This window comes from Pseudoliparis swirei, chromosome 24 (assembly GCF_029220125.1).
Source record: "Pseudoliparis swirei isolate HS2019 ecotype Mariana Trench chromosome 24, NWPU_hadal_v1, whole genome shotgun sequence".
Taxonomy (NCBI): domain Eukaryota; kingdom Metazoa; phylum Chordata; class Actinopteri; order Perciformes; family Liparidae; genus Pseudoliparis; species Pseudoliparis swirei.
The window spans coordinates 10,672,907-10,735,889 of NC_079411.1; the positions used below are offsets into that span (position 1 = coordinate 10,672,907).

Below are 62,983 nucleotides of genomic sequence, written 5' to 3' on the forward strand. Positions count from 1 at the left end.
ACTGTAATTACTTCCATCTTAACAGGGTCATCCAGTGCAACATTTGTTTTTGTTATTGGATTGCATGTGAACCCTTGTTTATGCTCTATATATGCTTGCACACACACTTGCATTGTGAGTGTGTTGTGCGTGTTTATATATTTGAGTTTGCGTTATTTTGCCTATCAGGCCTTTTGGGCCCACCAGCTGCAAGGAACAGTGTTTGGCTCATAGCCGCTGCTAAGCTAGCGGTGGAGGGAGGGGTGTTAAAGTGTCCGGACAGCGAGGAGCCATCACAGCTCTCCTCCTGCTGAACTCTTCCACTGCTTCACTTTCCTCACACACAACTGCAGTGGTGTGTTTTTTCGCTTGTGTGGTTTTGGGGAGGGGTCTCTGTAAGTCTGATACTGAATGTGAAGATTTATATTTATATGGCCCTCCTCTCTACAAAAATAAACCATCTTTCTTTTCATCCATGAGGCCCCCAACAGGTGGTATCCCCATGGTGACAGATAATTACCCCCAGGTGCTGCGTGTGTGTATGTGTACATAATAACCAGCACTGGCAATGAGGGCAGGGCTGCGGGGGCATGGAGGGCTAATCCAAACATGCTAGTATTAGTATCACCTTCAGGGCCACCGCTGCTTTGACTCGCTGGTTAAATCATGTTACACATCAGCTATTGTCAAGAGCAGCGGGAGGGAAACACCTTCTGCAATCAGGCAACATTTTCATCATACAACAATAGGCAGAACCACAATGAACCTCCAGGGGGGTTTTATATGGGGGAACCGAACGAGAGGAAACATGAGAACACATGTGTACTTGTCTACGTGTTCAGAGATCAGTAGGACAGCAGTGATGAGCAGGATTCACAACATTTGTTTGCGTTCAAGGTTCTTAAGACGTGATGAAAACCAAAGTGCTCTTGTAATCCCCTTATTCATCATTTGTAGGGAAGGAAAGTGGAGCAGGGGGGGCATTTGAACAGTGAAGTTATTAGTCAGTATGGCTTTGTGATGGCTGCTAGCCTCTGCAGACAGAGAGAATGGCCCACAAATGCACAGCTGTTTCTAATCGGTAATGTAGCACCAATAGCTAACCTACATTCTGGTGCTTGCACGTCTTTGAACCCATGGCCCTGCCAGACTGAACCATGGTAGAGGGAGAAAAACAAGAGGCAGGAGAGGCTGGAGTCAAGAGGGGTGAAAGAAAAAAACAGGAGGAAACAAAGATGAGAGAAGGAAAAAACAACATTTTTGCTTTTTATAATGGATTGTGCAGGTGTAGGTTTAACACAGGTTGCATGGCGTGCGTTCAAGTTTAATGACAGAGTATGTCAGAGGGCCAGAGCCCTGTGCGTGCCTGCAAAAGTTTCCTCAGCCCCAAAGTACAGCTGTGCACACCTAAAAAAAAAAGGGGGGGGGGGTGGAAGAATTCATAAAAACATCCTGACCGTCTATTTTCTGCTCCTCTGGATGGACTTATTGAGCATGGAAAATCCTTGTTTTTCAAAATTGCTTTTCTTTGTCAACACCCTGCTCTATCAACTTTCATAAAGTTCTGCTGTCTGCATCTGAATGACTGCCCCCTTTCATTAAGGCTGGAGGACATCTAGCTAGCATTCCTTGCATGCAGAGGAGGGGTACAGCCGAGTGCCAGGGGTCCCCTGGTAATGGCTCATGGCAAAGATCCCTATTCACTCCCACTTGCAAACAGGACACTTCCCTCGGTCATGCAGAGAGAGTGAGTGAGTGGGGGTGGGAGTGTTGTATGGGAGAGAGAGCAAAAGAGAGAGGAGAGAAGGGGGAGCTTGAAGCAAAAAATTCTGCAAAAAAACAAAACCGTTAGCTTTAACATGTATGCACACTCTGCTTCGGAGAGAGGAAGGAACTGGAAGTGGGTCACTGTGTCTCAGGTCTCCTGAAAAAAGAAAAGAAAAATAGAGAGCACGAGAGTGGGGGAAAAGGAAAACTGAGAAAGAGTTGGTGGAGTCAGCAAGTATTTCACTGGATTAAAATGTTCAATGACAAAGAAAGGAGAAGAAGGCCAAGCTCAGGTTCTAGATTACTTGAGAAATGTTTTACAGAATGAGATAAAATAACAATAGTGGTGTTTGCAAATGCGTTTCTCCCCACGGGCATGCTTTCATCTTGTCTCCCCAAAAGCAGGTGTGACACAGAAAAGTGCAAGCCTCAAAATCATTTTGAAATTTAGCACAAAGGTGGCATGTTTCAAAAGAAATATGGTATTTGTGTAAATACCATATTGAAAGTTTCTCCCAAGTCTCTTTTCTCACCAGGCTGCAGAACAAACAAAATGCATGTTTTTCTCTTTTTGCATGTTGAAGTGCTGCAGAGCTCTCAAAATATGGCTGCAGCCGTAAGCATTTAACTCAAATAGGACATGCAGATGGGGGATCAAGACCCATTGCAGACATGCACTGGGAACCAGCTTTTCTGCTTGGGCTGGACTTTCCTCTGCTGACTGGCTTGCAGCAGTCAGTGTTGCAACGCAGTCTGGTGCACTTGTTGTTGTCCTGCTCGTGCTTCTCTGTTCCTCTCTGGACTCCTCTTGTTTTTGGGACCAACTGAAACAAAAGCCTTATGTCAGCAGCAGCACAGGCAAATACTGAAGGAAGACATCAAGGCCTTGTGAAGGGCGTGGAGTCAACATTTGGGTTAAAGGAGGAACTGTATTGATATGGAGGCCCATTTTTAACCTCCCAGCATTCATGATGTTTCCCTCTCTGTTTGCATATGCACATCTTTCAATTCCCTTCCCCCTCCTCACATCCATGTGGTCTAATGCGTTAGTTATTCTTGCCAGAGTTTTGTCTCAGTTAACAATGGATAATTAATTAAGGGGTAAAGGCTTTCAATGTAATCTCAATTGTGGGTTTTATCTCATTTCTCTTTGACATATTCAGTTGTTCCAGTGCTCAGCTTTGTAAACCACTGGTGTTTATGTCTCTGCTGTGTGCATATTTAATCGTATCAGAAATAGACTCAATGGGGTTAATTCCAAAGCAGCATATGTGCAGATTTATTACAGTCAGGAGTCACAAACATTGTTGCTCTCTACTTTCCAAACAAACATTAAGACCACATTTCTCTTTCATTACTCTTTAATGTTGATGGTTATTAATTTCTCCTGACTACCTTTAAAAGAAATATTTGAATACATCTGAGCTCTGTCTCCGTGGTACATAAGAGAAACAACACAAGCTTATTTAGGTATGCAAAGGGCTCTGAATGTAATCCTTTTAAACCTGCGAGTAAACACAAATATCACAACCCAAGTCTCCTTTATTAGAATGTACAACATTTTGTTTGCGTTCTTTGGTCATGATACTCTGATGTGGAGCTTTGGATTTCAGGCAGCAGCGTGAGGTAACCGGATGCAAGTCTTCTCATATGATGTTTGGATGTTTGACTCAACAGCATTATAATCATTTTCGATAGCATGCGCTTGTGTGTGTGTGTGTGTGTGTAGGTGTGTGTGTGTGTGTAGATGTGTATAGGTATATGTGTGTGTGTGTGTGTGTGTGTGTGAAAAGTTCTCCACTACCCTCATTAAGTTAACTACGGATGACTTTTCAGGACTTGTCATGAACCTTTCTTTGGCCTGTGGTTCCAGACTGTGTGTGTGTGTGTGTGTGTAGGTGTGTGTGTGTGTGTGTCTGCGTGTGTGCGCACTGAGGGGGGCGAGGTCTGTCAGTTTTAATCCGCTGTCAAAGGGAGGAACAGGAAAGCAGGGGTGCAAAACAGTCAGTCATGTGTGCTTTCTGTAAAAATCAATGGAAATATTATATCGAGAAGCTTATTGTGCCCAAACAACAGATCTTTACTGCTAGCTCATTATTTAGCGGAATCAGGGTGTGCTCTCTTTCACATAGTGATAGTGACTCACATTAACACAACTGCGGTGACTCTGTGGAACCAAATATTGCTCATACTGTAGATTGGGCACACCTCAGCAAAAAACACGTCTCCCACTGAATATTCCATGATGTCACATGAGAGGAGCTGCAGATGCATCATAGAGTAGAATGTTGTGTAAGCAATAATACGGCTTGCTGTGTCTGTGTATTGACATATAGGCCTATAGATTTTTGTTTGTTTGTGTGTGTTTGGTTTGTGTGTGGCTTGAGTCGGGCTGTATCGCAGCACATAATAACAAACGTTTGCAGCCTGATTAGTTCTGTGATCCCTCTACAAACATCATATAAATTGTTTTGTGTATTTGTCTCCTTATAGTTCTGTTTGACAGCTGTAGCATATTAGCACAGGGACAGCTGATTTACGATGCTGATGAGAATACACTGCAGCTATACTTCAAATAAAGAGGCCAATCTGACTTAACGAGTGACAGCTGCTGGAGGATCTTCTATAGGGGGTACATGAAGGTCTTGTGCTGGACGTCAGGCATCACTGGCAGGCAGCTATACTTCATTAATGGGACAGGTGATGACGAAGTGTCGAAGTAATGCTCACATGTGCTTTTGGCAAGTTTTAAAGCTCTTGAAAACTTGGTATTAAATGTTGAGTATTTCATTATCACACTAGATATTTAAAGCAATGACCAAAGATAGATATAGTTATACATAAATGTGAGTTAAGCACTCAAAAGATGTACTAATCTGCTTCATCATGACTGTGTAGGTGTGGTTATTTGATCGACAGCGGCATCTCCCTGGCAACATAGACAACTGAAACGAAACAAACCTGCTACGTCAGGTTTGAAATGTCGATGTCTAAAAGTTTGCCAAAGTGAATAAAAAGGGGGTGTCTATGTACACTAATGTTTGCTGACCATATCATAAAGTATATATGTGAAGAAAAATGATAGTCCTGCAACTCTATACATCTTTCAGTGAAGACATGAAATTATGAAGATTCAAATGTGTTGGAAATATCAATTTACTGCTCACAACATATAATAACTATTAAGCGTCTTTTATATTGGGCAAGGGTCCCCATCCATTTTGGTTTGTGACCCCTTAAAAGGAAACAAAGTCTACCTATGACCCTTCATCAGAGGGTATGAACTGTCTTAGATAGTTTAATTTGAATGGTTGAATGGTTTATTCCACTTCAAACCAGAAAGAGGATGACAGGCAAATACATATATAGAAATATATCATCTGAAGACCAATATTGTTTTGAGTTTGGCATAATATATTATTTGTATTCATGTAGGACCCTGTTTCCAATAATAAGAAGCTGATTTAGAAAAGTGTTTTGAGGCATACTACATAGGAAAACAAGAACAGGAGATGTTGACATTTTTTATAATAAAATTGTCTTGGTGTGTTAAAGCACTGACTTCGGTCTCTGGTTAGCCGTCTCAGTACATAAAGAACCTGTAACTCTGCATGTTTTTGAGTATCAAGTCAAATACAGTGCAAAAAAGGCCTTCAAAAGGGCCAAGCGAGACGCAACATAAAGGTAATAGTTTGTTTGTAGAGAATTCAAATATTAAGGTATCTGACATGGACATGTTATCACAGGCACAGAGAGCAAAAGATGAACCTAAGTGGCTGTAATTTAACATGCAGGTAAACAAAAAGCTTGGCGCTCCTCAAGTATGTGGAATTGTTCTCTCCCCTTCAGGAACCCATCATCGCGCACTCTGTTGTCATTTACAGTGGCATTTTTAAATGTCACATGTTCACCAGGCACAGGATGTGACTTGACAATGTGGTAAGTGTAAGCAGATGCATGTTGTTTTTGCAGAACACGACCACTTTGCATTTCCCAGCATTAACAAATTATTACGCTTGGTTAATTTGCAGACTTTCTGTTGGGCGTTTGGAGAGAAAAGGGAAGTTTGCATAATTTGTGCTTTTCCCTGTCAGCTTTCTAGAGTAACATAATTGTGAAAATGTATGACTTGCTTTTTGATGGGCAGGTTTCAAAATAACTAAGCAGCCATGTTACCACAAGAAAATATTATTTTTATAAGGGCTTTATTTTTGACAACTGTGTCAACGTCTCTAGTATGATATCTGGATTTTGTGTCTGGGCTGCTTCTTATCTCCCAACAAAACAACCTGTGTTAGGTCATCCCCATGCTATCATAAAGCATCCATTGTGTGTGTGTGCTGTTAAAGAGCAGACTGTCAGCTGCGCATATGACAGTGGAAATGTCTGTACACGCACCTACAATATTGATTGTACAATAGAGATTTCATAAGAAGTTGTTAAGAACAGGGAACCAACTAATATGTGTTGTACACCCAGATATATTTCCACATTGTTTTCAGCTTCTGAAAGTCTGTTCTCTGGAATTAAATCACCCTCTGCCAGGAAATGATGCTCATAAAGCAATGAGCAGGAGTAAATCACACGTTTAACCTTACCATGGAGAAGAAAACAAAACATGAAGTAAGTTTCATTTTCACTTTCCTCTAAATTCTTTTAAATTAGTATTCTCTTCTTGTGCACTCCCAAGAGTTTCTGTGTATCAAGTCTCGCTTGTCCACGTGTGACCTGTTGACAAGTCTTGTGTGACAGAAACTTCTCATATACCTCCAGCTGGTCTGGATGAAATAGTTCTTAATTTAGAATATGCAATAAACACTGACATTTGATTTAAATACCACAGCAAGGTGCATTTATGTATTTATTTTCACTAAAAATAAAACAAAACTTCACCCACCCATTTATTATGGCTTTGTTGTTTGTGTGTTTGTGGGAGTACACATACAGTACATGTGCTAAGAAGAGTCAAGGGAAGTGTGTTTTGTCACAATGTGTCATTATGTGGTGACCAAACATCTCCTTTTTAATTCAGTGGAAAATTACAAAAAATCTGGGTAGTCCAGTATCAACTCATATCTGGAAAGTTTTTAGAAATTATTGCATCAGTATACAAATACAAACGTAAGAGTATTGAAAAACTATAACAGGTTTATTTATTTAATCTACTTCTTGTTTTACAAACTCATTTAATCTCTCTCAGTTTTTTTGCTATCTTGATCCCATTTGAGGCCTTTTTAGTGTGGAGACCATCAGTTAAGAATAAAAATTATTTATGAATTCCCTAAGAATTCCTGTCTCCTGGTGTCTCATCGACATGGTATGGAACTTGTTGGTTACAAACTAATTAACAACCGTAGCTGCTTTAACACAATAAATACCTCTATCGGGACTAACACACCCTGTTAATTAGTGCTAACTTTAATCCAGATGGAATAACAGGTTTACATTCAAATACACAACCAATACTGATGAGCAACAGCTCAAACTTGTATTTCACAGTGAGAATGTTCAACCACACAGGTGAAATATGGGGAAGACAATAGGTGGGGCGGTGGAAATACTTTACAGTTCCTTGTTTTGTTGTCCTTTTGTGTCGAGAGAGAGAGAGAGAACATTTCTTTAACTGTAACAACTGAAACTTTTATGTCGAGCTGAAACCTTTATTTTAATTTTACTCCAGGTCAGTGATTCTCAAATGTGGGTATGTTTACCACTGGGGGTATATGAAGACACTCCAGGAGATATGTGAGATTTGTAAAAATATATATTTAAAAATTAGCATCAATTCAAAAATCCTTTCAAAATAGTTATTTAATCAATATTCTATCAAATGTAAGTGTATGTTCATAAACTGAATTTTATAAATTCTATATTAAATCAGTGCTGTGTATTACATATTTTCAACCCAAAAAGATGTTGTGCTGGTTAGGGTGTACTTCCTGAAACAATATTTTCGTCACTGAAAAAGGTTGAGAACCTCTGCTCCGGGTCATTCAAACGACTTCAGAGCCCAAATGCACGACATTATTAAAAAGGCAAAAGTCAAGTCAAGTCTTTTATTGTCAGATGCACAGAATGACACAGGGTCAGACTGGGCACTGAAATTCTTAGGACAAGGCACCACACAACAACTACCATAGCATAACATAACATGACATACACTCTGTACAAGTACTCTGAACATAATACTAACATATACCATATAATACACATAATAAACTAAACTACAGACAAATGGGAGTAGCAGGTAGTGAAAGCAGGTAGTGCAATAAAAAGTGTAAGTACAAGGCTGAAAGTGACAGTGTATGTAAAGTGACGAGTGCAAAAGTGTCGAGTGCAAAAGTGTCGATCGTGTGTCAGTGTCCATTTAGCAGCCTGATGGCTCTCGGGAAGAAACTGTTCTCCAGTCTCTGTGTGCGAGACCGGATACTACGGTACCGCCTTCCAGAAGGCAGCGGGGTGAACAGTCTGAAGGCTGGATGATGGCAGTCCTTTAGGATCCTGCCAGTTTTCCTGAGGCATCGTGTGCGGTATGTGTCCTGCAGGGCTGGGAGCTCCCTACCGATGATGAACTCTGCAGTCCTGACCACACTGCGTAGGGCCTTGCGGTCCTTGGCTGTGCAGCTCCCATACCACACTGTGATGCACCCAGTCAGGATGCTTTCTATTGTTCATCTGTAGAAATTGGTGAGGATGACTGAATCCATGCCAAACTTCTTCAGTCTCCTCAGGAAGAAGAGGCGCTTCTGGGCCGCTTTGACCACCTTGTCTGTGTGAGCAGACCAGGTGAGGTCGTTGCTGATGTTGACCCCGAGGAACCTGAAGCAGCTGACCATTTCCACTGCAGAACCGTTGATATGCTGGAGTCTGCTGCCCTCTAGTGACGGACTAACACAAACTGTCTATCAGGTGTTGTGTTGGCTGTGGTGTAGATCTTCTCGACACATGACAGTCAATATGATATGAAAACTGATCATCTTCCCAAAACATTTCCACTGCATATTTATTGATTTTATAAACGTTTTATTTTGCGAGGATCTTTTCCTTTTAATGAACCAGTTTACAATGTTCCTGGTCATGACAGCAGCAACAACAAAATATTGTAAAATCAAATAAGAATTAATGAACATGGGCTTTGAAAGGAGGAATCCAAACAAAAAGTTCAACAACAGGCAGCCGTGGAAAGTACATTTAGACTTTTTTTAAAATACTGTTTTTAGGTTTTTTAAAGTATGTCACTCCGTTCCACTGCGGGTGTATTAAATAGCCTCGCACCTGACGCTAACGTCGATTGCAAACATTACGAAAGACGAAGCGCTAGTGCAGGCTAACATAGCGAAACGTTAGTTAGATTTAGTAGCATTTTGTTAAATTCATTTTAACAGTTTTTTTTCAACTTAAAAAAACTGATTAGAAGAGATAGGAAGGAACCCAGCAAACTTGACGAGTTGTCTAACCTTTAGCTAATTGTAACACAGTTGTTAGTCAATGGGTAGCGTTTGAATTTAGTTAGCGGTAAACTTGGGGCGGCCTGTACATTTTGGGTATTTCAGAGGATGATTTAAATCTAGTCTATAATAAATAAGTTTGAGGCTTATCCAAGATATTCATTTAAACAACTCATTAACGTAAGTAAACGGAGGAATTGATGCAGTTCAGACATTCAGGCCTAAAGTTAACGTCACCACTTAGACAATGCTATGGGTTACTTGGCGGAAGGTCCTGATGGCATCAGCCCCAGGGTCCTAAAGACCTGCGCCACCCAGCTGTCTGGTGTCCTGCAGCACCTCTTCAACCTCAGCCTGAGGCAGGGGGAGGTCCCGGTGCTGTGGAAGACGTCGTGCCTGGTCCCTGTCCCAAAGAAGTCAACACCATCTGGCCTCAACGACTACCGACCGGTCGCCCTCACCTCCCATGTGATGAAGGTGCTGGAGAGGCTGGTCTTGGCCCACCTCCGGCCGCAGGTGAAATCATCGCTGGACCCTCTGCAATTTGCTTACCAGCCTCATGTGGGAGTGGACGACGCCATCATCTACCTGCTGCAATGAGCTCAGTCGCACCTGGATGGAACCGGTGTCTCTGTGAGAGTCACTTTCTTTGACTTCTCCAGTGCATTTAACACCATCCAACCACTGCTACTGAGTGAGAAGCTGCGGGTGGTCGGTGTGGACTCGTCCACCATCTCCTGGATCACTGACTACCTCACAGACCACAGTTTGTCAGAATGGGCCGTGTGCTGTCTGGAACGGTGGTCAGTGATGTTGGAGCCCCACAGGGAACTGTTCTGTCTCCCTTCCTCTTCACCCTGTACACCAGTGACTTCCAGTACAACACGGAGCCATGCCATCTGCAGAAGTACTCTGATGACTCTGCAGTGGTCGGGTGTATTAGGGATGGACGGGAGGAGGAGTACAGGGCAGTGGTGAGTGACTTTGTAAAGTGGGCCGATGAGAATCACATGCGGCTGAGAGATGGTGGTGGACTTCAGGAGGAAGGCGACAGCTCCTACACCTCTGAGTGTCCTGGGAGTGGACGTGGACATGGTGGAGGAGTACAAGTACCTGGGCGTCTCCATCGACAGCCGACTGAACTGGAAGGCCAACATCAACGCTGTGTACAAGAAGGGGATGAGTCGACTCTTTTTCCTGAGAAAGCTTCGATCCTTCAACGTGTGCAGCAAGATGTTGGAGATATTCTACCAGTCGGTTGTCGCCAGTGTACTGCACTTCGCCATTGTCTGCTGGGGGAGCAGCATCGGAGCCGGTGACACCAGCCGTCTTAACAAACTGGTTAGGAAGGCTGGCTCCATCATCGGCTGCAAGCTGGAGCACCTGGAACAGGTGGTGGAGAGGAGGACGTTGAAGAAACTTGTGTCCATATTGGACAACCCGGACCACCCTCTCCACCACCTCCTACAGGGACAGAGGAGTACTTTCTCCAGACGTCTCCTCACGCTCCGCTGCCACAAGGACAGATACAGGAGAACATTCCTGCCGACGGCTATGAGGCTCTATAACAGATCACCTCTTGCCAGATCGTAATATTTACACTATTTTGATCTGAACTTCACACATTTCATTTATTTACACTACACACATACACACACATTTCATTTTCATTTACACTACACACATACACACACTTTGCATTTTGCACACTGTCTATATTTAATATTTTTATATTTAATTTAATTTGTCATTAGTATTGTGTATTGTGTATGCATATATGTTGGATATATACATTTATATTTTACTTTGTATACTTCTTGTATATATCTATATCTTTCATCCCTGTTTTTTTATATTTTGTTTTAAATTTTATTTTTTATTCTTGTGTGTTTAGTTATTGGTGCTGCTACTGCTACGACAAATGTCCCCTTGGGGATTAATAAAGTATATATTTATCTCTCTATCTATCTTTGGAAGCCCATTTGAACCACTGTGAGAAATAAATTCTTAGATACTATCTCATAATTCTGACTTAGTATCTCATAATTCTGACTTAGCATCTCATAATTCTGACTAACTATAGATAGCCTACTTAGCAATTCATCATTATGACTTAGCATCTCGTAATTATGACTTACTATCTCATAATTATAGTATGTCATAATTATGACTTACAGGATCCTAATTTTTTCCTCAGTGACAGAAATGGGCTTCCATAATTTCGCTACAACTGCAGAAACGCACAGGTGTTTCGGTGTTAATGCTCAGCAGTAGTTAATCAAGCAACAGTGCGATTACAGCGTTGAGGAGGCGGCCTGTGTGCGGCTGTTGGTGGGAGCTCCGGCCAATCAAAGCCGCAGCGCTCCCATACAAGTACTTTAGGGGCTGGAGAAGCATGACATCACGCACAGCGCCGACCCTCACCGCGAACACAAAGCGTGAAACATCTTTATTTCACTACTGCAGACTGCAGTCGACGACAGAATCGTCTGCACGGCGATACCCCCGCGGTCCCATCCATAACATACACCGGAAATCTGGCTCGGGGACTGCGGAGGGTGCTGCGGAGTCTGGGAGGGACGTCCGTCCGTCCGACGGGGCAATGGCGGATGGGGAGGCCGCCGTGTCTGTGGAGTGGGACAGCAGTGATGGGGGCTTAGCAGAATAACATCCCACTTCTGCATTTACATTTTCTCTGTTTAGCTTGGTATTCAGCTCTCGCCATGGATCCAGAGAAAACGTTGACATTCTGCCTCGGGCTGAAGGCTGAGGAGGTAATGCACTGCACAGCTTTCCTTTGACATAAACATTGCTGCCAACAGCTGGGCTTTACTTCTTCTGCAGAGCAACATGCTTCTCTTGGCCTGCGTTGTTGTTGACAAACCAGTGGCCTCAACTTGTTCGCTACCCATCTATCTGTCTTTTCTTTCCTTCATCTCGAGTCGTTTTCCTTTTGACATATTTCTCGAGGACAAAAGGTGCATTTGCTGCACCATTACTGCAAATATTTTGCTTACAGTGAAGTCAGTCAGGTTTGGTTTCTATTGGGATTGTTTGGGGTCAAAGGCATTTATGTCTGTTATGCTGTAGTTAATGCACAACAGTTGATAATAAGTGTCAGAAGTGAGGGCCCTCTAATGCACAACTAAATGTCCTGAGTAAGATGAGAATATGTGACATATACACATTTTTTACTGTAAGGTCACTAAACTCAAATTTTGAATAGAGAGGGTACCACAGACATACAGTTAACACAATTTATGTCATACGTTATATAGTATTGATATCAGCAGTAGTTTGCAGCTTGTAGTTGGATTTTATGTTGATTCCTGGTTTCAAGCAAAGTACCTAACAAAATGTGTTGTAATGCACCAGTGATTTAACTTGAATGTATGTTAGCGTGATTAAAAGAGCCTTCACTGCCTGACCCTTATAGTCTAATAAATATAATGTACATCTGCCTGTCCAGCAGCAGAACAGCTGATTCAGGACACTGCACACTCAACTCTGAGGATGATGCTTCTTTCAAGTCTGTTGTTATTGACAGACAATATTTATTTTACAATGAAAGCACAATGAAAACTACATTGATTCCGATGTATTTGAAATGGACATGTTCATCTGGTCATGCTGACATGTAAAATAGAATTGAACAAAAATCTTGGTCTGTGGTCAATATAAAAACAAACTAAAAGGTGAAAGTCTTGTGGGAGAAAACATTGTTAAAACTTGCTTTATTGGCATAATTATAATTAAGTGCAGTATTTCCAAATTATAACATTTCATTAAAAAAAAGTAATAAAGGACAGTTGGAGAATTAACTTTTACCCCTAGTTTTTGGTCTAAAAGTGTCACGTTTGTGGCATTTTCTTTTTATCCTGGTAACGAAATTGGTTCTTACGGTATGTCTCCATATAAAGATGCAGTGTCTTAATATGCCTGGGCCCTATATTCTTTGTCACAAAGAAGGTTTTGTCATTCTTAAAATCTGACAATCAAAGTGATTCTCTTAAACCCACGTGATGACAACAGTTTGCTTCAGTCGAAGTCTGAAGAGTTAGAACCTGACCTTACATCGTATTTTAATGGGTGTTTTATAATTTAGCATCGTTGGAGGTAATCTTGACTCCATTACATAATGGCATGTTTTCACTTAACTGTTGTCGGCTGAATTATTTTTGTATTTAATGATCGTCGTTTTACACCCTTTCGCAGTCGGCCTCCATTCGATTTTCCCCTCGCTCATCATTTTTTAGGTTCATGTGGCAGTAAAAGGTTCACAGTCTTACACACACACACACACACTGGCATGTTCTTCACAGGGTTCATGTCGTCTCAGATGTTGTTAGTCAAGGTGTGTGTTTGATGTTGTGCTTTTGAGGAACTCCTTTGTGGTTCGCCTGTGGTTTCTGGGGAAGTCTGAAGGATCCCTTTACCCCCGTATGCGTGTTCTCTGCCGTGTGGTGGGCTTACCACAGGAACTCTGCTCCCTCTTGAAAACCCTCTCGACTGACTTTCATAACAGGATAAAAGCTAACTTAAAAACCACCTGAGGTTACAGTTTGACAGTTGGATAAGCAGCATGAACTTTCTGTTGGGTTTTGTTGTCGCACAATATTCAGGAACAAATAAGAAACAAATACACGGTTTTAAAATATCTTATTCGTATACAATTAACTAAAGAAAATAAGATGGAAAAATAGCAAATTTTTAAGCAAAGCGTTGATTGTCAGCAGAAATGTCACTGTGACTCCTGAAAATACTTGTTGGTGTCCAACAAAATGTGTCTGTATAACAAGGGAATAAAACCTGCATTATACCCAGAGCTGGCAGACCTTCTCAGATGTGTGCTCTACCTATATATTTCTGATTCATATCAACATTTTGCTGTTTTTTTTAGAATATTTCATAAATGCAAAGTTCAGGTCCGGCTTATACAAACGGATTTAAACGCTTTGACTTATTTTGTATCCAATATTATTCAATATTTTTTTTCTATGTTACTTTGAGAAATGTAAGTATGTGCACAAAAAAGTGCTGCCTGGAATAATTAAGTGTTCTTGGCTACATCGTGTCACCAGCCACCGGATACATTGTTGGCAGAAAACTAGTTTGTCCAATGCTCTGCCAATACTTCCTTGGTTAGATGTGTCTCATCCACCAATGTGTCATGTAATATTGTGTAATGCAATATTGATACGCCTATGGCTGCATCAGTTGTTGAAGTGTATGATATTATACAGTTGTGTACTACAGTAAATATGAATGTCTACTGTACAGCCTCAACTCTGTGTGGGGAGGTAGCTGTTTGTTACATTTTTATGCTTAATTATTTATTACTTAAAAAAACCAAAATAGTAGTTGAAATTACGTGAACCTAATAATAGCTGTGTGTGCACTGGCATGTACACACACACATTGTTCCCTATGCGGACTCTATAACCAGCAGCCAGTTGTTAACAAAAGGGGTCTTATGGCTACAGCCCCCAGTGTCTCCACATTGTTTTTGACAGTGGCCCCAACACATCCAGCAGTGCACACACAGGCATATTTCTCTTTTCCTCACAGTGGGTCTGAATGACATTTACCGAGAGGTATGAGCGACACACAGCATTTTTCTTATCTGGACTGTAACAGAATTGCATTGAGTTGCGTCATCGCACATATTTATTTGTGGTCCATATTATGTGGACCTAAATCATATAATATGATTATTTACAAAAGGTGCTAGCACTCATCCTTATAGGTAGGTCAGCCTGTGTGATTGTTGTAGGTGTCATTGTCTGTCGAGATGATTTGAAAATAATTTTACGAGGACAACCGATATTCTTTTTATATCCTTTAATTCTCCCCGTTAGTTGTTAATTTAGGTGAGTTTTAGAGGTGTATTTTTGCATGCACGTGTGAGTTTGGAAGAAATGAGGAACGAATAAGGTAGAGTGCCTGGGAAATGGTAACCGCAGAGGAGAAAAGGGTTTTGTTAAAAATCCATTGACCTTCCCGGCTCCTTGAAGAGTGTCGAGTAACCAGCGTCGTCAGACTGGAAAATGTGTTTCGTGGCCTTTTCTTTTTGTCACGCTTGATTATTAGAATGACAGCACAGTATGATTTGTTTTTGTTGTGAAGCATGTGCCGATTGTTTTTTTTCCCTCCTTTCTATTAACATAATCTAATTTCTGTCTCCCTACTCCCTTCTTATCCATTTTACATCTCTGTCTTTTCCTAGATGACCATATCCCTGCAGGGGCTGGATGGGACTGAATCTGCTACGGTAGGGAGCTCGACCTTCAACCACCACTAAACACTTCATACCACTAGATAGTAGAAAACATTGTCAACATGAGTAAAAAGAAAAAACGTAACCAAAATAGTTGCCATGGCAATGGATAATGATTACTGAACACTTCTCAGCCTCATGTGTGGTAACTATGTCCATAACAGAAGCCTCTTTTTGCTGCATTATTATTGTGGTTTATGGTTTTGCTGAAGTGTATTTGCTCATCAAGATTTTTCTCCACAATCATTGAAATTTGCCGGCTTTTTATGATGTTGATATCTGTGATTAGTTCTTTACTTGCCTCCACCTCGCACTGATTTGCTGATAATTAAGATGCAACTGTAAAATTTACAGAGGTCTTTCCATGTTTCATTTTAGGTGGCTGTTTCTCAGAAGGAGGCTGACATGCGCACAGTGAATAAGGTGTGAGATTTGTTTTTATCTAACATTGACCTGAGCTGCCAACCAACATACTATCATCTCACAAAATAATCTCATAGCTGGACGAATCAACATTTTAAGACTTAGGCTCATATACCACTGTACACTACCAGCACAGTGACAGACAGACAGACTCGCTGTCTAATGTCGTGGAGCATGAAAAAAAACGGCTTGAAAAAAAATGCTGCGTGCATGCAAACATAACCATTCTGCTTATTGATTTTAGGGCCTTAACACTGACAGTGGTTGCAGAGGACCTATTCTTCTTAAAATCTTTAGTATTACTGTACGCGTCTTCGACACAATCTATGTTCTTAATCAGAATGTTGGTCAGAACAATCGAAAGACCTTAGTTATAAAAGCTTTAGGTTTCATCAAACCACGTGGATGTCGTGTGGCGGCTCATTATTAAAAGGTAATTTATGCAAATTAGTTTTTCGGGAAGAATATATATCAAACAAGTAGCCCTTCGGGTTATTTTATACCCTTGAAGTAGCTCTCGGTGTCAAAAAGGTTGGTGAGCCCTGCTATATACAGTAGTATTCACGAACATACACCCAATCACACACCAATACAAAAACCCCAAATAAAGAAATCAAATGATATTGTTACACAGCCCAAGTGGCCAAAGTCACAAACTATTTCAGGTTTAAGATCCACCCACAACATGTTTTTGGAGCTTTGTATTTGATAAACTAAAACAAAACTGAAGATATACACAATAACAAAAGAAAATGCACATGTGGGTTAAAAAAACAACCCTGAGGCCTTGGTCAAAGGGACCCACCTAACTTTACATTTAAAGACAGTGTTATGTGCCCGACACAATTTTACAGACTTTATTTTTTAAATGAAAAAAAAAAAGAAGAAAAGAATGCAAGTTCTCAACATCAAATCCTAGTGTTAAAAATATTAAGGTATATCAATAATTATATAAACAAACAACATATGTTCTTCTACTTTCATACATACGTATGGTACCTCATTTATATACTGATGTACTCCATCAAGAGAAGTTCTTTAAACTCTTTTTAAAAAGTTTGAAATAAAGAGTGACTGTGAAGTGAGATTTCAACTACCTCTCATGGTCTTCATCAGCAGCGGAGTTTGTTATGGAGGAGGCTCATTTGCAAAGAAGGTTTAAAAAAATAATGAGTGGAGCTTAGGTGTTAAGTATTTCGTCAAAGCACTTTTGTGAAGGGCAAACATGTAAGATCACGCTCATGCTGTCGCCTGCTAAAGGGAATACCAGAGACATACCAACCATTACTTGATCTTTGCAGTAACAGTATTTTCACAATATTGATATGTAATGCTGTGTTTTGTCCACTAGGTGGTGAAGCATCACGGGGGTTCTGGTAGCCAGCCTGTTGCCAGTCCGAAGTACTGTCCTGGGGTAAAAAACAACCCAGGTTACCTGTGTGAAACGGGGCACTGCTGCGGAGAGACGGGCTGCTGTACCTACTACTATGAGCTCTGGTGTGAGTCAACCGACGGATCACAGTAGACAAGTTAATTATGCATAAAGTCAAACATCTGGAAAATCAGATTTTGCTTACATTGTTATTCCATATTAAGAAAGGTGTATTAATTCCAACCACTAAAAACCACTGCATTTATTAGTTGTCCTTGAATGTGCCAACTGTAACACTTCTGACTTTTCAAAATATTCATCCCGATTGGTAAAAAATAAAAGCAGCAAATTATTATCTGAAAAGAAAATATGTTGCCTGAAAGTTGATATGGTGGTATTACAGAATGCTTTGGAAGATTGACAGCATAATGGGAAACATAAAGAATGTGTCTGTAATGGGACAACATCTCAAAAACCCACCATGACTGTCGTTTTAAAACCGTCTATGCCTCGATGAAACTCGAGCAGATCAGAGATGTAATTTATACAATGGGAACAAAACTTTTTTTTTTCCTAAAAGATGATGTTGATTTTATTTCCTGTTCTCTGCAGGGTTCTGGCTGCTGTGGACGATGCTGATCCTCTTCAGCTGTTTCTGCGCTTACCGCCACCGCCGAGCAAAGCTGAGGATCCAACAACAGCAGAGACAGAGGGAGATCAATCTGATCGCCTATAACGGAGCCTGCAACTACCCTTCCTCAATGCTGGACCTCAGTAGGTGTATTTATGATACTTTTTAAAGCTATGCTTGTGCATTGAATACGGTAAAACAGTGTTTAATATATCACACTTAAGATTCCAGAAACCTTATATATTTTCTGGTTTCCTTGGTGTGCTGCTTTCAGAATTTAAACATCTCCATTCAGATCTGCAGTTTTGTTGTTTTATTTAGATCCCCAATAATTGTTAACTCTGAAACGACTAGTCTTCTTGGGTTACATTTAATGAAAGATGTTGAATAGTATAATTAAATTCAGTTTATTTTATATAGCCCAATATAAAAAATGATGTATTTGCCTCAGCGGGCTTTACAATCTGTACACATACGTCATCCCTGTCCCAGGACCTCATATCAGATCAGCAATCTCCACTTATTAATATGGTAATACACCATAAACAATGAAATAATGTAACAGAAACAGAAAATAAATAGCATGCATGAAATAAAAGATCAATCAGTAACCATTAAATAAAAAGAAAAACATCCTAATTAATCTCAACATCCTTGCTACCAAGAAAACCTTTAAAAAAGGCAAAGTCATTTAGGTAATACGGCTGGGCCCCGTAGCATTCAGCAAACGTCATTTAAACTAAAAATATATGATGCATTTGTTGGAATATTTTAAATGAGAAGTAATAATATTACGAGAAATATGGAGTACTGTATCTCCAGTCTTTTGTCCGAATTTGTGATTTTTTCTTTGTCACAGGTTTTCTGGCTTCCTTCAAGTTGCCCTCCTATGAGGAGGTGGCGGCACAGCCCAGCACCCCTCCTCCACCTTACAGCTCTGTCTTCGCCCTGCAGGGAGGTGCCACGGGGGGTGCTAGCTCCTCCTACACCCATCATCACCATCACCGTCACCCCTGCCCTCCATATCTGGGCCCTGGTCCCAGTGGCCTGACGTCCTCCCAGAGCTCTGACAACTACACCAGCTGCTCCTGCGAGTCTTGCTCCCTCACTTCCCCCTGCAGCACCTCCTTCTCTGTCCAGGTGACAGACGAGACTTACGACAGCAGCCACATCTCCACACCCAGTGAAGCAGGGGGCGACTATGCTGTTGTGTCGAGGTTTGGGGCCAACTTCACACCAACTTCTTCCCCGACACCTTCATCACAAGTTGCCCCTGATGTTATACCTGCGACCATTCCAGATGTCATACCGGGACAAAGACGGCCCTCCAATGGCAGTGAAAGAGTCTCGTCTTCAGCTCCACCTCTCTCTTCAGTTACACCCCCGTCCTTCATGCCCTTCTCGCCTCCCACTCTCTCCCCTCATTCTGTTATCTTCCATTCCTCCTGGTCAAGTACATCCTCTCATCCTCTCGGACCCACTTGGAGCTTTAGCTATTCAGAGAGAGAAAGAAGAAGAGACCTCACCTTTGGCTGCAGCTCCCAGGTCCATTCTGTCTCCCTCTAAACAGGGTGTGGCTGTTTTTACACATTGCAACAACGGAGAAGAGCAAACAATAGAAAAAGAAGAGATGGAAGAGGAGGAGGAAGAAGAAGATGACGAGGAGGATCATTTCCGGCATCGGCGGCTAACGGGTGACTCGGGCATCGAGGTATGTCGTTGCCATGTGAAGAGAGAGGAACAAGAGGAAGAGGAACTCCAGAAGGGGCGTTTTGGGAAAGGAGGAAAAGATGCTGTGAAGGAAGAGGAGAGTGCAGACGTGTTGCATGACAGCGTGGACTGTTCCCTCAGAGCGAAGGCCGCTGCTCAGTCACCACTGCTGGACGACTGCGCTGAACAGCGCGGCCACATCTCTTCACCCTCCGGTATCAACCAGAAGACGGGCGTGGCCATCATCGCCGGGAAGTCCTCGTAAGCTTACAGCTTGTGAGGTTTAGTCAAACAAGTGCGATGTTTCTGCACAGATCGAGACTAGAAGGTGAACAGTCTTGTAGGTCATATTTTAAATGGTTGGGGACCGGATGTGTGATCGATTCTCTGTATTCAAATGAGAAAGAGAAGTCGACAACTGAAAGTTCTACTTTGTAGTTAATTAATTTATGGCTTCGGGAGGAGGCGTATCTTTTTCTCTAAGGTGATGAAGATGCTAATGAATTACTTCTTCGCTGTCTTCTTTTTCAAACATGCTAACCGTGTACATTTTTACCAGTGCCAACATCCAGCTTTCCCCTCTCCCACTTTTCATCTCTCTTTTCTCTGCATGATGCAACCAACATGGCAAAAAAAGGCATTTTAGCTTCATGAAAGGAAAACCCTAATAGTCTGTGGTTCCCAACCTGGGGGTTTAAGAAAGAAGAAACACATAGTTCTGCTAAAGATAATTACATAGTAATGTTTCTCTATCTTTTGCTTTATTTAATGTAAAATTGTGGATAGTTTTACCTGATGGGTACTTACACATTCTTCAAATGTAACAATCTCAAATATCTAACTTGAGTTGCCCTGTGCCTAGTGTTTTTGACATATGCAACGTGTGATGGGGTCACATCATTTTTTATTTTAATGTTCAAGGGTGATGGAACAAAAATGTTGGGATAAACCATATGTCTCAAATCGCCAGCATTGAACAAGACTGTTTACGAGACTGTGCAAACATCTTTTTTTTTTAAATTGAAACAAATGTGAGACTAATCACTGAACAATTAATTTTCAAAAGAGCAGCTCTAACTAATTGTTTCTGGATCACGTTGTATTATCTTAATTAACTGTATTCTATCTTTTGAAGAGGTTCACAACCATTGAACAAGACTTGATTGACTTTTGACCTTGTAGGGTGTTTTATACATTGTCTTATGTTGCTCCCTAATGGAAAAGGGTTGCAAACATACATTTGTATGTGCGGGTGGCAGAGCTTTACAATGGTATTATGATTTCTACATTGTTGTTTCAGACTGTTAAAGGATATTACCGTACAATGAGATGACTGTTTGACTTTGGATTTAATGTGGTTGAACATGTTCCTGGTTGGTTGTTGCCATTTTTGCATGGCAATGTAAATCTGATTCCTCCATGGACAGACTGTTGAGTTTTTACAAGGCAGAAACATAAAGCCTAATCTCGTCACTGATTATGAATGTAAAAGGTTATGCATCACAACAAAATGATACGCTTAAATTGTTTACCGAGAATTTTTACAGCTTGACTGAGAACCTCTGGAAAAGTACTCTAATGCAGCAAGGCAATACAATCTGCCAGATGTGGATTTTGAGAAGACACTTTCAAATAAAGTGCCCATTGTACTTTCTGAGTCAAGTATTGCTTGTGAGATATCAGTTGTAAATGTACCAGGTGATGGTTTAAAGTCAGAGTAATGCCAAATGTATCCCAGTTGATCCTGTTTTTGTATGTACAAAGTCAGTTGTATGTTGTCTTTCAGTAGAGCGTAGTCTCTGCCTCAGTGTGAAGTTGATGTACCTTGAGTGATGCGCTGTACTTCCTATGATGATATCAAGTTGATCCTGTTAGCAGTGGGAATAGCACACATGTACTCTCTTGAAATGTATTCTCACTACAAAAGGTGAAACATCAAACAAGATCTAGAAAAGGGAGAATGTATCCAATCACCTGTTTGTCATGCTATTATGAGACAAACGTCTCTGTAGTTTATTGAGACCACTTCGTTGTGTTCTTGGCTCAGTGCAAAACCAATTTTATTGTCTAACGCCGGAAAAGGCAAAGCTTTCAACTATTTTATAGTTATGTGGACAGAAAACGTTGCCTGGTTCGGCTTAATAATGCCATATCTTTCATAGACAAATCGTGCGTGTATAGGGAGTGTGAGCAGGTTTGGTTAGCTATGAAGATAACTTTGACATCCTCTGATCAGCTGAGCTCTTTTGCCGTGACTCAGAGGTGTGTCCCAGAGGTGGCTGTTGCTCTGACGGAGACAGTTCCCCCTCCGAACATATCAACAAATAACAAATAAGCCTTTTGGCTACTGTACATTTCTTGACTAAAGATTGGACAGTTGTTATTTTCTCACTAGTTCTAGCTATTGTATGTTTATTAAAGTGTATGGTGCCTAGATGAAAGTAGACTTTCCTTTAGGCATATTATAGTTTACTGCTGCTATGCGAGTGTGTGTGTTTTCTGTATATTGTGTATAAGTCGTACAAGAAATGGGCAAACATTTTCTAACAGTGTTAAGCAGTCTCTTTATAAAATATACACAGTACGCAGTACATGTGAGACTTGCAAAAATAGTATTTAGCAATATAGTATTCACACTTTTCTTATCCTAGTTTATGCTGGTTGATAGGAAATTAACTGTTGTGAAAAAGACATTTACCTCTTTAGAACAGATCCGTGAGCTGTGCTGGGCAAAGGCCCTTGATTGTACATATCGTTTCATTTTAATTGCCTTTTGGCTTAAGGTTTCTCCCAAGTGGAAAGTCCGATTGTCTGGTTTTACTTTAGCCCCAGTTTGTGCCTGTCTCGTTTACATTTGGGTCACAGAGATAAACATCTATTCTGAATACATTTCCAGCTTCGGGACTCCTTTGTCTATTTGGATATAAAATGTAATGTGAAAGATGTTGACTACATTTCTCAATTACATCTCTGTTTCCTATTCCATAAAGAAAATGGTAGTTGGAGAAATGTTTGTACCATGAAGTTTCTGTTAACTTTTCTAAGTTGATGTTAATTTCTATTTTTTGTTTTAATTTCGATGCAAATGGATTTCTTCCGTCTTGAACCTTGTTACATCTTGTTTATATTGAGGCCACATTCAACAATAGTCAATATGTTGGCAGCTGGATTTGGGGTAAATGGAAAGTGAGTTCCATTTTCTTATATATTAGATATATCATAAAATGGCTCAACAAACCATTAAATATTATGTTATAAATATATTAGTATAATATTTATATCACTTTTATACAGTACATGTTTTGTTCGTGATATTAATTGTACACATTAAGGTCTTCAGCATTTAACTGTAAAGATTACTTTTTTTATTTTATATTTTGAGTTTGTTTTGTTTTAAAATATATTTGTAGTGGATATAGTCTTCATGAAATTGTAGTGTACGTTAAGTTGGACATTAAAAATAGAAGAAAAATGTCAAACAACCAAAATAAACAATAGTAGGTTTTAAAAAAAGTCGAAACTTAGAAAAGATATATATATATATATATGTACAGGACTGTCTCAGAAAATTAGAATATTGTGATGAAGTTCTTTATTTTCTGTAATGCAATTAAAAACAAAATGTCATGCATTCTGGATTCATTACAAATCAACTGAAATATTGCAAGCCTTTTATTCTGATTTATTGCTGATTATGGCTTACAGCTTAAGAAAACTCAAATATCCTATCTCTAAATATTAGAATATCATGAAAAAGTATACTAGTAGGGTATTAAACAAATCACTTGAATTGTCTAATTAACTCGAAACACCTGCAAGGGTTTCCTGAGCCTTGACAAACACTCAGCTGTTATAAATCTTTTTTTACTTGGTCTGAGGAAATATTAAAATTTTATGAGATAGGATTTTAGAGTTTTCTTAAGCTGTAAGCCATAATCAGCAATATTAAAAGAATAAAAGGCTTGCAATATTTCAGTTGATTTGTAATGAATCCAGAATGCATGACCTTTTTGTTTTTTTAATTGCATTACAGAAAATAAAGAACTTTATCACAATATTCTAATTTTCTGAGACAGTCCTGTATATATATATATATGTACTATATGTGGCGATTCTTTTATCCAGAAAAATATAGATGTCTTTTTGATTCTGAAAGTGTTAATAAATTACCTTATGGATTTTTAAAATATTCATTTTTTAAACAGATGGGTAGCTCTGTGTTTCGAATGTTATCATAATGCACGTGGCACAATCTAGTTTAACCCCAGCTCTGATTTTACATTGACGCCAAACTGATCTGAGTTCAGTGTACATAGAAATAGTTAAATATTATTTTGCACTGTCAGCAGCTAGTACATACTAAATGCCCAAACTCACCCGTCATTGCCACAGAAGGCCAAGGCCTGATATAAGACTGTTACCTTGTTGAGTTTTGACTGCACAGGACTGTTTACTTCTCCTTCTCAAGATAGTATTTACTCTGTTTCTTCTGACTTTTATTTTGTAATGCCAAGAATTGAAGAATTAAAAAAATAAAAACAGATCCCGCCATGGTATGGCTAAAATGTTTTGCCAGAAAAAACTCAACATGAAAACCCTGTTCCTAGGAAACAATGTTGCTCCCTTTACACCTGCAGCTATGAGATAGCAGGATTTATTGAAGTATCTTTATGTGACTTAATGTGGAATAGTTCAGATTATTATTGCTACAAATTGTGGTGTTCTTTGAGGGTATCCTTGTGCAATTCTACCTGCAGCTCTTCAGTGTGTTGTACGCATGTGTGAGAGAGTTATTGTCGGCCGTGTTGTTGTGGTGTTAAATCATTGTCGCTTATTATGAGGCCGAAGTTGATTGTTGTTTGTATTTGTCAATATAGATATCCAAACATTTTTATTTCATCATGAATATCAAGTTAATTTTGTATCTTAGTGTATAGCATAGAGATGTATGATGCATACTTTGATGTAAAATGAAAAAATTGAGATCCTCGCACATTTTTTTATATATTTGTTTGGTTTCATATATCCTGGTGCTTTTTTCCAGTGGGGTTGTATTTAAGTTTCTTCCATTTGAGGTTTTTCATTGATGATCATTGGGAATTCTACCTTGTTGGACACGGACGTCTGCTCTACTTTATTCTACAAAACTGTGGATTTTGTGTCAAAATAAATGCTAACAAGTGCTACCAAATACATGTCTTTACTTTTGTGAACATTAAACTCATCTCTTGTTGTAGAGGCCTGGGGTACAAACACTATTATGCTTTGAAATACAGCAAATGCCCTCACTTATCTAAGCAGGGAATGAGCTAAAAACACCCACTCGTGAAAAGCTGTAACTGTGACTCAGGATGAATCATCAGGCTACACTCACTCTGAAAGCTTCACCTTTTCAGGAGTAAAACGCACACAAAAAACAAGTGTTTGAAATGTGTGTTTGTGTGTAGTTGACAGCACTGTGGGACAGTAATGACCAATACAACATGCAGTATAGAATATCAGCAGTCTTTGGTTCTCAAATATGCTTGCAGTATATCAACCACTGCCATATGACTGGACAACGGGAGGGATACCTGTGTCAAAATGCATTTTCAAGACCTTGAACATTTTGGTCTAGAGGCACATTCCTATATGAATATGTGTTAAATCACATAACCCAGGAAACCAAGACAATCTCTAGGGTTTGCTCAGACAGTCCAAGAGTGGTTTAATATTGTTCTATATGAAAATATTTAGACCATGATTATTATAAGCCTGTTGTTGTGTGTTAATTGAAAAGATAAACCAATAGCTATGTTAGAGGTTAGAAAAAGATAGGTTGCTGATAAATACCAAGAGAATCTAAATGTTGAGTGACCATATTCAAATTTAGCTGCACATATTATTACCGCCATCTGTTGGTGTAACTTTGGATGACAAAAATACTTCAATAAACATCAGGTTTCTGGCACGTATAACAAGTTTACCTTCATTACTCCTTTAAGTCTTGTTTTTTCCCATTTAAAGCATTTGCGTGCCATGATTGCCTTAGATAGAAGACATTGCTGACCTAGAAATGTTGTTTGGGGTCATGTACTGAACTGGCATATATTAAGAAAAATACCTGGCAAAAAGTATATATAGAAATACATACTTGTATTACTTCTTGCCCTTCCAATAACAGCAAAAAAGCTACATTTGGGGAACATATTTTTTAGGGACATGAGCCGTGTTGTTCCTGTCCTGTTCTGTGATTGGCCAGAGACGACCAGCACCCACCCCCTGCACTGACCACTCCCCGTCCGCGTTTGGTTCACGTGACTTTGCTCGGGTTCGCTCTTGCAAAGTTAAAAACAGACTTTGTTTATCTTGCGGGGTTGTTTTCTGAAATGCTCTCCGACTAGTTAATTTCCTTTCCACGCTTGGCGTTATTTGCTCTCATTAGAAGAGCACGCAACCCTCCGTATTAAATCCTTATTTCTACAGCATATCCTCTCTTTGTAATTCAATTTATTTATTTTGTTGTTGTGTTTTTGCAATTGATACCGTGCAGCACGCAAACAAAAGCGTCCGAGACTCGTGGTCTTCCCCTCCAGTACGTGCCATTTGCCAACTCGTCCTCCACTAAATCTCTTGTTCTGCAGACGTGTTGTCTGCTGATTTTTGTGGGGGCAATTTGTTGCAGCTGAAGCTCGACGGGAGAAGCTCATTGTGAGGATTTTTAATCGAGCATTAGGAGAGCGCCATGGCGTCCGAAGTGGATACGTGGGCTTCCACTCCAAAAGTCGACGGTGAGTTAATGAACTAAGCTCTGGTGTGTGTCGCGCGCCGCGGTGCAATGTGTCACGCAGCAGCCGAGGGCCTGCTGGCGTGCTCTCCCAGCTCTATTGTCCCCGCATGGGATGGGCTGCAGCGCCATGCTCCACCATGTGCTTCGTTAGATTCAGACACACGGACACTATCAACAATCGCTGCACACTGACGCAGCTTTGGCGCCCCAATAGCGACGCTAATAGCGCAACCTAACTTATTTTTAAATACATTTGGTGTTATTCTTTTAGGGCTTTGTTATGGTGTTTGTTGTTGGACTGCTTTTATGTTTAACCCTTTCGCGTTTGTGATTGGACATCGCGCTCACTTCCGCTTTGACAGGTCGTTGTTTGCACACACTGGCGCAGCCTGCGGAGTGCATTTTTATACACACAGGCGTCATTTTGCTGTTCATTTACGGTGGTAAACAATAGTATGCAGGAGAAAGATTGAGCCGTCTTGCTTCCCGTTTTCTTTCTCGATCGTGCATATGCAAGATGTGACTCTTCGTCATTTACCTCCTTGTGTGTCAACACATTTACGTTAGCCTGTGTGTTTAGATTTTTATTTTATTTATACTCAGACGCAGTTCATATAACGCGACACGCCTCTTTCCTGTATGAAGTTGATATATATTGACAACACTAACTATTACGAAAACGGGAAGTAATTTTGATTTAAATCGAACAATCCGGGCAGCGCCGACGTTTAAAAAATAATGTTCTATCAAACATGCACAATTAAACCCACTTTTTTTGAACGATAGTAATTGCACGGTGACTTTCTTTGAATGAGATCTGATCCCAGGAAACACTGGATTGCTTTCCTCGCTCAGCCTGGCGATGTCGTCGACATGTCTCGCCTTCTATAAGAGCCAATACAGCCTTGCATCATCTCGTCCTCTTGCTGTGTATTTAGAGGTTACATAAGTAGTAGACATGTGTTGTTAGCACCGTAATCGGTTTTAAGATATCAAACCGATAGTCGATAGATAACATGTGTGAGTGCCATTTCAACTCAAATACCATGCATTGATTTGTGTTGTCATGCAAAAATGATTCGCATACGGTTACAGAGAGGTACGATACAGTGCCTGTGAGACACCATGTGGTTTATGAAACTGGTGTGTTATGGTTGTGTGTGTCTGTGTGTAAAAGCAGCCTGTGCTTCAGTGCACAGATGGGCCTGTGTCTTTTCTCAAGGATGGTCTGCCACGCTTCATTGAGTCGCCTCTGTTGATGAGGTGGACACATACGCACACACACTGTCAAAGACTCTATTGTCTGTGCTTGGTGGAAAAAAGGCACACAAAAATTCCACTCCACATTGTGGGTCAACAGTAGAGAAATATGTAAACCGTACAATGTATATAGTACATGTTTTTTCAAACATGGATCTTCTTAAAATCCCCAGGCTGTAATGACATATATTGTTGGGTAATTTGATTACAGTTTATTAAGAATTGTTTATTGATAAGTAACCAGAGCCTTTCTTTGTTGTTGCCACACATAACCCGTTTACAGGTCTGTGCTGTGAGAAGAGCCCTTCTATAGCTGCAGCTTTAAATCCTAGAGCGCCACCCGTAAGAGCATTTACATACCGCCTTGTGTAAATACATGCAGTTACCAGCATCTTAGAATAAACTCTCTGTCTTAGATGCCAACCTGATGTCTTTGTGGCCTGCTGAGTGCATGTTATGTTATTGTCTTGCCTGCTCTTCTTTTCTTAACACATTTCGTCCCTCCCATGCATCCATTAAAACATGTTTTGCACACACTGTCCGTTGGAATCAAGCTTGGAAACGGAGCCAACCTTAAAGTTGTGCTTTACTGTACGTCAGTGGAAATGATTGTCTGACTATAAAAAACAGCATGTTATCAGCCTCTTAACCGTTTATCCCAGTAGCTCTAATCTTCTGTAGGCACCTCCCTGTACACTCTATCTGTGTTAACGTTCTGCAGCTGTTACATGGGATGACTCCAGAAGCAAAATTACACAATGTTCATTAAATGACGCATACATTATTTAAGTGAGTTGTCGCCATCTTTCACAAGTGTCAACCCGTGTAATTTTATTTCTTAGCGCACACGTTTAGGCAATGTGTCTTAAACATGTTTTCAAGTAAAGCTCTGTCGTAGTCTCTTTAAATGAAATGACTGTTAAACCCCAGGACGTCCCCACCCTTTTCGCCTTCGAGAGATAATCACCACAAGTCCAGATACAGTAGAGCTGTTGTCTACTGTGCCCTGCATTATTCAGCAGATGCTTGTTTATCCGAATTTGTACATTTTTGCTTCTGTTTCTCTGTACCTGGATGGACAGAGAAATATATGTATTTTTATTTAACCAGGATGTTCAACTGAGATTGAGAACTTCACAACATTTTGACTGAATCTAAATCAAAGCACTGTTAAGGATTTTGACAGTGCACATGCAAAACAAATATCATCTGCAGAAAAAATTGTGTTCTCTTTAAAGATCCCATCAAGACTTGCTTCAAAACATGTAAATATACTCTGATATGGTTTTTCCACAGAAAGATTAGTATTAAAAAACACACAGCTACTCATTGTTAATCTTGCTATTGTCAAAAATGTGATTGTTGCACACAGTTGATGTCACACATCCTGCTCATGTATACACACCTTTTTGGTGTCTAGCACTGCAAATACAAGTGCAACAGGCTTTGGAAGTGGTGGGAGGCTTTAAAAAAATGCTGCTGTACATGACAGATTTTCTTCCAAAATTACAGTATTGTGTACTTACAGTTACCTTCATGCAATCTTGGACTGTCCCTCGGGAGGAATGTGCTCCACTCCTCTCATTCATAAACCCTGCTTCTAAACTCCACCTTCACACCGATGTTCATGTTCCTCGGCTGTAGAAAGCTCACAGGTCAGGGGTTCTCGGCTGGCCTGCCTCTGGCTGTGTGTGAAGGAAATGGTTAAATATGGGGTCGGTTTTGAAAACCATCATGAGTGTGGTTTTGTCTTTATTTTGTTGTGCGAGTTTGTTTGCAGCTTTATGAGACCAACCGTGACACACCAACTTTTTTGAGAACTTTTAAGATAAGAGCTTCATTAGCAGTTTTAAGTCTGTGTCACACAGGCACAAGATCCCTGCACAAGCGAAAAACTATTAGCACGACTGCGTTTTCTGTTTCTTGTTTTGCAACTCTGGCCTTGACAAACCGCTTGGAATTCTTCGGCCGTCTAATTTTTCTGCTCTTTTCCAATTGGCCGGTCACGTATATGGCACGTCGCTATTGGCTGGATTCTCCTGCAATGGCGAGCCCTGTGGTCTACATGTGGCAAGGAGAGGAAACAAGAGAAGGAGATGACACATGGCCGGCTGTTTACAGATTTTGAAGGCCACGGATGTGGTGCCGCTTTTACTGCAACAGGTTAATTCAGGGAGGTGCCCTGCTTCATGCTTCAGTGCTTACTTTCCTTTGTTATTCACGCTCCAAGTCAAACATTTAATACCTGTCGAATACCTTTTTTTCCTTCCTTTTAAATAAAACATGTTGTACTTTTGCAGCACACAGACTGCAGCTGCGTCTTTAAGATTGTTAGTTGTATCTGTGGCTTGGACAGTTTCTCGTGTGCGTGTTCCACATGTCCTGTAATCTACAGGGCCATAACCCCTCTTACTGCCATTTGGGCACATCTATAAATGCTCTAAGTATTCATTACACTCAGACATTCTTCCTCCTCTTGATGTCCTTCTCTCCTACTGCTTGGTCATGTGACCAGTCATTGACCCAATCATGCCATATGCAGTCAAGTCCTGGCTGCTGTGGACAGATCGCGAAAAGACTGAGGAATACAAAGAAAAAAGTGGTGTCAGCATTTCTCCGCCATGTGTTGCACTTTGCTCCCTCCCTCCCTCCTTCCCTCCTCCCGTGTCTGCAGGAGTATACTAGTCCCACATGTTGTTGTTGTCTCCACACCAAAAAAAGCAACTTGGGCAGATGTTTTTAACAATATACAGTATTTTTAGTGCACTCACTAGAGAATAGTCTATGAAGTAACTTGACACAAAATGTCACACCTAAATTCTAGCTGCAGATGGAGCTGATGAGTGTTGCAAGACTACGTATGACATTTGTGACATTTGGCTTGATGTGCAAAACATGGCCGTGGCATATGGAGGTGGCTGTAGCACACGCAGACAGAAAGCATTGTCTTCATATCCTGAGTCTTGGTTTTGTCTCAAAGCGCTAACAGTATCTGGAAAGGCTTTACATAAAAGTTTGGAAACTAGTTGCGTGAATTTACACCATTCAGCCACAAGGGCATTTGTGAGGTCCTGTGCTATAGTGTGAACGGTGTCAGGTTGAAGACGGAAAGAGTCTTCCAAATACTGTTAGCCATACTGTATAATTGACAAGCGTCCAATGATGTCAAATGTAATGTTCTTATGGCAGTATCATGACAAAATTCCTATGCAGTATTTCTTACTGTCCCGTTGACTAAATTCAAATGGTATTATTAATCAATTGTTCTATTCTTCTGACCACAGGGGTGTTCTCTTTCGACGACAAGCTGGCAGAGGCTAACCATCCCTACAGCGTTGACGATGACTTGCTGAACGAAGCAGAGGTGAACGGTAACTGGACTCCTCAGGAGAAAGCTCTCCACGAAGCTCGACTCAAAGCCAAAGCCAAGCGCCGCCAGCGCAAGTCCTCACGCAACTCCACCAGCGAGTCCATCTCCGAGTCCGGAGAATTGTCAGGAGGTGATCCAAACAGCCCGAAGGGCAAAGTCAACATCAGTGACCGCAAATCTAGGGCGGGAAAAGGCAGAGGTCTGCCAAAAAAAGGTACATTTGAGCTACCCTGGTGTATGCAGCTTTCTGCTATTTTAGTTTTTAGGCAAGCTGCCCCAGCCTTTCAACAGTAACTTGGAAGAGTGCATCCATGGACACTGTGTCCAGAGAGATACACTTTCTATGACCTAAATAGTTCAGCGTTGGCACTGGTAGAAACATTGATTAGCAGATTTCAAGATTCGGCTCAAAGATATGACAATTTCTGGTGACACTGATCTGTGCACATGTACTGATTGTTGTTGACAATAGCATTTAGTTTAGTTGGGAATGTGTTTCATGACCTGCTTTTTATTCCCTGCACAAAATGTGTGTGTGTTTGTGTGTGTGGCCATGGCTTTTTCCCACAATCACAATGGTGAACATGCCTTTATGGTTTGTATGCAGGTGGAGCAGGTGGTAAAGGAGTTTGGGGGGCTGCTGGGATGGTTTATGAAGATGAGGAGCCTGATCTGCGGGACCCCAACTACGATGAGTTTGCTCAGGTGAGAGGGTACAGCAGACATGGACAGTTCATAATATCGTATTTCTTTAAAGGAGTTGGGACTCAAATGAAAACCCTGGGTTCTGTGCCAGACTATTTCCTTTTTTCAAAATATTTTATGGGGTCTCATTATTAGACAGAAGACAGTAAAGAGAGGAGAGATAGATGATATATAACGTGCAACAAAGATGCTTGTAGGACATGAAAGTGCTTTGTGCTGATAGTAAATCCTAAATAAATAAATCCTCACTAAGCTGTCTGCGTGTAGATGTAGACTTTTACTTTTTTCCTCTGGACTTTCTGTTATGCTAATCACTAAAGTAGGGCTCCCTGCCACTAACAAATATTTTCTAATATTGATTAATCAGCTGTCCGTTTCTCGATTTTAAATATGTAGATTATATAATGGGGAATTTCACTATTTTATTCAAAGATGACATTTTCAAATTGCTTGTTTCATCCAACCTGAAGATATTGGCCAAGATATGTTACCTTTTTTTGCCTGGAAAAATGACTTGAAATTAAAAAGAATTGTGGTTTTTCTCATGCGCTGTGGAAGTTGATCCTTTCATTTTCAAAATGTTTCACCTAGCGGTCGGCAGTCTGCAAATGTATACTCTGAACTGTGTTGGCCACTGATGGTCTAACCCAGGGGTCGGGAACCTATGGCTCTTCCGGTGACGGCATATGGCTCCCAAACAATTTTGAGTTGAAAAAAAAAAAAATCTCCGCCCGCCCCCCTGTAATTTTCTCTATCGCGACAGATTATAGCAGAAGTAATTTAAGGTCCTTTTCTTAAAGACGTCTTTGTTCTTTTAATAAACTAAACTTCTGTTATTGATCGTATCTACACAACAGCATGTCATGTGTCGCGTTAATACTCCTCGGCTCGCCGTCTCGCGTGCCGCAGAGCTCCGATGCCTGCGTGTGTGCGCGCATCCGGACGGAGCAAAGAAAAAGTCACCTGCACCCCCCCCCCCCCCTCCCGTAGCGTCATGCAGCACCAGAAGTCGCATTAAAAGCAAGACATATTTAATTTATTATACGTTAAAAATACTATGGCTCTCAATGAAATATATTTAGAAATATTTGGCTTTTATGGCTCACCCAGTCAAAAAGGTTCCTGACCCCTGGTCTAACCTCTTGTGCGGACAAGCTTTTTATTCCAAAGAGGCCCAGTGTTCAAAGCTGACTCCTTTTTTTTTTTTCTTGTCAAAAAAATGTGCTGATGTTGAAGGGCTGTTGCTAAGACACACTAAATATAAAAGAGGCGTTGCTTTGTGAACAAAATGGTGATTGTCTTCACTCAATAATTAATTACACAATGCATCAACCACTATTAACTTGCTAACTTGTAATATCTTGGACAGCATGTGATTACAAAAATTAAATAAATGTTATTTACTTATAAAATGTTTTCTATCTTCATCTATCTTTTTTTACATGATTTGGCCAATGCAGATTTAAAAACACACCTGCTCACATGAATGTTTCATCGATCTCGCTCTGTCTTTTTAATCTTTATTCCCCTTATCAAGCAAATGCTCTGTGACCCTGCTGAAGGTCGAGTTTGTTTGCCTCCTGTAATGGTCAGGCTGACTGAATGCACACTGGGAATGGAGCTTCTGTCAGTCAAATAGTTAAAATTGGTTTTGAGAACCGCTCAAAAAAGCCAGTGCCAGTGGCCTTGAAAGTTGTAGGAGAGTTGTGTGTTAAATGTGAACTAGGACACGAATACAGAAAAGTACATGGGACATGTGCAGGTGGTGCCCTTTGAATCAGACTGAGGGGATCACCTGATGAAGGATTTTTAATGGTCCAGGTCCTGTACATAAGAACATAATTCCAGTGTCCATGTAATGGAAACTATAATGTGCTTGAGAATGCTCTCTTTACTCGCCTTCGAACAAATCTTGGTTGAAGCATCATGGGTCTCCATGTTGAGACAAGAAATGTTGCATAGAGGTTTAGTCTTGGCCTGTACTTGGCCATACGTTATTGCTTTGGTTCCCTCCCAGCACCTCCTACAGTCAACAATTGCACAACATGAGCAGGAAAAAGGAAAATGAAATGGCGTTTTCAACCTTTGGCTCCTGTCCTTCTTTATACTGCCATTTGTTTTCTTGTTTTACATGTGCATATTACAGGAGGTCAAGACGATTGAGTAATTATTTGTTATGTTCAAGGATTTACAATTTTAGCCAGTTTTTATCTTAAAACAAAAGTAGTTATTGTTCTATTACAATTTGTTTGAACTTTATTATTTGTTTTAACCCCAATCCATTCAATCTCTGCGACCGTTATTATTTCATAAATGCTGCCGTTGTTCTGGTGAATCAAAGCATCTTCTGGAAAGTTGGTGTGACCAGTTTTGACTGACATTCTAGAATTTGCTTCTGCTGACGTAGAGGCGAAAGAGAGAAGTTTAGTTCCATCATAACAGAAGAACAGAAAGGTGACATAACACTTTTGAAAAGAAATCTCACTGATATTGTTCTAAAATTATACTCGCCAGCTTTTGATGCTGAATGTGAATGTGGTTGGACTGACGATGCGTTTGTTCTTACACAGGGGGACACAGTTTATGCAACAGTTGTGCCTGAGGTAGATGAGAAAGAACTGGAAAACATGGTCAACCCAATTGTAAAGGAGTACTTTGAACATGGAGACACCAAAGAGGTCCAGGTAAATGAATGAACATTGTTGCACAGATCAATCTATCACTTAACAGTGCTTTGTGACTTAACTCAGATTGTGCAGGATCCTAAATTGTCTTATTGGTCTGTTAGATGTTGCTGAAGGGGCTCAACCTGGGCTCTCATAAGTTTGAGTTCTCCTCCCTGGCCGTGTCACTGTCCCTCGAGGGCAAAGCCAGCCACAGAGAGCTGACCTCCCGCCTGCTGTCTGATCTGTCAGGGAAGATGCTTTCACAAAGTGAAATGGCCCGCGCCTTTGACAAGATACTCAAAGAGCTGCCAGACCTGATACTGGACACACCGGAGGCTCCGCAGGTAGACCTCTTCATTTTGTCGTATTGCTATATTTATTGGACTACAAAAACATGTGGAGATGCATTCTGATGATTTTCTTTTTCTGATGTCTCACAGATGTTGGGCCAGTTTGTAGCCCGAGCCATAGCAGACCACGTCCTCCCCATGTCTTTCCTGGACTTTTACAAGGGCAAAGTGGACTGTGAGCATGCCAGGTGAGCTGAGACTAGCAGAACTTATATGGAGATACAGTAGCTTCTTCAAAAAACATTCAACCTTGTTTGCAACAGTTGTAAGATTTCTTAAGCCTTTGTTAAGTACATTTTACCTTGACATGAACAAAAGGCTGATTCCAGATGCTACTGAAATGTTCCTCTTCCTTGTGGTGGGAGAAGCTTCTATCTTTAAGATGCCCTCCTCTCGTGTAATGCAGTGTGTTTCTCAAAAAATGTTTAACTAAAATAAAATATTGGTGTTGTGGTGTTATCTTGGCTGTATTGGAGCTCAATGCTAAATTGGGTAATTCACTCTAGCTTTTCAAAAAAAAATTGTACGCCCATTTATGTGCAACACATTTTTGGGTGTTTTCTTTTTCAGAGTGGCGTTGGACCGTGCCGAAGTGCTGCTGACCATGAAGAGGGAGATGGTTCGTCTGGATAATGTGTGGGGCGTGGGTGGAGGCCTGAGACCTGTCAAACATCTCGTCAAAGAGGTGAGCACATAAAAACTAAAAACAATAAACTGATAAGTCACCTTCTTGTTTCCATATTCAAAATCATTTAAATCATGATCCATCGCGCTGAGGTCAAAGTGTTTTGTATGGATAAGCTCTACTTCTTTATTCACATTACGTAAAATAAACAGAAGGCAGAATGCATGTTGGTGAGAGCCACATGCCAACCCTCTGCTATGTTGCTGTGTCAGCTGAGCACTTTTCTCCCCTGAAAAGTGGGAATTGCTAAAAACGAGGGCACAGGATTGTCCGACACGGCCACACACCCTAGCCTTTAACTGAACAGACTCAACGCACACACGTGCACCCCATGTGCTGTCGGCTTTGTCTTTGTTGACATAATTACAATTGTCTATGATTTGGAATTATTTGTGCCAGGGTTCATTTTAAATTGTGTGCACGTTAAGAAATGGGCGAGTGGTCAAAGCGTACTGTACACCTCTTTACACTGCACACTTGTGGTCTAACTACAAAAAAGCAAGCCTACGGAGACTGCAAGTGGCCTACAATGATGCCATGAGAATACTGTTGAAGAGACCGAGGTGGACTAGTGCAAGTGAGATGTTTGTGGCTGCAGGAGTCGATACATTCAAAGCGGTTTTAAGAAATCTTAAATGCAAATTTATCTGCCGGGTTGTGACTCCGAAAATGAGATCATCTTGTTTTAAAATTCAGCACTACAAGCTACCAGTCCCAGTTATAGAGACACTGGTACAGCTGTTTATTTGTAAAGCATGTGTAGTTTTTTACTTGTGGTTTTGTATCTATTTATTATATTTTAATGTTGTGTACTATCTGGACCTTGAGTCTGTTTATAAACGTTTGATTGATTCATCTGTCAGTGTGTTCTCAGTCATACATCATTGTTTATGCCTCAGTAGCCCTTGGAGCTGCTGTTTTAATGTCCTGCCTGGTTGTGCAGCTTCAGGGGGCCACACTGGGCTGCAGCAGGCACAAGGATGGAAAAAGCACTATTCTCTTCCACAAATTATTTGACATTTTTTAAAGAACTTTGTACCATTGGGTTAAAGTGGTTCTATCGTGTGTTTATGAACAGGCGTTTTGGTTATTTTTTTTATTTTTTTGCATCTTGGTTCCCTGAGATCATTCCCCCAGCTCAGTGGATTAGACCCAGAGTTGACTTTTTTTAAGCAGACTGGTTTCATAACAAATGAATACAAACCAATGAAGCCGAGAATAAAAGATCCGCTCCAAAAAAATGTGTGCTGAGTTGGGAAGTTAGGATATTGCTGCAAGAATTCTCCCATATATTTCTCTATAGTTCTTTATCCAGAGTGTGTTGAATCAAATACGGGTTTGCCCTAAATAAAGGCCAGGTACCGGAACTTAATCGTGGACAATTCAACATCATTAGCATAATATTTCTACAGCGCTAATGCATCAATAATTATGCCTCAATGATCACTTTTTCTGTTCAAAAGCAGCGCAACATCCTTAAGTCTATTCATAAGGATATGTATTGCCTTCAGCAGGCTTAACAGGAAAAATTAACCCCTTCAGTGACAGTTTTATTACATTCCAGCTGTGTTTGATGCACGCAGAAATCTCAACAGCATAAAAATACCTTTAAAAAAAAATGTGTGTTTGTGTCTGTTCCAGATGAACCTCCTGCTCAAGGAGTACCTGATATCAGGAGACGTGTCGGAGGCAGAGCACTGTCTGCGGGACCTGGAAGTCCCACACTTCCACCATGAGCTGGTCTATGAGGTATAACAAATGGGATGTTATTGTGTCAGTCTTGTTTTGGTTTGGTTTTTATTCTGTCATGAAACACCCTACACATCCCATATTTCCCCACATATTCACCAAGAAAACGCAATGAAAAACACAAACAAAAGCCTAAAAATTGAAGTAAAATCTAACATATACAACCAACAAAGACTTATTCATATAACTGAAGTGTGACAGGATTTTCTTTTAAGCTGTCAAGTATGTCATATTTGCAGAGATAATGTCAAACATCATAACTTTGGTTGTTTCCTATGTGGGGAGACCACATCATGACAATAAGATCAAATCCACACATGTTAAAGTCACCGGTTCTTGACTGTCATTTCTGTTCTCTTCCAAGGACTGTGTGTGTGTGTGTGTGTGTGTCTGGCAGGGCGTGTCTCATTCGTACTGCATGTATTAACAGAGTGAAGCGAAGAAGCATTGCATAACATGGAAATGTCTATTTTCCATCCAAATGTAACTGCTTCGTGATTAATTACAGGTTGTAGATGCTGTTTCTGTAAAGGCAATGAACTGAGTAGCATTTAAGTTTGTAAAAAAACATGTGATTATGTGTTGGTTACCAAACAACCAATCAGGTTTTTTTTTTTTTTTTTTTTCCTCAGTTGTGTAAAAAGTACACGGTGTACTGTTGCCTAGTCTGTTGCAATTCGTTATCCACATGCAGCACATTCAGAAAGGATTCACCCAGCTGGACTTTTTCATAGTTTTATTATCTAACAATAACCAAAAATGTAATGTCTTTTTAAAAAATATGTTAGTATAAATATAACTTTCCAAAATCTACATTTTCTCTTTTCTTTCGTGTATAAACTAATGTAAAATGTCAAACACGGCCACTGTGTGGTGAAACGTGTGTTGTACATCTATACTGATTATTTATTATTAGGCAATCGACAATAGTTCACAGTCGCACACTCTTTATTACACATTTTATATGTTATATAATTTGTATCAGGTTGTAGTGATGGTGCTGGAGTCGAAAGGAGACACTGCCAGTCATATGATGATTAAGCTGCTGCAGTCCTTCTGGAAGACGGGTCTCATCACTGTGGATCAGATGAATAGGGTCAGTGCCTTGTGTTTTGTTTTTTTAAAATATTTTTTTTGATTGGCATTTTAGATGAATATTCTTGTCTGTTTCACCTTGTAGTTGAACTATCCATTTTGTACGCTGTTTTCCATGTAGGGTTTCCAGCGTGTCTATGATGAGCTCCCAGAAATCAACCTTGATGTGCCGCATGCCCAATCTATCATGGAGACCTTTGTGGACCTCTGCTACCAGGAGGCCGTCATCACCAAACAGCTGAGGGATGCATGTCCCGCCAGGTAAGTTGGCCATTAATATCCACTGTAAAACATTATTTTAGTTTTTTGATATATCCGTAGTTAAATCCTTCTTAGAGACTGGTCACTTAGTGTGGCTCGTTGATCTAGTTGGGTTTTAAAGATGTACAACAATGTAGCTCGATGGTACAGAGAAATAACCTATATTGAGCATGTTATTTGATCAGTTAAGTTTTAGTTTGGGCTGTTTGATCACTAACATGCTTCTCTCACTCTTTCTCCTCCACCAGAGGACGAAAGCGTTTTGTGAGTGAGGGAGATGGAGGAGCGATAAAGAACTAATCCACAAGAGGAAGAGCAGCAGCAGGAGGAGAAGGAGGAGAAGGAGGAGAAGGAGGACGAGGGGGGGGGGGGTGTCTACAGGTTGTTAAACACCAGATTCTGCTCCAGCATGTTTTACTCTGAAACCAGGCATGCTGGCAGACTTAAATTTCCTTGTTCCTCCCAATAATGGTGTCATTACATAAACCAGCATTGACGTTTGGTGAAAGTAGACTGAAGAGTCGCCCAGATGTTCAGTTCCATTCATTTTGTTCATCACTGTTTTGGACATTTTGGTTGTAAGAAAATTCTGTTGATTTTTTTGTTTGTTTTTTGGGTTGATCACTCTCTATTCTCAGTCTTTGTACCTGTTTCTCAAGAATAGTTTGAGTCAGCGCTGCAGAAAGACAGGGTGACATGCAGGGAGGGGTGTGTGGGAGATGAATTTGTGGGTTTTGTTTCTGGCTTTGCTTCACCTGTTCCCATTTTTTTTCCCAGTGCTAGAAAAGAAAAAAAGCACTTAAGACAGCTCATACCGTCAGTGAGCACTTGCTTATTTAGCTCAACAAAGATCTAAACCTTGTTTGTATTTTCTGCCACCAATTTGTTGACATTTTTTAAAAGACTTTGTACCATTGGGTTTAAGTGGTTCTATCGTGTCTTTATGAATGGGAGTTTTTTGTTCTTTTTTCCATCTTGAGATCAAATGTTGACTTTTATTAAGCAAAGAAGTAAAAGTAAGAGGTGTTTGGGTGGTTATTTCAAACTTGCATAAGGGCACATACTTTGGAGGCACTTTTCTCTAAATATGATGCAGATAAAAATAAATTAGGTGTAATGTGTATTTAGGAAAAAGAAAACAAACAAGTCAAAAGATTGAACAAGCACGATTTTGAGCACTCTGACATTGCTTGCAATAAATTCACAGCTCACATGGTCAGAATGGATTCTTTACAGGTAACCGTATAATATAAAGCCAAATCAAGGGAATATAATTATTCTGGGAATTGTCTTTAAACTTGTTTACCGGTCTGATATAGCTGTGAAATGGCAACCTCAGCTTATTTAGGAAGAAGCATATTTATATATGCATATTCTTTTCTGCCACTGTTTGTAACAGTTTTTCATGTTGCCGAAAGTTGAAGATGTGGCTAAGAAATATATTTCATTCATTAAAAAGCAACAAAATAAAATTGTTGTATTTCTTTTTTATGTTTATGCCAGCAGTATTGATAATTAACGAGGAGTAAGTGATTTTCCACGTGTAGTAGAGATGTACATCATTCAATTCAGTTTATTGTGTATAGCCCATTATCACAAATTTGCCTCGGAGGGCCTTACAATCTGTACACATACAACATCCATGTCCCAGTACCTCACATTGGAACAGGAAAATCTCCCAAGACATCAATCACTTTTGCTGATCAGTCAGTTGTGATCTTTATTTCAACCTCGTTTTGCATTTACCTGTACCTTCTCTATAAATGTATAATCTTTCTATCTTTCTCAATGACTCAAAGTATGAGTACAAATGTTGATCTGTAACCTAGAAGTAGTTTATGGCCAAAGCTTGGATTTTTCTTTCTCTTACCCAATTTGTGGTATATCTAAGATAACTGGCTTTATTATGCTAAGGAAAATTATATTTAATGATTCACATTTGATAACATACATTTCACAGGACACGCATTCAAAAAGACATGTTTAATGTTTTGTATTCCAACAATCATCTTTGTACTATTGATTTATTTTAGATCAACAAACTCTTCACAACACACATTCTGACATAAACATCATTGTACACATTACAATTAAACCACATAATGTTTTATTAACAATGTGTTTTTCTTATTGTGGATGTGAGTAGTTTGATGAGCAGGCAACAGGATGATTGATAACATCACATGCAAATACACTGGAGTACATGTTTGTGGTAAATGATATGCATTAACAGATTGTCTAGATGCTTCTTTAAAAATAGTTGAATGTTAATAAGGTGATGGAGGTGTTTACATTATTCATAAATAATTACCCTGCCAATTACAACACGCAAAACACAAACACAAACTTCTCTTACTGTGATGAATATTCAGAAACAGTTTGCCACCTATGTTGGCATTTAATTCAGTTTATTTTGTATAGCCCAATATAACAAATTATCAATTTGCCTCAGAGGGCTTTACAATCTGTACACATATGACATCCCTGTCCCAGGACCTCACTTTGGAACAGGAAAAACTCAAAAGAAATATAAAAAACCCTTTTAGAGGGAAAAAAGGGTAGACAAATTCAATTCAATTCAGTTTATTTTACATAGCCCAACATCACAAATTAGCCTCAAAGGGCTTTACAATCTGTACACATACGACATCCCTGTCCCAGGACCTCACTTCAGGAGAGCAACAGAGGAGGATCCCTCTCCCCGGATGGACAGAAGCAATAGATGTCATGTGTAAATAAGGAAGAATTACAGAGTTACAACACATTCAATGAATGTGACAGAATGTAAGAATAGTTGGTAGTAGTCATGGACCACGATCCAGACCTCCACAATCCATGAGACAGATGGAGGTAGAGAGGGGATCAGCAGGGCCATGGCAGGAGGCATCAGTCACAGCCAGGTCCAATAGACCCTATGAGATGTGGAGTCACAAGGACTCCGGGGAGGAAGCAGAGTTAGTAATGTGGGATGGAGAGATGGAAATTCATCCTTAAGTAGAGAGAGAGAAGAGGAGATAGGTGCTCAGTGTATCCTAAAACGTCCCCCAGCAGCTATAAGCCTATAGCAGCATATCAAGGGGCTGGACCAGGGCAAACCTGATTCAACCCTAACTATAAGCTCTGTCAAAGAGGAAAGTCTTAAGTCTACTCTTAAATGAGGTGACTGTCTCTGCCTCCCGGACTGAAAGTGGAAGCTGGTTCCATAAAAGAGGAGCTTGAGAACTGAAGGCTCTGGCTCCCATCCTACTTTTTAAGACTAGGAACCACAAGTAGCCCCGAATTTAGTGAGCGCAGCTCTCTAGTGGGGCAATATGATATTACAAGCTATTTAAGATATGATGGAGCATCACCAATCAAGGCTTTGTAGGTGAGGAGAATAATTTGAAATGTGATTCTTGATTTTACAGTGAGCCAGTGCAGAGCAGCTATTATGGAGTAATATGATCTCTTTTCTGAGTGTTAGTGAGTACACGAGCTGCAGCACACTGGATTAACTGGAGGGACCGAAGAGACTTATTAGAGCAGCCTGATAAATGATAATAAGGAGTTGCAGTAATCTAGTCTAGAAGTAACAAACGCGTGAAGCCGTTTTTCTGCATCTTTTTGTGACAAGATGTGCCTAATATTTGAAATGTTACTTGAAAAAATGCGGTCCTTCAGATTTGCTTCACGTGGGAGTTAAAGGAGAAGTCCTGATCAAAGATAACGTTGAGATCCGGTTTACATGGTGTTGGATGCCAGGACAATGCCATCTACAGAAACCACATCACCAGATAATTGATCTCTCAGGCGTTCAGGGCCGAGTAAAATAACTTCAGTTTTGTCTGAGTTTAACATCAAGAAGTTGCAGGTCATCCATGTTTTTATGTCTTTAAGACATGCTTGAATTTTACTGAGCTGGTTGGTCTCCTCTGTTTTTTGATCTATAGATATAATTGAGTATCATCTGCATAATAATGAAAGTTTACGGAGTGTTTCCTGATAATATTGCCCAAAGGAAGCATATAGCCTAAGGTAAATAAAATTGGTCCAAGCACAGAACTTTGTGGAACTCCGTGATTAACGTTAGTGGTCATTGAGGCTTCATCATTTACAAATTATAATTGAGATTGATCTAATGAATAGGATTTAATTAAATCAACAAGAGTGGGCTAGCTTCAGGAGGTTTAGTTACAGCTACTTTGAAGGAATGTGGTACATATTTGCAAAGACACATTGACAATATCTAATAGAGATGTGCCAATTAAAGGCAACACGTCTTTAAGCAGCCTCGTCGGGATGGGCTCTAATTAGACGGGTTAGAAGTAGAAGACATTGATCTCACTCCAATAAATGATTATCACTCTTTAGACTTATTTGATTATTATGGGATAATGCGATGCTTTTCAAAAGCTCAACAAAAGAAAACAAGCGGCTAAGATGTTGGTAATGATTTAAAAAAAAACTCAAACTCGACAATCGAACATCCTAGTTTACTGTTTTCCCGAAGGTCGCTATATATATATTTATACAAATACTATTTCATTTGGCTAAAAAGGCTATGTTTTATAATTCTTTTGTCGAGTGTAATATACCCCGGCTTTTGTATACTATCCCCTCTAGACTGCGTGAATAAAAAGTACACGTCAGTGAACAAATAGTGGTTTTCCTTTTTCCTATAGAGCGTATTCACGTGACGTCAGAATCTCAATCGCCCCATCTTGGGGTCCCACTTATTAAATGTCAGAAGAAGTTGACCTGGCTATCGTGTCCGCTGTTTGATTATGCGAGAGCCCAGCAACCTCATGTCCTTCTGCATTACCAAAGAAAGATTTCAGCGGTTGGAATTGAATATTTGCAACGCTTTTTTACCTGATTTTACTCGCTCAACACTTTGTGGTTAATTCGCTAGTTACCCCTAGTTACCAGCACATAGCCCGGTCACATTCCTGTGAAACAGTTTTCATTTCCGCTATCGATCATGGGACATTAACAACTATTTATGCGTTATACTTGTTGTGGAAATACCACAAATGTCGGAACATCAAGCGCCCCGTGTCTGGGTTCATATATGATCCGTAGTCGCACAGCTCCGCCTCCAGGACGAGTGTCTGGATGAAGCCGCTTCCAGCTCCTTCAGGACCAGCAGTGACTGTTTGGCTGGCCGTGCTGAGTGCTGTTCCCATCAGGCATGAAAACGGGTCAGGGGTGAAAAAGGTGAGAAGGATAGGCGGGGGGTGCTGGTGACTTCCACGAACATCGATGTTGGACGTTGTATGATAATCTATAGTTCCTCCATTCTGACACCAAGTCAGTGGGCCCTATAATAATAGTAATATTGTATATAATATAGTCATTCATGAGCCAACTTCCTCTTTTTTTTGGCGTGAACAAGTCTTCAAGTCTTCAAGTCTTGTGCTCTGCTGAGCCTCGAGTCTGTTCCTTGAGTCTGTTCTGCCTCTACCTGGTTGTCACGATCTTCTAATCCAGGGGTGTCAAACTCATTTTCACCGAGGGCCACATCCGCCTCATGGCTGCCCTCAAAGGGCCGGTTGTCACTAACACGGTATAATTCTAACTACTCCAGAACATATTGTTAAATAACTGTCTTTGCATTTGTTTGTTTATTTAGGTGTACTTATATAAATGTATAACTATATATGCAAATGTATTTAATATTATACAATACATCTATTTTATTTAATTATATTTATTTTAACCCACATTACTTTATCAAAGATCAAACAAACATTATTACATTAACTTTGTTAAAAGCTTTTTCACAGTTGAGACAGGTGGTTCTCCACTGGTCTGGGTAGTGGTTCTCAACTGGTCTGGGTAGTGGTTCTCCACTGGTCTGGGCAGTGGTTCTCCACTGGTCTGGGGCAGTAGTTCTCCACTGGTTTGGGCAGTGGTTCTCCACTGGTCTGGCTTTGGGACGCACTATCACCCCTGAATGACAAGCTGAGACCTAAATCGAGGGATATTTTAACTTCTCAAATGTATTTAATGAAAAGATGTTGCAGTTTGAACCTGAGTGTTCAGAATATCACAGTATGCACAACACAACTATTTATTTATATTCCCTTTTACAGTCAATTATGAACCAACAAGTGAATCTTAAGGACACAAGAATGCCGTCACATAAAATGACGTGGCGGGCCACATTTGGCCCGCGGGCCATGAGTTTGACACGTATGTTCTAATCTATGCCATACCTGCCATAAATATCATGATACTGATACAATACCATAAAACAGTACCATAAATACGATCCTGGTATATTTATCTATAATAGTAATAAATAAAATATCTGTATGGTTCACTTTTTACCAACTGTTTCAACACTTAACAAATGGCAGTATTATTAGTATTAGCCTACAAGATATTAATGAAACTACATGGAGCCATCATAGCATTGATTATCACTATGAGACTGTAGTCTGTATCTGACCAGATGATACAGAGTTCATCAGGATGAGCAACTGGAGAGTTACAGTAACATAACTTTACAGACTGAACTTAAACATTTCACTTCTGGCATCTTTTTTAATTTTTATTTTTAAAGCCGAAAATTCCGCCACTTAACGGCACTCGCTGCGTCGTGTGCGCAGACAGCTCGACACGGAGCAGCGCGTGCGCTCTGATCGCTCTTTTAATGAAGTATCGATACTAAAAATATGCTAAATCACATCGCTCTTAACGTACGGGTACTTTGTTAGCATCGCTCCACCGTGCAGCGCGACAGCAGCAGATAGCGGGCTAACATTCAAGCTAACCTAAACCACCAAACGCTGAAGACATCTTGACGCTGATTGGCCGAGACGCGACACGTGCCCATCAAAGATGTTCTATTGCGAAAAGCACCACTCCACATTTTCTCCGTGTCCCACTCCAATCTCATAAACGCCGGCCGGCCAATTGACCCCCCCCCCCCTACCCCAAAACAAAAACTCTTCGGATCTACACGATTCACGTCAGTCACCTATTTTGGTTTCAAAACGGCGAATTTCGCCGAAAGGTGAGGGATTCTCATGCCTGTCCCATGGAGCCAGTGTTTTATTTTACCTTGAAATGAATCACAGAGTAAAGGCAGACATCGCCCGACGGAGTTGCCATGTTCATGGCTCCCAAGTTTCCATCCACAGTTCCTTTTGCGCAAGTGAAACATTGATTTTCGCTCGGCGAAAAAAGCAAAAAGAGATTATTGACGAGAGTGTCAATGGAAACGTGCCCACAACCCAATGCAGAAACAGAATCACATGAGAACAGTCCTAACGCTCATACGCCGAGTGAAGCCGAAGTAGATGCATGACAAGTTGAAGTAATAGCTTGTCTTGTTGAGCTGATAAACCCATATTCTGAATCATTAGTCCCACATCCAACAATGAGGCACAGAACTATAATCACAAGGCACGCCGTTTTGAACTGAAATCGTGTCTCCTTCAGGATATAATGGTCATTTCTAAGGGAAGAGCGGCATACAAACCAGCAAAACAATGCCGTGGTGGGACCCCAACATGGCCGCCAGAGTTTGTTGTGGTCACGTGAGTGAATACGTTCTATAATGGAGAACACATAATCCACCCTTCTCGGCCTCTGATTGGCTGACTATCTGTATCCTGACCAAATCACGGCTAATGCCAAATCCTAACCAACCCAACACAGAGATGACGAAGGCAACACGTATTAGCCAATCAGAGGCACAGAAGGGCGGGTATTGACATCGTCGGCGTAAGAAAAAAAATTGTCAACCAGGAAGTGGCTAGTAAGCTAGCAACGTATAATGAGCAGCTGAGACTCTAGTACTTTGACAGGTTAGTATCAATTTACTCAATGAACATGAAGCTAAAACTTTCGACTTGCGACGTGTTTTCTATTTGCGTCCAAATTAAACCTACTTTATAATGGGACAACCGGTCGGTTTCGCTAAAATCGCGAAAACGTTAGTAGTACTAACGAGTAGCGTGCAACCTGCAGGCAACGCATTGCCGGGGCGTAGTAGCGAGTTACCAATTGGATGTGTTGTGGTTAAAACAGGTGTCTGTTATGACTCCTAACGTTATTAAATAGGAGACACTTTGCATAGAAGTAGAGTTTAATAACAAAAGGGTAAGCGCTGCAATAGCACCTATATCCTGTCGTTACACACCTTGCACGGTTAATCTTACAGTTTGCATAACTGCTTTATTTCAGCCTGAGATGACGGGCTCATGCCTACAACAGGAATGATAAGGAGGATGTTATTATAATAACGTAAAGATTATGTATTGTACAAGTACACAAGGAGCTCAAGTCATTTTTATTTATATAATATTTATTTATAAAGGGCAAAAGAACAAACCAGTTGGTTGCTTGATAAGTACATCCGAAACCAGTGCTTGATCCAGACCTTCAGATCCCTTCCAGTTGTCATTGACATTGACACAACTAGACTATTAAATCAAAATATCTTCCTCCATCTTGTCTCCAGCTTCAGAAGGGCAGGATGGGCAGGCAGAGGAAGAGGGTGGTGACGGGTGAAGCTGTTCCCCTTCTGCGGAAAGACGACAAGCCCCCTGCATTTCATCGAAAAGAGAAGAAAAAGAAAGTTGATATTGGCAAAGTCTTCATCAACATCTCCATTGGGCTTTGCATATTCAGCCTAATCTGGTTCTTTTACGCCCTCCACATGCGATCAAACCTTGCCAAACGGGTGGTGACCCTGCACCCGTCACCTCCTGTCCTGGATGCCAATAGCAGCAGTGCCAAGGTATCCACTGAGAGGTTCTGGGGCTCATACAGGCCTCAGGTCTACTTTGGCATGCAAACCAGGAGTCCAAGGTCTATGGTGACAGGTAGGCTGACGCGTTAATAATAATGATTTTAATATTATTACTACTACTCAAGGAACTTTATATGGTAAATACAAACAATAGAAACGACAACAAAACAATAAAGATGACAATAGTGAGAAATGAAATAAAAAATAGTGTCACAGGTCAAAAGCGGATTTAAATAAATGAGTTTTTAAGTGCTGTTTTGAAAGTGGGGAGTGAATGTCTGAGGTGCTGGTGGAGAGAGTTCCAGAGGGAGGGGGAAGCAATGGAGAAGGCCCTGTCCCCTAATGTCCGATGCTTGGGCAGAGTAGGGGGCTAAAGAGGTTGGCGTTTGCAGATCTGAGTTTGTGGGTGGGGGCGTGTCGGTGCAGGTCAGAAAGGTACGTTCAAGCTGAAGCTGCGCTGGTTATGTTTAATTTAGTGAACCAGAAGAATCCCATTGGGAATACTAATCTTTTTTTCCAAGGACTACCAGAAAGAAAAAAAGGAGATGAAAATGAACTAAAAAGCAAGCAGAGGGAACTCTCGTATCAAAAGAGAAATTTAAACCAGGTCCATTTAAATACATTGTCTAAAGGAGTCTGCTCCTAATTGGTGGTAGAAGAGTAAAAGGAGAAAATCCAAACCAAGGTAACTTTTTTTTTTTAAATATGTAAAAATCGCACGTGTCCCTATTTCAAGCAAGTTGAGGAGTATTGTTCATTAATATGAAAAAAAACCCTCTTAAACCCAACTGATGCTGCTGTTCAATACACTGAGCTTTATTTAAAAGACACTAAATGTATCGGGTACATTTCTGGGTAATGTACATAATAAAGGCATCCATTTTAATCCAAAACCCTCATTTTACGGAAGAATGAAGGCATAAAAAAACAAGGTGTCTTGGGAGATGTTAAGAGTATCACTATATAATCAACATCCCAAAACAATTGTTTGTGTGTGCTTTTAATTGTTTGCTCTCTCTCAAAGCATTTGCTTTGCAGCACTAATCAAAACCTGCAATGTTTAATTGCACTATATTGGTGAAATGGTTGGAAAGAATCCCAGGCACTTGACAAATCCAAGTAAATGTTGGCCTCAGTACCGATGACTTATTAACCTGTCAGTCAATTTGTTTATTAGTTGATAGCATAAAGTAGACTACATTTTCTAATATTGAGTACCAACACCTAAGCACTGCTGTTCTCAAAACGCAGTTGACTGGTAACTTGCTGCATGTATCCAGTGAGTTTTGTGATTGACCTTCTTACGTGAAACTGTTGACTAGTTATTGTTTTGCATCCCTTGTGGTGTACAATACAACCAACATGTTACTTTTCTTATGCCTACCCAGGTATGATGTGGATGCGTCAGTTTGCCGATATGGATGTGAACCTGAGGCACATTTGTGAGCAAGGGGATCGTTTGCAAGGCTATGGCTGGATGATGCATGATGGGATCACCTTTGGCGTCCAAGAAATCCGTGACACCGATTTCACACTAACGACAGAGTTTGTCAAGAGGATGGGAGGGGGTCACGGAGGAGACTGGACATGGAGGGTCACTGCCAAACAGCATGTGAGTACTGGCTGTTTATTCAGCCTTATGAGCAGATGAGATGTTCACAGACGTGACCCAAATATTAATTTGTCTCAAATCTAACAAGGAATTTTGTTTATTTCTTATGTCTTTTCTAAGTTTTAATAATTTTAGGCTTTTTACCTTTCCCCACCAGAGCTCGGTCCCTCAAGCGCCAGTCATCTCCCTGATGTTTTACGCAGCAGCAGACAGCCAGGGCTCACTGGAGGCTCACGTCGAGGATAGAACCCGCCTTGCATCCATCACTGGTTTCTCAGAGGAGCTTGGAAACTTTAAGATCACGTTACGAAAGCCAGTTACCGGGGAACTATTCAGTGCCAAATATGCAAGGTAAATACAGGAGTGAATGGTTAAAGTTTAAAAAATAGAGTAAAGGTGGACAACACATTCTATAGAATGATTGCTCCATTTGATCAAAATTAAAAATATGCATCACAAAAAATTGGTTGTTTTCTTAAACATCATTTTTTTCTGTTTTGCAATGTTCAATTATCAATAAGTGAGTTTAGGAAAAGTCAGATGTAGATACATCTCCATAGAACAGTGAACATTATCGCTGCATATGAGGAAAAGATGCATGTAATGATTTCAGTTTGGATGACTCTGAAGTCTGTTGTACCTCTCCTGAGTCCCAGTATCAGTGCTTTGATGATATTTGGTAGTAATGTCATATTGGTAAACCTACATAACTACGTTGGTAAAATATATAACCACTAGATGGCAGCAAAAGCATGATTTTCAGCTTTGTTTCATCAATTTGTTAATCCAAAACAATTGGAGGAATTAGGTTTTCTTATTTCTTAAAAAAACCGTGCAGATATACATTAAATATACTGTCTGAAATGCCAAAGAAAAGCACCTCATTTCAATCAGGACTCTGGCTTTTTGTGAAATAGCACAACTGTCCTTTAATTAGTGAAGTTGTTTTTCCTTTAGTAACAACTATCGTTTCACTATTGTTTGTACTGAGTAGATAATCACTCTCTGATAGCAACACCCACAGGAAGCACCAATATTTCAAACTTTCATGAGGGCCAGAGAAGACCAGCAGAGCAAAATAGAAAGTTACAGTATGCACGGATAGAAATAATAAGAATTGCTTGAATTATTTATTGTAGGAAGATCATTGTTGAAGTATAAGTGGGGCTTCACCTGGTCACTTAACCCTTGTGTTGCCTTCGGGTCATTTTGACCTGATTCAATATTTAACCCTCCTGTCGCCTTCGGGTCAATTTGACCCGATTCAATGTTTAATGTCGGTGTTCTTTCGGGAGTCAACAAACAAACATAAAGTACCTCACACTTAAACTTGGAAAACAATATTAATTCTAATAATTTTCTGGAGATTTTAATAGCTGGGGTCATATTGACCTCAAGGGTAAAATATGTTAGTAAATATAAAGGTAACAGGAGGGTTAAACATTGAATCGGGTCATATTGACCCGAAGGCGACAGGAGGGTGAAACATTGAATCGGGTCAAATTGACCCGAAGGCAACACAAGGGTTAAGCTCACTAGTGCAATATGCAACTCTCAGGTTATGACAGTGTGCTTAGGCTTCACTCACATAGGTAGTGCAGTTCAGATCACCAATTCATCAGTGACTGAAGATCGACGACAGATTCTGTGATTGCTTTGATTTCATATCATTTTACACATTAATCTCAATAATATTAACAATAGTTTATTATCTTTCCAGCTACAACTATCTTCAGACGGTCTCTCCTGGCTTGGAGAAGCTGACTGACATAGTGAAGCAAAGTATGAACCGTAAGTTTATCTACAGCCCTCCTTCTGGTGAGAAAAGACATTACATAGCCGTAGACGCCTACAAGCCTTCCCACCACCAAAACCAACAGAAACCTGCTGACGCACGGAAAGAGAATGACTTTGTGGTTTACCAGGTGACCGTCCAGATGCCGTTCCAGATCGAAGTTCTGTTTGAGTCCGGAAGCTTCCACAACCGTCCCAACCAACTTGTGGGCTCAATCATGACTCAGGAGCTGGAGAGGAGGAAAGCTGAGTTTGATTCAAAGTTCGAAAAGACTTTTGGCCTTGAAAGCAAAGGTTTTAGCCTGGCACATATTAAGTTTGGCAAGGCAGCGTTTAGCAATATGTTGGGTGGAATGGGCTACTTCCATGGACAGTCGGTGGTACAGTCAGTTTACAATGAATACCCGCTCTTGTACCCCGAAGGCGCTTTATTCACTGCCGTACCGTCACGCTCTTTCTTCCCGAGAGGATTCCTTTGGGATGAGGGCTTTCACCAGCTGCTGCTGAGCAAGTGGGATCCCCAGGTGACAAGGGAGGCTATTGCCCACTGGATAGACCTGATGAATATGGAGGGCTGGATCCCACGCGAGCAGATCCTCGGAGACGAGGCTCGCAGTAAAGTCCCAGCTGAGTTTGTAGTTCAGCATAACGAGAATGCCAACCCACCTACACTTTTCTTGGCTCTGCAGGAACTTATCGAACAGCTCACGTCAAATCCAGAGAAGCCGGCATCTCGACCGACCGTGCCTTTCCTCCGACGGCTTTTCCCCAGACTGAAAACTTGGTTTGAATGGTACAACACCACACAGACGGGGCCTTTACCAAACTCTTACCGCTGGCGTGGACGAGACAAAGACACAAATCTTTTCCTCAATCCCAAAACCTTGACTTCTGGGCTGGATGACTACCCTCGGGCCTCGCATCCATCAGTAGATGAGCGCCATGTAGATTTACACTGCTGGATGGCCTTGTCCTCGGGCATCATGGCAAGTATAGCTCGGCTTCTAGGCGAGCCCCATCAGGACTATGAACTCACCCACCAGGTGCTCCGTGACAACAACCGACTGAATGAGCTCCACTGGTCAGAACAACTTGGTGCTTTCAGTGACTTTGGTAACCACAGCCAGGCTGTGTCCCTGCAGCAGGAGAAGGTGTACGTGCCTCCCGGACAACCTCGTCATCAGTTCCCTGTTGCACGCCTTGTGCGCTCAGTCCGACGGGCCCCCAAGCTGCAGTACGTTAACGCTTTGGGTTATGTTAGCTTGTTTCCTTTTTTACTGCATATCCTTACACCAGATTCACCCAAACTAGAACATATCTTTCGTGACCTGAGAAACTCGAGTAAGCTGTGGACACCCTACGGCCTGCGTTCAATTTCTAAAGCCGATCCTATGTACATGAAGCGAAACACGGAACACGACGCCCCCTACTGGAGGGGACCAATATGGATTAACATCAACTACTTGGCAGTCAGAGCCCTGCACCACTACGGCAACACAGAAGGGCCGCACCAAGGGAAGGCAGCTGCTCTTTATGAGGAACTCAGGACTAATATCATCAATAATGTTTATAGACAGTATGTTGACACAGGGTATATCTGGGAACAGTACAATGACGGCACTGGTAGGGGCCAAGGAAGCCACCCCTTCACCGGCTGGTCAGCCCTCACCGTATTAATGATGGCTGAACAGTACTGATGAAGTGTAGGCTTCATGTCATGTTTTCTATATAGATATTGGCCTTCACACATAATGATCATGTGTAAATAGAATAGGTCTTGTCTCGTTGATGAAACCCTTGCAAACTAAAATGATAAGATCCCGCTGAAAAATCATCACATTTCCACACTTGATAATTCCTTAAAATGTGAGGTTTCACACAGATATTCTCTGGTCAGGTTAAGTGCAGCTAATCTGTTTTTACTTTATGTGAAGCCAAGCACTGTCTGGTGCTTGTGTTATATACTCAAGATGCATTTGGGAAACACTTAAAAGGAAAATGTGCCACCTTTTTATGTGGCCATCCAATCGGTGCTAATGGTAAAAGTAGTTCACTTAATTAAACTCTGCAGTGTGTGCCCCAGTTTTTGCTACGTCTGGTGAATTGACAAAAACTCACAAACATCAATGAAGAAAAAATGATTACACCTAAACCAAATCATACAGCCGTACATCTTCTGAATGAAAGTTTATCTTTTACTTGGAACTAAGCAAAGTTAAACTGCTTGTTAACACCTCTTAAAACACACTTTATTTATACTACATAGAAACAATAAAACTCACCGAACATGTCTTGGTTGATCTTTCCACTGTCCAACAATCGACAACTAGGATTTGGCCAAAATATTTCCTTAATTCACCGAGATCGATGTGGAAATATGTCTGCTCTTCTCGTTTCCCCCACTGTATCTAGCTTCCCGGATGTCCGTGGGCAGCTGCCCGATGTAGCAGCTCATTGGCGGGCCTCACTCCTTCTACCTCTGTTTGAGTGAGGTGGGAAACTTTCCTGCATAGTAACGCACACACGGCTCGCTCCCTCTGGGTTGTCGTCAGCGACAGCATCCAACAAAAACGGCCAATGCTGACATTCATTAAAACAGAATGATTCGGTTGCTGTTGGCCTCGGAGGGCAATTTGAGCAAAGGCACCACCAGTCGCCGTTTGCTCTCGGCAGATAAGATTCTGGAGGGTCCCCGTCGGCCTCGTCCTCACGCTGCAGCCTGGAGCCGCCTCTCTACCGGGATCACTCAAAACACTGTCAAATCTTCAATGTAAAACGCACACTGCAAATTATTCTCGTCCATAACATCCTGTGCACTCATGTTTTTGCCGTTGGACGGGGGAGGGGTTCATGCGTCCACACTATATGTGTGATGCTGTATATGAACAACTCTTATTCGGTTTCTCACACGCCTCTACCTGGGAAAATGAATGAGGGTCATTATTCTCCATTGTGCCATATCTTTTAATCTTACATTCTCAGTTATCTGTCTTAATGATTGGTCATTTTGATATGTCATTGTTTCATCAGAGTCTTTTAAAAAATAAGTTTGATACGGTGTTGCTCAACATTTCTTATGACTGCTTCTAAAAGCAGCCATGTTTTGTACACACAGCCTGTGGTTTGACTGGCAGGAAAAACAACATTGACTGTGACATTGGTTTGTTTTGTTAAAAACAATAAACGGTTACAATGATTTCCTTTTGTCATACTGTACTTTTTTGTTGGTCATGTTGGTGTAAGTAAAACATTTATTTAATCTAAGCATATAACTACAATCTTTGCTTCAAATGCAATAGAAGGAATTTGTACCTTCTACTTGTCACAGCTTAGACGCTCACACACACGGCGCTGGCGATTAGTGATAATTCTATTGTGTCCAGAGTTGCTGTGGATACAAGAGTCAGCTGACTCCACAATCCTTCTTTACAAACACAATCATTGATTCCTTGTTCTTAATTAACTTAATATATTACATATGTGACTAGAACTGCATTTTCAATCTAATATTACAACTGTGTAGCATGTTTCAATATAAACATGCAATATATAAATACAATGTGTTGCTCTATGTTACAGAACATTCCTGTGAGATAAATGGGAAGGTTTTGAATGTGTTCATATTTTATTTCTTGGATAGTAATTATAATCTTTGATTAATAAAATTGCTCTTTTTGCTGGCAGATGAAATCCTATCTCGGGCCCTTTTTTCCTTTTGTTTTTCAAATCTTTCTTGCACTACCAAAAAATGCCAATGAGCTTAGATCTAAGAGTTTTAATATTTAATGAACGTTAACCAGTAAAGTGGACAGGCAAATTATGTCATCTTCATACCAAATGTACAGCTTTAACAACAGGAGCTTCATAGATGTGCCTGCCGTATTACGAGTAGTCATAATTGTAACTTGCCTCCATTTCCAGCAATTGACATAAACTCCCCCCTTTGCATGCAATGTAAATTATTGACATTGTATGATACTTAGTCGATTATTCCTCACCTGTTTAGTATGGATGTCGGCCCTCCTGTCAGTCAAAGCAGACGGTCGCTTCAACATCCTGTGACCTAAAGTACAGCAGCCCGGTCCTCTTTCTTTTGTCAGATGGCACATTCGAAGGCCTCCAGCTGATGTCAATCTGCTTTTTTACTTGGTTTCCATGGAGCGCAGTTTCTGTGAGGGCTAGGTGCTTAATTACCTCAAATCGAAAGGGATAGAGACTATTCAGATGGCAAATTCTTTTCACTCCTTGACATGTGCTGGTATAGATTCACACGCCAGGGCATACGGTGGCAATGTTCTTATTAATACTTTGACACCAAATATAAAAAGCAGAGACTGGGAGCACTGATACGGCTGCTCTCTGTCTGTGTACATGGCCACTGGGTTCCAACCTCTCGGCTTTTATGAATCCTCTGAATGGGTTAGATGTGCAGTTGTATAGTCGATGTCTTAGCATGGTGCATTACGGTTTCATGGATAAAAATAGTGCCTCTATCAGTTAACTGAACAGCAGATTGGCTGTGAAGCCAAACAGTGGTAGCTTCACAACATTTATTAAAGGCTACAGTATTTCTATTCAGGATTCACGATAGATACTGTAGATTAACAGCAACAACATTATACATCACACCTGTTCGCATCTTGGAAAGGGTTTAAAATCCATAATTTTAGCCTTTTTCAACATTGTGAAACGTTCACTGGGCTGAATCGTTATGGTTTTAGTTGTTAAAAACAAGTCTATGATGTATTAATGTGCAATGATTGCTTTCGGGCTCAGTCGTGGGAGACACAAGCTCATCATTTGACCCTTTGACCTGTCGACGCAAAACACGGTATCAAGGGATTTGGACACAGATGAACCATATCCTCTGTCTTTCGCTGTTTCTCTCAGAGGAAATGGTTTCCACATCCCTTCGATTCAACTACAGTCAAAAATGCATCCATTTCTTTGAAGAGTGCAGACAATCTGTGTGACTAAAGCACTCACTGCGCAATCCATCCCCCTCACCCAAGACCCTTTTTTCACAGTGAGATGGGATAATAGCCAACCTGCATCCGAGCTAACTAATGTGACTGCATAATAAACAGATGAGTCAGGGAGAACTCATTTACATATCATCCCAACCTTATCTGAGCTTCGATATTGTGAATATTTTGTGATAACCTACGACCAATGAATTTGCGAGAGAATGCAGTGTCCAAATAGCCGCTGCTCTTTGAAGGATATTTTTTATTATAACTCCTGCAGAGTAATTATAAAGTTGTCTCATAGTTGCTGGAAATACCCCCTGTGTAGCACTGACTGCTGTATTGAATGTAATTACTGGGAACTTGTGCTAGAGGGAGCTAATTAATAAGGCATTTATGAGTGGAAAAGAGGCTCTTTGAATACAGCTTAGCTATCATTTTACTTACAATGGAGAGCTACTTGGAATTAAAGCAGTGTAAGTGGATAATTATGCTAATGGCTCAATTTGGATTTAAGATATGGTGGCAGGCTGTATTTGTAGATGATCACTGCTGCTACATAAGAGTGGCTCACACAGGTTTTCTGTGTGTATGTGGGCTTATATGTTCATAGCATCTCACTGGAGATGTCAGATGTTTTGTCCTGAGGCCACTCAGTGTGTGTATGTATGTGTGTGTGTGTGTGTGTGTGTCTGTGTGTGTGTGATCTTCTTTGACACAACTTTGTTGCCTCCAATACAAATAAACAAGGCCTTTGAACAAACTGGCTATGTACGTCTGTTCTTTGTGATGTATACATTTATCAATTCTCTGTCTTTGTGTATCCCTCGAGCCTCATGGCTATGAATTTCTTCATGTGTCAATTTTCCTTTGCTGTTTGCATGTTCGTAGAACTCTGTCGTTGACATCACTGCCCTCCCAGGACTGTGTCACAGTGTTTGTTCAAAAACAGAAAGCCATCCTTCCTCTTTTTAATTCGGTTGCAATCAGCATCATCATCCATACTGGCCTAATTGCTGTTTATACTTAGTTTCATTCTATAAAATACCCTCTAGGATCCAGCATCTCTGGTTCTCTGTACCCTGTCTTTGCCCCCCAGAAGCTTGTTGTTGAGCACCAAACTTGCCTCAGCCAACATAGGTCTATGTATGTTATGTAAGGCCCACTATAAATAGGTTCACCCGGGATCTTTTGTCTTTACCTGATTCGCTCTTAGCCCAACCGTTTTTATTTCTGGAGAGAGCTGTGGAAGCTAGTGCAATATAGAGCTGGCTGTTTCCATAGTTACTTTTGTTAGCTGCAAGCTCTTAACATTCTTCATCTGTTTCCTCACATGTCTGCTGTTAGCTATTATTTTGAATCTGTTTGCACTGCATCTCCCCTTAATGACCGTATTTGCATCGATAAAGCAGTAATAGAAGCAATGCTTTCTGATTATTAATATGGTGTGGTGTCAACGGATAGGGGGAAGGAGCAACAAATAGAATAGATAGTTGTGGGTGCAGATGAGTCAGAGACTAGAATATGTAGATATTAACTTTAGCTGGTCAAAAGTACATATAATTAGTCTGATGTTGAGTGATAATGATTTTGTGTTGTGGATGTTATTGAGCTTCACTCCAAAGGGGTGTGTTGCATCTGCACATAACCTAGATATTTGCATTTTTACACAGATAACTGATAGATTGTGATAACAGTAGATATACTGTTATCACAATCTATCAGTTATCTGGGAATGAAGGCATTTTTGGTTTGTTTGAATCAAACAGTTGAAAATATGAAAATTCACTGCTCTATTTGACAGATTTCTCTTTAAAATTGTCCAAGCAGTTAGGTAACAGCAGGTACAGTAGCTGGATCAGGCCCAAGAATTTGACTGTCAGAGTGCTGCAAGCATGGATGCAGCAGAGAAGAGGGCAAGGTGGGAGCCATGCGAGTGCAATGTGTGTGGAGGAGTCTGGGGGCATGGTTAAAGAAGCACCGGGGCATTCCGCAATCACGATTGGAGAGCTGAATACAATTCTCAGCCATCTCTGTTGTAGAACCAAAGAGTACAGGCGGCTGGGGACCAAAGTGGGCGAGTGCGAAAGTATTTTTGGATCACACGGGAAACCTGCCACACCAACAGCAGCAACAGCAGCACCGGGGCCTGGTACCGGGCTTCCCTAACCCACTCCCACTCTCAGAGGAAGAACAGGAGAGAGATGTTGCTTCAAAAGAAGAACCACGCTTCCGCTGCTTTTATTTTTCTTATTTGTGCTATTTTTCTTTCAATTGCCCAGCGTTTGAATGATGATGTAGTATATATAACTATGCACAGCCCAACATGACAGAGAGAGAGAGTGAGAGAGGGAGAGAAAATAACGAACTTGGCAGCTGAGGCGAGTATCTCGTATTTATAGAAAGTCGTGTTTCCGGCAGAGGTTTCTGTGGTTTTAGCACTCCCAATCCATTTTTTGCGGTGTCTATTGTATCCAGGTTTAGATTGAAGATGTTCCCTCATCTAGCGCCTTGGGGGGAGATTTGACTGTGAGACATGTCAGAATGTGATTTGAGGGAGGCAGATGAATTTCTCCAGTTCCTGTGCAACATTGGCTTTCCAAGGATTGCTAAACAAAAAAGATGCTTTGCATCCACAAACTTTGGCATTAGTCGAAAGTACAACACAGCTCTTGAGGCTGTAAAATGCATCTCCTGTATGTTCTCCTCTTACTATATGCATGCAGGCAAATTTATAGCCTATGTTATTAATGTGTTTATCTTGGAGAACCATCACAGTATTTCCTATGTGACTTCTCTCTATTACCGTTGGTTTTAAATGCTTTTTCATTTCAAACAGCAAATGGCAGCCTCTGCATCTCAGTGGATGTCCTGGTATGGATAAAGTTATTCTATTATTTACTCTCAAACAGTGTGGGTTGCATAGTTGGTTGACAAAATGCCAAAGCATTGAGTCTTTGAGGACATACTGTAGATCAAGTGAGATATATTTAATTTTAAATTAAGAATTATAAGTACTGAATTATTGTTTTTTTAATGCTGTCGAGTAGTTATATAGATGCAATGCCAAAATCAGCTGACACTTCAATTCTTACGGTCTTGTGACAAAAGCTAGTCTGGGTTTAAACAGTGGAGCTGTACTCTACACTCAATTTCGAATTCCCATTGCAAATCCATAGATGAACAGAAACTGGATACTGATTTCTCAAAAGTGGGTAAAATTCCTGTTTTGGTTTGAACCAGAATTACAATAAGCTCTCCATTCTCATAGACAGAACCAACATTAGATGTCCTATGATCCATTGATGCTTATATTTTTTGTGAATAGCTCGGATACAAGAGTCAGATGACTCCACAATCCTTCTTTACAAACACAATCATTGATTCCTTGTTCTTAATTAACTTAATATATTACATATGTGACTAGAACTGCATTTTCAATCTAATATTACAACTGTAGCATGTTTCAATATAAACATGCAATATATAAATACAACGTGTTGCTCTATGTTACAGAACATTCCTGTGAGATAAATGGGAAGGTTTTGAATGTGTTCATATTTTATATCTTGGATAGTAATTATAATCTTGGATTAATAAAATTGCTCTTTTTGCTGGCAGATGAAATCCTATCTCGGGCCCTTTTTTCCTTTTGTTTTTCAAATCTTCCTTGCACTACCAAAAAATGCCAATGAGCTTAGATCTAAGAGTTTTAATATTTAATGAACGTTAACCAGTGAAGTGGACAGGCAAATTATGTCATCTTCATACCAAATGTACAGCTTTAACAACAGGAGCTTCTATGCTTATATTTTTTGTGAATAGCTCGACTGCTGCACAGTTTTGCAAAGTCTACAACATGCCACAGTTTATAGATTATGTCCTTAGATGTGTATCAGCTTTATGTGAAGCAGAATGTAAAAGTAGAATCATCTTATTAAAGGTAATACTTTTTCATGTTTGTGGTTATGTTCCAGAAAACCTCAATGCGGTTTAGTACAATACAGCTCACAGATTAGTTTATTGTTGATAGCATAGCAGTCCTCTTTCCTCGATTCCTATTAAAACACCAATGAACACAGAAGAATAATATTAAAAGTCCAAATAAGAAAATATAGAACAGACACAACCATCCACTCTATCCTACATCTGGCAGGCAGTGATCTCATGGTCAGTCAGTCCTCACTGCCTCTTCAACTCTATCAGCAATCAAAACTCCCAGACCCAGTCCAGGAGTGAACCCGAAAATAACACGGCAATGGGGTTACATATGCAGTATAAAGAAAATGATTTACCTCTCCCTGGGGCAAAAAATAAGTCACTGCTGTTTTGAGTAAATACTATTAGGTATTAAGCGCACAATAATATCAACTGTAATGCAATCAACAACATCTGAAGTGCATTCAGAGTAGGTCTGCAATTGTCAGGATAATGATATGTTTAAGTATGTAGATTGTAGAGAATAAACTCCTGTACTTTGAAAAACACACGATTATTAAGGGGGGCTGTGATCTTGTTTTACCGGAGCATTTTTTAGCCATGTTACTCGAGGTGGGATGGCAATGTCAGTCTGGCATCCCATCACTTTGGTCAAGCCTGACATTTCAACGACTATTGGATAGGTTGCCATGTCATTTTATTCATGATGCCCAGAAGATGAAGCGTAATGAATTGGTGTTCCTCTGACTTTTACTGTAGCGCCACCAGCAGGTCAAAGTTTACAGTTATCCTGTGAAATATCTCAACATCAGAACTATCTCAACAAGCACAAACTTGTATCCAGACACTCATGGATCCCAGATGACGGATCCTCTGACTTTTCTTCTAATGCCACCAGGAGGTTGACATTTGTGGTTTTGAGTGAAATGTCTCAACAACTGTTTGATAAATTGCCCTGATTGTTTTGCTTCTCACATTCAGGCCCCCCTCGGGATAAACTGTAATCACTTCGGTGTTTCTCTGAACTCTATATCAGATCAAATGTTTCATCTGTCCATCATTTTTTTTACTGCCACACTAATTCCAGCTATCCTCAGCTGCACTTTTTGTGAGTGTTGATTTGCAAATATTGGCATACTAACTCATTGACTAAGATGGTGAACATGTTTAAAAAGCCGCAGTTTAAAAAGGCACTAATACAAAGTGAAAAAATAAACTGATCAATACTAGGATTGTTTTTGAAGCATGTTAGCATTGTCACTGTGAACATTTCAGCATTTCAGCATTTAGCTCAATGTATAGCCTAACGATTAGCATGGCTGTAAATGTTTGGTCTTGTTGAATTTGCATAAATAGATACATTGATTAAAATGCATATATTTATGGGTGTGCCAAATGGGCATGTGTAATTTATAGATAAATATAGAGATTTAATTTGAATCCTTTTTTTGGGCCATACACATTGATACATTGGCTAAATTAGAAAGACACATACAAGTTTAGCCTATTTATGTCAGGACTACATTAAAGCATTCCACTTTGCTGAAATGATCCATTCAATAGAAGTGCCAACATATCCTTTTATGAAAACATGTTTCATCTTCTAACTTTATCCAGGACTTTGAACCTTTTTGGAAGTCAATATCCTTGTTAAAGCATGGAAGCAACTGTGTATTGCTCCATATTCATTCCCAAGAAACAGGAGCATTTAGTCTCACATTGCTCAGATGCAATGGAAAAAAAACACATCTTTCATTTAACTTTCACAGGTATGGAGTTAGCCATGCGCTATAATGTCAGTAAGTGCTAACATTACATAAATCCATTACTTAGTCCCTGTGCTGTGGCATTTCATGGAGGAGAGAGGTTAGCCACACTGCAGTTAGCATAACAGCATCCCGTGATCTGAACTCTGTGTGATCAGATTGGTTTTAATAGACTCTGGATTACTTGGAGGCAGTTCCTCAAAGCTAAACATCTCTGGGTCTAGAATTAGAGTGCACATCTGAGGTGAAAACGATTTGTTCAGGAGAATGTCACTGCTGCAATGAAAGAGCGTATATGCTATTATCATACACTGCCTTAAAAAGATGACAGGGCAGCGACTCAGAGATGCTTTGATACATGTTCCACTGCTCCTTTAGTATCGAAGGAGATTACATTAAGTTTAATACAAGCAGGCTCTGTATTAAGTCTAATAGTATATATTTTTTGTGTTGCAGTAGTCACAATATATTGTGTTTAATATAGCCCACAAGCTTTCCTATCCTCAATAAATATCGTCTTGTCGACAAGAAATTGCCATAAAATACTATTCAAATGGCCTAAGCTCTGAGCTCAAAGGAGTCCGTTCGGTAGAGTATAACAAAAAGAAGTGATAATTGATCAAATGCTGTCTGTCATGGTGTAAATGGAGTGATTATCTAGCGTTGGTCTCATTAACAAAACAATATTGCTTGTTTACAGCCATACTGCACTCTTGAAAATGTCTCCAACAGTATACAATCAAGTATAATCATTTACTCAAATCAAAGTACAAATACCACACTATAAAACACACCATCACATTCCAAATGTTAATTTTTTTTTTTTTTAACTCCTTCCTACTTAAACTAATATTATGTGTGCAAAATGGCTCCAGACAATGTTATGTTATTAGATCATGATATTTCATACACTAACATCTAAACAGTATTTTACGGTAGTTCTTTTTACAGCCTTCCTGGGTTTTTTAAGCCATATAAATGTAGCTGATTAGGCTGATCATATGTTCTGTGTACAATCTCAATCTAGGAAAGTAATTATTAACTAAAGCTGCCCAGTAAGTTTATACAGTGGAGTTAATTGTACAATGTAACATAACCCCTGTAAATGTAGTGGAATTTAAGTATAAAGTAGCATTAAAAAATATATACAGGAGTGAGTTTTTAGCAAGGGAATACAAATATATATAGGTTTAATACAAAAAAGACTAACATGAATGGGATAATGTGGTGCCTTTGCATATTGTTAAAATAGTATAGATCTAATGCAACACCATTGTATTTGTATAGTGACTAAGAATTTCCAAGAGTCTGATTGTATTGCTTTTATGGAAATTAAGACTATTCATATATGAATGCAGAACCACAGGAACTATTGAAAGTATAGTGAAAGTAAAGTGTTTGTGTGCTGCTGGTTCATGTGTGATTACACGGTTGAATGCGGCCGCAGCGTCGCTATCCATGGTCCTGAACCTCTAACGGGTGGAAGAGCAGAGGTCTGCTGCAGACCACAACGTCATATGAAAGAGTATCGACTTTTTGTAATAGAAAGTGTGACCACGGAGTGCACTCGGCAATGGATGAGAAACTGAAAAAAATGCTTTGGGGGTTGAAATGTCATGTGAACAGTTGGGTTCAACCACTGAAC

General features: G+C 40.3%; 3 protein-coding genes across 4 annotated transcripts; all 3 read left to right on the forward strand.

Annotated features, from left to right (window-relative positions):
• Positions 1–11,730: 11,730 nt before the first annotated feature.
• LOC130189601 (WW domain-binding protein 1-like) lies at positions 11,731–19,480 on the forward strand. Its single transcript, XM_056408476.1, has 6 exons — positions 11,731–11,968; positions 15,421–15,465; positions 15,850–15,894; positions 17,246–17,393; positions 17,879–18,040; positions 18,757–19,480. Exons 1-6 carry the CDS (start codon positions 11,918–11,920, stop codon positions 19,461–19,463), a joined length of 1,158 nt encoding a protein of 385 aa, XP_056264451.1. The 5' UTR covers positions 11,731–11,917; the 3' UTR covers positions 19,464–19,480.
• A 6,470-nt stretch (positions 19,481–25,950) lies between these two features.
• pdcd4a (programmed cell death 4a) lies at positions 25,951–39,989 on the forward strand. Of its 2 annotated transcripts, none has more exons than XM_056408474.1 (11): positions 25,951–26,377; positions 30,921–31,220; positions 31,614–31,711; positions 34,282–34,395; positions 34,500–34,721; positions 34,818–34,915; positions 35,298–35,412; positions 37,054–37,161; positions 38,147–38,257; positions 38,378–38,517; positions 38,766–39,989. In XM_056408474.1, exons 1-11 carry the CDS (start codon positions 26,332–26,334, stop codon positions 38,815–38,817), a joined length of 1,404 nt encoding a protein of 467 aa, XP_056264449.1. In that variant the 5' UTR covers positions 25,951–26,331; the 3' UTR covers positions 38,818–39,989. The 2 variants fall into 2 exon arrangements, with proteins under 2 accessions (XP_056264449.1, XP_056264448.1); XM_056408473.1 differs by lacking the exon at positions 25,951–26,377 and adding an exon at positions 26,718–29,799.
• Positions 39,990–46,240: 6,251 nt separating this feature from the next.
• mogs (mannosyl-oligosaccharide glucosidase) lies at positions 46,241–53,863 on the forward strand. The gene is made up of 5 exons (XM_056408470.1): positions 46,241–46,313; positions 46,970–47,333; positions 48,649–48,872; positions 49,030–49,223; positions 50,593–53,863. The coding sequence occupies exons 2-5, from the start codon at positions 46,985–46,987 to the stop codon at positions 52,361–52,363; spliced, it is 2,538 nt and encodes an 845-aa protein (XP_056264445.1). The 5' UTR covers positions 46,241–46,313; positions 46,970–46,984; the 3' UTR covers positions 52,364–53,863.
• The last annotated feature ends 9,120 nt before the right edge of the window (positions 53,864–62,983 follow it).

Excerpts from the sequence above, each read along its gene's own strand:
- LOC130189601 (XM_056408476.1), top strand. The coding sequence starts at position 11,918 with ATGGATCCAGAGAAAACGTTGACATTCTGCCTCGGGCTGAAGGCTGAG. Across the intron at positions 15,466-15,849 it reads ATGGGACTGAATCTGCTACG|GTGGCTGTTTCTCAGAAGGA; the intron begins GTAGGGAGCTCG and ends GTTTCATTTTAG. Across the intron at positions 18,041-18,756 it reads TTCCTCAATGCTGGACCTCA|GTTTTCTGGCTTCCTTCAAG; the intron begins GTAGGTGTATTT and ends TCTTTGTCACAG.
- mogs (XM_056408470.1), top strand. The coding sequence starts at position 46,985 with ATGGGCAGGCAGAGGAAGAGGGTGGTGACGGGTGAAGCTGTTCCCCTT. Across the intron at positions 47,334-48,648 it reads TCCAAGGTCTATGGTGACAG|GTATGATGTGGATGCGTCAG; the intron begins GTAGGCTGACGC and ends ATGCCTACCCAG. Across the intron at positions 49,224-50,592 it reads TTCAGTGCCAAATATGCAAG|CTACAACTATCTTCAGACGG; the intron begins GTAAATACAGGA and ends TTATCTTTCCAG.
- pdcd4a (XM_056408473.1), top strand. The coding sequence starts at position 29,733 with ATGACACATGGCCGGCTGTTTACAGATTTTGAAGGCCACGGATGTGGT. Across the intron at positions 31,712-34,281 it reads ACTACGATGAGTTTGCTCAG|GGGGACACAGTTTATGCAAC; the intron begins GTGAGAGGGTAC and ends GTTCTTACACAG. Across the intron at positions 34,396-34,499 it reads GAGACACCAAAGAGGTCCAG|ATGTTGCTGAAGGGGCTCAA; the intron begins GTAAATGAATGA and ends TTGGTCTGTTAG.